General features: G+C 41.1%; 1 pseudogene; it reads left to right on the top strand.

Annotated features, from left to right (window-relative positions):
- The first annotated feature begins 48,057 nt into the window (after positions 1-48,057).
- Positions 48,058-48,176, top strand: LOC134896023 (5S ribosomal RNA; annotated as a pseudogene).
- Positions 48,177-72,089: the final 23,913 nt, after the last annotated feature.

Here is a 72,089-nt window from a genome sequence, read left to right as displayed (position 1 = left end):
AGGACATGACCCCTTATCAGGAGCATGCACGCCTTTGGCACGCACATAATTACTACCTTTACTTTTCCATGCCCCAACTTCATAATTTCCACTTGGGTGCTACTACTGTGGGCTACTACTATTGTGTGACCATGCCTCATTCTTTCTGAGACCACACCCTCTTTTTGCCACGCGCACCTATGGTGCACGTAATACCTTTATTACTTGGGCACCGTGGGGATGGGGTTAGTTCCACCACCTCTAAGCACTGCTTATAATGACTAACAAATGCACCTGTGTTGTAATAGAATGTATTGATTTAAATAAGTACTTAAATAAGTACTGCACATATCTAAAAGAATGGAGCCGAGTGGCCAATGTGGATAAGCATCATATACTACAAACTAAAACAAGGATTGGAGCGCAGGTGGTCTGCACATGCGTGCACTGGGAAAATTTTAAATAAAAAACATCGGGATGCTAAATACATATATCAACTGAGGAAGCCACCGAGAACTTTGGAGAGGCTTAGAAACGCATTTTGAGTGTCACCAGCGGATCCCCACACTAACCCTAATTTCAAATAATCTGATGTGAAACTGGACGCAGACCTCCGGATACGGCTCCATCGAAAGGAATTAGCTACAAGAGCCGGGAGACCATAGACCAGTAGCTCCTAATCAACAGATGACAAAAGGGGTAACCTGTTTTAAACATAATAGCATGGCCATATTTTAAATGTTGAAAAAGCAGTGAATATGCTACAGCACAATTGATTATTTCTGCTCCACAACTGAGGATTTCAACGTGTCGCTGACAAGTATGCTGATTAAAACCTCATTCTAATTGATGATTTCTGCTGCCAATTATGCTGGTTAAAGTCTTGTTCTAACTGAGGATTTCAGCGTGCTGCTACATGGGATCCGGTCTGAAGATCGACAGTGTCTAGGTCGACAATGTTTAGGTCGAACACTATAGGTCGACAGTCACTAGGTCGACATGGATGGAAGGTCGACAGGGTTTCTAGGTCGACATGTGCTAGGTCAACAGGTCTAAAGGTCGACATGAGTTTTTCACCTTTTTTTTTTTTCACACTTAACGATTGGAACGGTAAAGTGTGCCGAGCGAAGCGGTAGCGGAGCAAAGGCACCATGCCCAAAGCATGGCGAGCGAAGCGAGCCATGCGAGGGGACGCGGTGCACTAATTTGGGATCCCGGTCACTTTACGAAGAAAACGACAAAAAAAAATCCTCATGTCGACCTTTAGACCTGTCGACCTAGCACATGTCGACCTAGAAACCCTGTCGACCTTCCATCCATGTCAACCTAGTGACTGTCGACCTATAGTGGTCGACCTAAACATTGTCGACCTAGACACTGTCGATAAAACGAACCACACCCCTGCTACATATGTTACCTAAAGCCTTGTTTTAGTTAACAGAATAAGACTACTGAGGATTTCAGCTTGCTGCTGCTAAATATGCCTTGTTTTAGCTAATGGAATTAGACTGTCGACTTTTTAATTACAAGAATTGATAATATGATATACTATCAGAGAGCGCATATAAATGTGTAAATAACAAATTTATTAATATACAATAAAATAAACACATGCACAAAAAAAAAAATATATATATATATATATATATATATATATCAATTAATTAAATAATTAAAAAATCCCCCATGCTGCAGCGATTTGGTTTGGAAAAAACACTTGTATATCCAGATTAAAAGTTCAAGATGTGAAATATGGTCCTGAGAGAAAGTCCTGTGCAAAAGAACAAAGCTGATATCTATCGTTAGTGTCCAGCTGTGAGCATATGTGCGTGCTCAGAATAGACTCCAATGAGTCACCGGCTTTTGACTCCCGGTAATTGCTGCCAGCAGGCAGCCAAATTGTCTGAAGTGTTATAACTTTAAAGTCCGTAATTTGTGGATTTATAGGACCATACTCGCTGTGCTAATAGGGCCACTTTGCAATATTGTCCACTATACTCACGACCAAAAACGTGCCTGTTGATAGTCCGTGGACGGCCCCCGTTTTGCAGTGTCAGTCACAGCCGAGTAGTAAGGGGCCCTACTCACTGGCCGACCCGCCGCCGAGCTGCCCGACGGCGGATACGGCCGACGAGCGACCCGGCGGCGGGGGGGGGCAGTGACGGGGGGAGTGAAGTTTCTTCACTCCCCCCGTCACGCGGCTCCATAGAACTGCACGAGATCGTCCATATTGGCCTGCATGCACAGCCGACGGGGGACCAGCGATGAACGAGCGCGGGACCGCGCATCGTTCATCGCTGGAGCCTCCACACTGAAAGATATGAACGAGTTCTCGTTCATTTATGAACGAGATCGTTCATATCTTTCAAAAAATCGGCCAGTGTGTAGGGCCTATTACACTTCTCCTTATTACAGGATGCACCTGAGATTCTCTCAATGGTCTGTTTCCAAACCTAGGACTGGGGCTATATTCCTTTCTGATGTCCTCTTATCCTGCCAGCGATTTATACCTACCAATATCATCTTGGTTGTTTGGAAACAGACCATTGAGAGAATCTCAGGTGCATCCTGTAATAAGGAGAAGTGTTACTACTCGGCTGTGACTGACACTGCAAAACGGGGGCCGTCCACGGACTATCAACAGGCACGTTAGTGGACAATATTGCAAAGTGGCCCTATTAGCACAGCGAGTATGGTCCTATAAATCCACAAATTACGGACTTTAAAGTTATAACACTTCAGACAATTTGGCTGCCTGCTGGCAGCAATTACCGGGAGTCAAAAGCCGGTGACTCATTGGAGTCTATTCTGAGCACGCACATATGCTCACAGCTGGACACTAACGATAGATATCAGCTTTGTTCTTTTGCACAGGACTTTCTCTCAGGACCATATTTCACATCTTGAATTTTTAATCTGGATATACAAGTGTTTTTTCCAAACCAAATCGCTGCAGCATGGGGGATTTTTTAATTATTTAATTAATTGATATATATATATATATATATATATTTTTTTTTTTGTGTGCATGTGTTTATTTTATTGTATATTAATAAATTTGTTATTTACACATTTATATGCGCTCTCTGATAGTATATCATATTATCAATTCTTGTTGTTGCATTTGTGGACAGATCAGTACTGCCCAATTGAGAGCTGCTATTTTTTAACATATACGACCATCATTATATATATTTTTAGGAGTTCTAAGACGCGCTGGAATTATTTGTCTGACTTTTTAATTAACAGCTATATTACAATAATCTGGATAGAGCAAAGCTTTTTTAAACTGAACAAAAGAAATTGGTTTTGGACTGTAAATATAATAATTTACGTCCTACATAGACAAACCTGGATTGTTTTTACTATTATATGGGATTGTATTATGATAAATAACTTTGTTGCGGAGTGGAACTAATTGTTACTTTTTCTGACTCAGAGTTACTGAATAGATACATTATAGTTATATACAGGAAAAACTCCTTAATAAAACAGTCTCTGTGAATCAGAAAGAATATATATACACAGTAGATTTTTATTTATAGAAGTGTGCAAATATTTGTTTTAATATTATCCTCCTGATGTGGTGTTTTAAATTGGATCAGATAATAAAATAATAAACAAAAATAAAAATATTTATATCTATATACATACAGCTTGCCAGCACTTTTCAATATTTATTTATTTGTTTGATTTTAAAAGGGCTGAGTACTCCCTGGTGTTGTTAAAGCTGCAGCAAATCTGTCATTAATGCTGGGTATTTGATTGGCGACAGAAAAAATTGTTTTCTTTTGTTTTTCTCTAGATGATATATAGCAGTAGTGTACGGCAGCTGAGTGACGCACTAATAGAAATATAATTTTTGCTTTGGATTACACACAGAGGATATGTAGCAGTAGTGTATGGTAGTACTGTAGTATTCACTGAGTGATGCACCAATAGAAATATATTTTTTTGCTCTGGATCATACACAGAGGATATCTAGTAGTATTGTACAGCAGTAATGGTAGTTGTCACTGACTGACGCACCAATAGAAATATATTTTTTGTTCTGGATCACACACAGAGGATATATAGCAGTAGTGATCGGCATCTGCTTTACTAATAGTCAAAGTGACTCACCAATAGAAATATATGTTTTTCTTTGGATCACACACAGATATAAAGCAATACAGTATGGCAGTACTAGTAGTTGTCACTGAGTGACACACCAATAGAAATATATTTTTTGCTTTGTATCACACACCGATATATAGCAGTAGTGTAAGACAGTACTGGTAGTTATCAATGAGTGACACACATAGACAGTCCTAACCAATATGATGCCCTAGGCAAGATTTTGTGTGTGCCCCCCTAGCACCCCCACTATTTCCACCTATGACCCTGCACCATTTCCCAGCACCATCACCCCTCACCCACAGCAGTCCTCATTTTGGTGCTCCTACCCCCTATATTTTAGATAGAAACAGGGTGTACATTTGGCACACCCTAAAAGGTGCACATTTTTGCTGGACAGGGGCATGGCCTCACAATATTACCTCCAGTTCAAATTAACCCACACAGTAGTGCAACTTTATTCACATTATATCAAGTGACAGTGTCCCTTATTCACATTACATCACACAGTAGTATCACTTTACCTTATAAACATTACTCCTCATAGTAGTGCCCCTTTTTCACATTACATCACACTGAATTGCTCTTTATTCACATTAGACCACATAGTTGTGTCCTTTGTATACATTACGCCACACAGTAAAGCACCTCATACACATAATGCCACACATTATTAATGTCCTGATAAACATAATGCACCTTACACATTATGCCAACCTTTATTAATGCCCTTATACACATAATGAACCTTACACATATGCCACACCTTATTAATGCCCTTATACACACGACACATATAATACCCCTTACACATATGCCGAACACTATTGCACAACCAACCCATTCACAGACAGCACTCACATGGCCACTAACACTGTAACCCCTGCCTCTGCTTAGTTAAAGATGTGTCCTCATATATCTTGCCTCAATATGCCATACATCAGGAGATGCCTGGCTTGCGTCATATGGCGGCTCTAGGTCATCTCTGCTAACAACTATTTTGCAGAAAATGCATCTAATTTGTATTGCTATGAGACATGGATGCACATGCAGCTTCTGCTGATTAAAATGATATGCAGCATGCCTATATTCTGTGTACGACTGTGGCTGTATGTGCATATGAAATGCTACATTACAGTGATTTCCAGGAATACACTGTAACATAGCATTTCGTATGCAGATACATGCACAGTCACACACAGAATATAGGCATGACGCATATAATTTTAATCAGCAGAAGCTGCTTGTGCCCCTAGGTATTCCAAATGCCCTTGGCATTTGCCTAGTTTACCTATGTCTAGGGCTGGATCTGACTACTGCTATATAGCTGTGTGTGATCCAGAACAACAAATATATTTCTATTGGTACATCACTCAGTGAAGACTACCAGTACTATCATACACTACTGCTACATATCTGTGTGTGATCCAAAGCAAAAAATATATTTCTATTGGTGTGTCACTCAGTGACAACTACTAGCACTGCCTTACACTACTGCTAGAATTTATTTTTTCTTTGGATCACACACAGATATATAGCAGTAGTGTATGGCAGTTGCTTTACTAGTATAGTGAATCACCAATATAATTATTTTTGCTTTGGATCACACACAGATATATTTTGGTGAGCCACTCTGACTACTAGTAAAGCGGCTGCCATACACTACTGCTATATATCCTCTGTGTGTGATCAAGAGCAAAAAAATATATTTCTATTGGTGCATCAGTCAGTGACAACTACCAGTACTGCCATGCACTACTGCTATATATCATCTGTGTGTGATACAGAGCAAAAAAAAATTTCTATTGGTGTGTCACTCTGACTACTAGTACAGCGGCTGCTACACTATACTGCTATATTTCCTGTGTGTGTGATCCAGAGCAAAAAATATATTTCTTTTGGTGCATCACTCCGTGACTACTACCAGTACTGCCGTACACTACTGCTATGTATCCTCTATGTGTGATAAATAGCAAAAAATCTATTTCTATTGGTGCATCACTCTGACTACTTGTACAGCGGCTGCCGTACACTACTAATATATATCCTCTGTGTGTGATCCAGAGCAAATAATATATTTCTTTTGGATCATCACTCAGTGACAACTACCAGTACTGCCGTACAATACTGCTATATATCCTCTGTTTGTGATCCAAAGCACAAAATGTATTTCTATTGGTGTGTCACTGAGTAATTACTGCTAGTACTGCCATACACTACTGATATATATCTGTGTGTAATCCAAAGCCAAAAATATATTTCTATTAGTGTGTCACTGAGCAATGACTACTAGTACTGCAGTACACTATTGCTATATATCCTCTGTGTGTGATTCAGAGAAAAATATATATATTTCTATTGGTGCATCACTCAGTGACGACTATCTGTACTGTCATATACAACGGCTATATATATGTGTTTAATCCAAAGCCAAAAAATATATTTATATTAGGTATTTGAAAGGGGTGATCTGTCCGTCCATGCAGAAGCTCTGCCCCAATATAAAATTAAAATAATACAAGCAAAAAAAACAAAAGCCTAAATTATAATTCTAAAAAATATAACTATTTTTTTGTTTGTGCAGTACCCCAGTGTACTATCAATTTTTTTTTAAAAACTACTGTGACATTGCTGGTCAGACCGCAGTATGTTATTTCCTACTCATAAATGCATTATACAACACTGTCGGTGTTGTCAAATGCAGTGTGTAATTTTTATATATATTTATGTTTCATTTGTGCGACACTGTAAACACCGGTGTGTGATATAAAAAAAGTCTACATATTTCTTAATGGATGTGTGCAACACTGTAACCGCAGTGTGTGATATAAAAATATATACTGTATATTTTGATTTAAATTAATATTTTGTGCTGTGTCATCCCAGTATACATACAGGGACTGCAGCTGTTCCATCCATCTAGGGGTGTTCTGTCAGTCCACCAAAAATAAATTACATCTTTTTTTATATGTTGTGCAGTATCCTCCCAGAGTACATCCAGGCATGCTCCATCCATTTCAGGGTGTGGTGTCTGTAGCTCATACTCTTATTATAACTTATTACAGGTTGAGTATCCCTTATCCAAAATCACACATTTTTGGTTCCCCTACCGTGATAATAACACACACACACACACACACACACACACACACACACACACACATATATATATATATATATATACAGTGGGGATTGAAAGTTTGGGCACCCCAGGCAAAAAATCATTTTAATGTGCAAAAAGAAGCCAAGGAAAGATGGAAAAATCTCCACAAGGCATCAAATTACAGATTAGACATTCTTATAACATGTCAGAAAAAGTTTGATTTTATTTACATCATTTACACTTTCAAAAGAGCAGAAAACAAAAAATGGCATCTGCAAAAGTTTGGGCACCCTGCAGAGTTAATACCTTGTACTGCCCCCTTTGGACAGCTGAGACCTGGCAGTGTCATGGATTGTTCTCAATCATCGTCTGGAAAGACCAGGTGATGTCAATCTCAAAGGTTTTAAAACCCCAGACTCATCTGACCTTGCTCCAACAATCAGCACCATGGGTTCCTCTAAGCAGTTGTGTAGAACACTGAAACTGAGAATAGTTGATGCTCACAAAGCAGGAGAAGGCTATAAGAAGATAGCAAAGCGTTATCAGATGCCCATATCCTCTGTTCGGAATGTAATTAAGAAATGGCAGTCATCAGGAACAGTGGAAGTTAAAGCAAGATCTGGAAGACCAAGAAAAATATCAGACAGAACAGCTCGCAGGATTGTGAGAAAAGCAAGTCAAAATCCACGTTTGACTGCACGATCCCTCCAGGAAGATCTGGCAGACACTGGAGTTGTGGTACACTATTCCACTATAAAGAGATACTTGTACAAATATGGTCTTCATGGAAGAGTCATCAGAAGAAAACCTCTTCTACGTCCTCACCACAAAAATCAGCGTTTGAAGTTTGCAAATAAACATATAGACAAGCCTGATGCATTTTGGAATAAAGTTCTGTGGACCGGTGAGGTTAAAATAGAACTTTTTGGCCGGAATGAGCAAAGGAACGTTTGGAGAAGGAAGGGCACAGAATTTAATGAAGAGAACCTCTGTCCAACTGTTAAGCATGGGGGTGGATCAATCATGCTTTGGGGTTGTATTGCAGCCAGTGGCATAGGGAACATTTCACGAGTAGAAGGAAAAATGGATTCAATAAGATTCCAGCAAATTTTGGACGCTAACTTGATGCCATCTGTGAAAAAGCTGAAGTTAAAGAGAGGCTGGCTTCTACAAATGGATAATGATACTAAACACACCTCAAAATCCACGGTGGATTACATAAAGAGGCGTAAACTGAAGATTTTGCAATGGCCTTCACAATCTCCTGACCTCAACATAATTGAAAATCTATGGATAGACCTTAAAAGAGCAGTGTGTCACAGACAGCCCAGGAATATCAAAGAACTGGAAGACTTTTGTATGGAAGAATGGGCGAAGATACCTCAAACAAGAACTGAAAGACTCTTGGCTGGCTACAAAAAGTGTTCACAAGCTGTGATACTTGCCAAAGGGGGCAGTACAAGGTATTAACTCTGCAGGGTGCCCAAACTTTTGCAGACACCATCTTTTGTTTTCTGTACTTTTGAAAGTGTAAATGATGGAAATAAAATCAAACTTTTTTGACATGTTAAAGAATGTCTAATCTGTAATTTGATGCATTTTGGAGATTTTTCCATCTTTCCTTGGCTTCTTTTTGCACATTAAAATGATTTTTTGCCTGGGGTGCCCAAACTTTCAAACCCCACTGTGTATATATATATATATATATATATATATATATGCGTGTATATTATATATCTTTATAATATATTTATATGTACACGTAATAAATACGGAGGAGGAAATCGCTACTTGGAACTGTGAGATTGACCTTTACATTAAATTACCATTTCACTTGGCTGATTCAAACCTAGAGAGTGCTATTCTTTCCACACTAGTGGAAAATACTGTATTGTACTTTGGGTCACACCCCCTAGTGGGTTTGACTTTGATTGGCACCCTAGTAGTTGGCTGTGGTCTGTGGGAGTGCAGGGATCTCTGTTTGTATATATATATATATATATATGTCGTTATCTCAGTATGGGACCCAAAAATTTGGGATTTTTAATTTTGGATAAGGAGTAGTCAACCTGTATCCTTCTTTCATAACTCTTTCTATCACTACATTGTAATTAATTCAAATTATTATTATTAATATTTATAATTTAGATACATTTAGATTTAATGAAGAATTAATGAAAATAAATAAACTCTCCACAGTCATATTGTGAACTTTCTGCATATCAGAGATATCTTGGAGGAAATTAAGAATTTGATTCTAAATAAATTAAATTAATTCTAAAATAGTCTTTTTTATTCTTCTTTGCTTTAATCATATTTTTGTGAACTTATGTATATTTTTTAAATATTTTATTGTCTTATTATATACAGTGCTTCCAGAAAGTGTTCACAGCACTTCACTTTTTCCACATTTTGTTATGTTACAGCCTTATACCAAAATGGAATAAATTCATTCTTTACCTCAAAATTCTACACACAATACCTTATAATGACAATGTGAAAAAAGTTTGACATTTTGCAAATAAATGAAAAATAAAAAACGAAGTAATCACATGTACATAAGTATTCACAGCCTTTGCTCAATCCTTTTTTGATGCACCTTTGGCAGCAATTACAGCCTTTCACAATTACATTCTTTTTGAATATGATGGAACAAGCTTGGCACACCTATCTTTGGGCAGTTTTGCCCATTCCTCTTTGCAACACCTCTCAAGCTCCATTGGGTTGGATGGGAAGCGTCAGTGCACAGCCATTTTCAGATTTCTCCAGAGATGTTCATTTGGATTCAAGTCTGGGTTCTGGCTGGGCCACTCAAGGACATTCACAGAATTGTCCTGAAGCCACTCCATTGATATCTTGGCTGTGTGCTTAGGGGTGTTGTCGTGCTGAAAAGTGAACCGTCACTCCAGTCTGAGGTCAAGAGCTCTCTGGAGGAGGTTTTCATCCAGTATGTCTCTGTACACTGCTGTATTCATCTTTCCATCTATCCTGACTAGTCTCCCAGTTCCTACCACTGAAAATCATCCCCACAGCATGATTCTGCCACCACCATGCTTCACTGTAGGAATGGTATTTGCCTGGTGATAAGCAGTACCTGGTTTCCTTCAAAGATGACGCCTGGCATTCACGCAAAATAGTGCATTCTTTGTCTCATCAGACCAGAGAATTTTGTTTCTCACGGTCTGGGAGTCCTTCAGGTGCATTTTTGCAAACTCCAAGTGGGCTGCCATGTGCTTTTTCCTAAGGAGTGGCTTCTGTCTGGCCACTCTACCATACAGGCCTGATTGGTGGATTGCTGCAGAGATGGTTGTCCTTCTGGAAGGTTCTCCTCTCTCCACAGAGGAATGCTGTAGCTCTGAAAGAGTGACCATCAGGTTATTAGTTACCTCCCTGACTAGGGCCCTTCTCCCCAGATTGCTCAGTTTAAACGGTCGGCCAGCTCTAGGAAGAGTCCTGGTGGTTTCAAACTTCTTTCATTTAAGGATGATGGAGGCCACTGTGCTCATTGGGACCTTCAAAGCAGCAGATATTTTTCTGTACACTTCTCCAGATTTGTGCCTTGAGAAGAACCCGTCTCGGAGGTCTATAGACAATTCCTTTGACTTCATGCTTGGTTTGTGCTCAGACATGCACTGTCAAGTGTGGGACCTTATATAGACAGGTGTGTGCCTTTCCAAATCATGTCCAATCAACTGAATTTACCACAGGTGGACTCCAATTTAGCTGTAGGAACATCTCAAGGATGATCAGTGGAAACAGGATACACCTGAGATCAATTTTGAGCTTCATGGTAAAGGCTATGAATTCTTATGTATATGTGATTTCTTAGTTTGTTTTTTTTTTAATAAATTTGCAAAAATCTCAAAAAACTTTTTTCACGTTGTCATTATGAGGTATGGGCCCTCATTCCGAGTTGATCGCACCAAGCAACTTTTCGCTGCTGGTGCGATCAATTAATCTCCGCCTATGGGGGAGTGTATTTTAGCATAGCCTGGCTGCAAATGCTTGTGCAGCCCTGCTATGCTAAAAAAATGTCACACAAAACAAGACTAGCCCTGCAGCTACTTACCCAGTGCGACAGATCCAGCGATGAAGGTCCTGGTCCTGACGTCAGACATCCGCCCTCCGTTCTCCTAAACACACCTGCATTCTTCTTAACACTCCCCGAAAACGATGTAAATGGTGAGTATCCCCCCTATAACGTCTCCCGCCTGTCCATCTTCTTGCGATCGCCGCTGCAATCACATTTGTCACTGGCGGCTCCAGGCAATGACGTGCGTGTGCAATGCATCCGCCGCGCATGCACATTTCCAACCCCTTTGCACCGCAGTGCAGAACTTCTGCGTGTGAACGGGTCGGAATTACCCCCATTGTGTGTAGAATTTTAAGAGGAAAATTAATTTATTCCATTTTGGAATAAGGCTGTACCATAACAAAATGTGGAAAAAAAAGTGAAGTGCTGTGAATACTTTTCGGATGCACTGTACATCCAAGGGCTGCTGCTGTTCCATCCAACTATCTCGTTGCAACCTTTTAGCCTAAGGTGGATGCACACAATAATGTGAGCTGTGATGTGTCCAGAATAGTCTGGGAATGAGTGGAAATGAATGTTATTAAGGTTACTAATACTGTAGGAACAAAAACACCTCCAAATTCTGTTATTTTAGCTGTTTTGTTAATTTTTTTCTAAAAAATTCGGATCCAAAAGCAAAACCCGCAAGGGTGGTTTTTACAAAACCAATCCAGATCCAAAACACAAAGGAGATCCAGATCCAAAACCAAAACCCAAAAAGTGGCCCAGTGCACACCCCTATTTCTATTATGCCCATGGGCATCTTCAGATTCCTCATGTGACAATTTTTTAGAATGTCTACATTTATACTAGCTTTATGATACTACTGTACTTTGTGATTTTTCTTCTGTGTTGGTCTTTATGTTTTCTTCCTATTTGTATTTTCCTACCCGCCTGTTCATTTCCCTTTCCTAGGTCTCCACAAACTCTTATTTTGGAGATCACAGTGTCCCCGAATCGGTTAATTTGGGCGTTTAGTGATATAGGGAATGGCTTTCCCCTTTGAGTTGTCTGCTTATCTCCATCTGTTAATCTGAAAATGTCCTCTATTAATGTAAAAGGGCTTAACATCCCTAAAAAATGGAGCTCTGCACTCTGGGAGTTTCATGGTGAGAGGCTGGAAGTGGTTTTTGTGCAAGAGACACACTCTAAATGATTAGCCATTTGTTTTACACAGATGGACAGTAGTGGTAACCCAGCAAGTAAACGGGCAGAACTAGCAGGAAAACAGGCATGACCGACAGGCTGGTATAACCAGGCAGAGAATCCACAGGAACTAGCAGAGAATTCTTCGGATGGACAAAGAATCCACAGGAACCTGGGGTAGAAACCAGTGACTTACACACAGGGTATAAGCTATAACTGGCACAGTTCAGGAGGGCTGTCTGCCTTATAACAGGGAGAGCACCCAATTAGAGATGCAGGAAACAGACAGGCTACAATGATAAGAAACACTCTGCAGCTGCATCGCAGCACGTAGTCTTGAGTTCTGGATTCACTAGGCAACCTGAGATGCAGTAACTGTCCAGCGTCCCGATTGCCCAGCAACCAGCATGGATCGCCAGCCCTTGTGGCCAGAAGACGTGATGTCCCGGTTGCCTGGCAACAACCAGGACCCATCATGGATACAATCCGCATGAAGGCTTGTAACACTATGGCCTCTTATGCAGCTGCTTGCATGGACATGCCCAGGGACACTCCCTTAACATGATAACACACCCTCTGAAATTACTTTATGCGTGCACTACAAGTCACCTCCCAGTCAGGAAAGCCCATCACTTTCTGCCACATTTCTGATACCGTCTGACCTGATCACAGCCCCACCTTTGTGCGTACACTAGGGTAATGCATGCACCATAGAAGTTTTCATCATTTTTCACACACGCAGATAATTTGGTACTTGGAATGCACATTTGCAAGATCCTGCACTTGTTCCAGTGTTCTCAGAACTGTTGGTTCAGAAAATAAAATGGCAGCTTCCACTGTAAGCAATAGAGACTCCTTACGGAGGACTGTGATACACGAACAAAACATCTCTGGACACACTGCTACAGATTGTTTGATTTTATTTTTGTTTCACAATTAAATAATATTAGAGGAAATCTCTTTAATTACATGGCACGAGCTACACCGGGAACAACATAGTAGCGATAGAGACTGTGACCAGGGACATCTACTGATCTATTCATTATTGATGGAGTGTAAAAAATTGTAAAATGTTTTTGTTGTCAGACAAGAGATAATTTTTTTAAATCACAAAGCATCAGTTTTGTCTAATCATAAAAACGGGTTGTTAGTTGCAAAATATTTTTTTTCCCTTATGGTCAGACACATTAACATTCCCTATATCATATCCTTCCTATTGCATGAGCTTATGGAGAACAGATCAAACTTGAATGTTTCAATGATTAGAATGATCTCTTCAGCTATGTAATGTATTAGGCTGTATTCAGGTTTCTGTTGTGTTTCGTAGACTGTGATCAGGCTTCTTTCATTTGCTGGTGCCACCCGGGTTATTACTGTAGAAAGAATACAGAGAGTTACTATAACGCCATCACTGTCCTCCGCCTTTCATAAATGACCATGCAGGAGAGTTGTACAGTGTTGTCAGACCAAGACCTGTCACCAAACAATTTCATTTCAAGTCCATTAGGAAACAGTTGGAACAAGTAATGCGCACCTGAAAACCTTTCAAAGAGGGTCATTCCGAGTTGATTGCTAGATGCATTTAATTGCTGTGCAACGATGAGGCAAAAAAACGGCACTTCTGCACATGCATATGCGGCACAATGTGCACTCGCGACGTACTATTATAATGAACGTTGTAGTTTCACACAGGGTCTAGCTATACTTTTCAGTCGCACTGGCTGCCGCAGAGTGATTGACAAGAAGAGGGCGTTTCTGGGTGTCAACTGTCCGATTTCAGGGAGTGTTCGGAAAAACGCAGGCGTGCCAGAAAAACGCAGGTGTGGCTGGGCGAACGCAGGGCGTGTTTGTGACGTCAACACAGGAACTGAATGGTCTGAAGTGATCGCAAGCGCTGAGTAGGTTTTGAGCTACTGTGAAACTGCACAAAAAAACTTTATAGCCGCTCTGCGATCCTTTTGTTTGCACTTCTGCTAAGCTAAAATACACTCCCAGTGGGCGGCGGCATTGCGTTTGCACGGCTGCTTAAAACTGCTAGCGAGCGATCAACTCGGAATGACCACCAAAGTCAAACTCTGGACAATATAGTACTGCACCAAATCCACTCAACCCCATCGAGACCCACCCGGCCTTCTTTATATACCAACAAATCCACGCAAACTCCCATTTTGGAATCCACGTAGAAAACTTCCAAAGTCAGGACTATTGGAAGTCACTTTTTAATTTGTTTATGACACTAAATATTACATACCTCCCAACTGTCCCGAGTTTTGTGGGACAGTCCCATTTTTTGGGGATTGTCCCACTGTCCCACCCATGGGCCGCAGTGTCCCATGGTGGGGGCAGTTGGGAGGCTCCTGCACACAGTGTCTACTCAGTGCAGATAGAGGGAGAGAGGGCATGCCAGCAGTTCACAGAGCTCTGGGTATGCCCCCTCAGTGATGAAAATGGGGGGGTGTTTGACGACCATTGGCTCTCCCTTGAAGCCACGCCCCCTTGCTCGTAGGTCATGCCCCTTTTTAAGCCGACCGCATGCTACGTGTGCACGGGTGTCCCTCTTTACAGGTTACTGATGTTGGGAGGTATGATATTACATATATATAACTATATATATATAGACAGTGGTTGTGTCAGCACTCCGCAATATAGACGATTACTTGCCTGGTGCCCTCCTAGAAACCTCAATGGCTTAAGGTCCAAAAATAGCAAGCAGATGGGCGGCACTCAGAAATAATGACATACAAAAAGCAGGTATGGCGACGTTTTTAAGTATTTACTTCTTCATCAGGACAATACAAGCAGTAAAAAACATACCTTATATGTGCTCACCACAGCATGTCAAACAGCTCCGGCGCGGGACACGAGTGCAGACGCCCACAGATGATGTAATCACCGCTCGACGCGTAACTGGGACAACTGTAAACAGAACTTCACAGTTACAGACAGGATCAGTAGAGCACCAATCTGTGAACCACAAATAAACAAAGTGACAGTATAACATACAAAAATCAATAATATACAATCAATAGTGAGTTAAAAACATACTGCAGCAATTGGAAACAGGACAACTGGCACCAAGCATTGATATTAAATAGCACAAAGATGTGGAACAGAGACAGATTGGTATCAAAATACAGAGAGTACCAAGGGCATTAACGGCACACTAATGATACAGCAATTGGTAAATTAGAAGAATTATATTAAAGAAAACAATGCAGACCCAAGGTTTCATTGAGTCCACGGGGAGCAAGTGTTTGTAGCTCATGAATCCACCTTGATTCTTTCTGTAATAGTCTAAGAGATCTATTACCGCCACGCTGCCTTAGTGGTTCATGATCAATGATCATATATTTAAAGCAGGCAACGCTATGTTTTGCCTGTAAAAAGTGGTGAGCAACTGGTTGGTCACTACGACCAGTTGCTAAGGCATACCTAATGGCCAGTCTATGGTTGGCAATCCTCTTGCGTAACGTGCGGTCAGATTTGCCAACATAGTTATACTGACATGAGCATGTAATCATATAGATTATAAATTTGGTTGTACATGTAACCCGACGTTGAATTAAATATTTTCTTCCACAATAAGGATTACAGAAATATTTACCTGTGGTAAGAGCTCTATAGGTAGTGCAATTAAGGCACCTGAATCACCCCTTTTGAAGCGTCAAAAAGGTACTCTGTTCCCTTTGGGTACTATCAAGGCCCGTAATATCAGACTTTACAACCCAGTCCTTGATGTTCCTACCTCTAGTGTATTAAGGAATGATAGATGTCTCCTGTAGTTTTAAACTGGTGTCCGTGCCCACAATGGGCCATCATTTATTTGCTGTATGTGAGATGTTGTCGCTCTGTGTGTTAAAATGGTTGATCCATGATAGTCTCTTGTTTTTAGGCAAAGAGACCTTAGGGGACAAGAGTGTATCCCAATCACAACTCAAAGCTTTCAGTTTTGCCTGTTGTAAAGACTTAAACTCATAGCCCCTCTGAACAAATCTATTGATCATACGGTCAATCTGTGCGCTAGCAGTGCTAACATTGCTACAGATCCGAACTGCCCTTAGAAATTGTGAGTAAGGCAGACTAAATTTTAATGTTTTAGGATGACAGCTGTCTGAATGAAGGATAGTGTTCCTATCCGTCGGTTTTTGGTATAGTTCAATAACTAAATGTCCATCAACCGAGCGGACCAAAACATCTAAGAACATAATCAGGACTGATATTATATGTAAATTGAATGGGGTGTCCAGAAGAATCGTGTGCCTCAATACTCTCAATGAGTGACTCTTGGGTGTTAGTCCAAATACTAAATAGGTTGTCTATGTACCTAACGAAAAATAGAATAGACTCAGAAAAAAGTGGATTGTCAAAGAAAATTTCTTCTTCAGCTAAGAACATGTAAGTATTAGCGTAAGATGGGGCCACAGGGGACCCCATCGCACAACCGGAGGTCTGCAAATAAAATTTGCCATCAAACATAAAATAATTAAATGTAAGCACCATCTGCAATAAATCCAGAAAAAAGTCTACATCTGGACCCAGGTATAAGGGGTTGTCAGTGATCAATTTTCTGACTGCATTGAGGCCTTCATTGTTGGGAATCACCATGTATAGACTTGAAATGTCAATGCTGCAAAGCATACAACCTGAAGGTATTTCACCCAAAGATTTCAACTTATTGAGAAATGTAGTAGTGTCTAAGAAATACCTATCATTAACTACAATGCAAGGTTGAAACATAGTGTCAAGAAAGGTGGAAACTCTCTGAAACAACCCATCATGGGCCGAAAATATAGGGCGCCCAGGCTGCCCTTAGAAATTGTGAGTAAGGCAGACCAAATTTTAATGTTTTAGGATGACAGCTGTCTGAATGAAGGATAGTGTTCCTATCCGTCGGTTTTTGGTATAGTTCAGTAACTATAACTCAGGGGACAATATACAGATCTTGTGCAGGACCTGTTTTTGGTTAGATCAACACAGAGAACTCGTGGACACTCGCTCAGGTTAGAGGAGAGGAGATTCCGCACAATACGGCGTAAAGGCTTTTGTTATGGTAAGGACGATACGTGTTTGGAATTCCCTGCCTGAGGGAGTTGTAATGGCCGACTCAGTCAACACCTTTAAGAATGGGTTAGATAAATTCCTAATGGTTAAGGATTTCCAGGGTTACAGGGCATAGTCACGCACTATGGTTATTATAAAAAAGAGGGGCAAAACGTAACGGCAGTCATCAACTTCAGTCAAAATTTTATACAAAATAATCGTGCATAGGAGACCACAAATAGGTTGAACTCGATGGACAACTGTCTTTTTTCAACCTTAGATACTATGTTACTATGTTACTATAACTAGACAAATCCCTCAACGCTTGAAATTCATCTCTACTTAGATTATTCCTGACCCCAGCAGCTGAGTCAGACCCCACCTGTTTGGTGACCGACTCACTCAACATTCTACCAAAGGTCTTAATAGATGGATTATATGAAATAGGGTCAAAATGGCTATGTTTCTGTTGGCCAGGTTACAGAAACGTAGCCATTTTGACCCTATTTCATATAATTTTCTTTGACAATCCACTTTTTTCTGAGTCTATTCTATTTTTCGTTAGGTACATAGACGACCAATTTATTATTTGGACTAATACCCAAGAGTCACTCATTGAGAGTATTGAGGCACACAATTCTTCTGGACACCCCATTCAATTTATATATAATATGAGTCCTGATTATGATTTTAGATGTTTTGGTCTGCTTGGTTGATGGACATTTAGTTACTGAACTATACCAAAACCGACGGATAGGAACACTATACTTCATTCAGACAGCTGTCATCCTAGAACATTAAAATTTGGTCGGCATTACTCACAATTTCTAAGGGCAGTTCGGATCTGTAGCAATGTTAGCACTGCTAGCGCACAGATTGACTGTATGATCAATAGATTTGTTCAGAGGGGCTATGAGCTTAAGTCTTTACAGCAGGCAAAATTGAAAGCTTTGAGTTGCGATAGGGATACACTCTTGTCCCCTAAGGTCTCTTTGCTTAAAACCAAGAGACTACCATGGATCAACCATTTTAACACACTGAGCGGCAACATCTCACAGCAAAGAAATGATGACCCATTGTGGGCACGGACACCAGTTTAAAACTACAGGAGACATCGATCATGCCTTCATACACTAGAGGTAGGAACATCAAGGACTGGGTTGTAAAGTCTGATATTACGGGCCTTGATAGTACCCAAAGTGAAAAGAGTACTTTTTTGACACTTCAAAAAGGGTGTTTCAGGTGCCTTAATTGCACTACCTATAGAGCTCTTACCACGGGTACATTTTTCTGTAATCCCTATTGTGGCAGAAAATATTTCATTCAACATCGGGTTACATGTACCACCAAATTTATAATCTATATGATTACATGCCCATGTCACTATAACTATGTTGGCAAATCTGACCGCACGTTATGCAAGAGGATTGCCAACCATAGACTGGCCATTAGGAATGCCTTAGCAACTGGTCATAGTGACCAACCAGTTGCTCGCCACTTTTTACAGGCAAAACATAGCGTTGTCTTCTTAAAATATATGATCATTTATCATGAACCACTAAGGCAGCGTGGCGGTGATAGATCTCTTAGACTATTACAGAAAGAATCAAGGTGGATTCATGAGCTACAAACACTTGCTCCCTGTGGACTCAATGAATCCTTGGGTCTGCATTGTTTTCTTTAATCTTATTCTTCTAAATTACCAATTGCTGTATCATTAGTGTGCCGTTAATGCCCTTGGTACTCTCTGTATTTTAATACCAATCTGTCTCTGTTCCACATCTTTGTGCTATTTAATATCAATGCTTGGTGCCAGTTGTCCTGTTTCCAAATTGCTTCAGTATGTTTTTAACTCACTATTGATTGTATATTATTGAGTTTTGTATGTTATACTGTCACTTTGTTTATTTGTGGTTCACGGATCGGTGCTCTACTGATCCTGTCTGTAACTGTGAAGTTCTGTTTACAATTGTCCCGTTTACGCGTCGAGCGGTGATAACTATATGTATATATATATATATATATATATATATACATATATGAAATTAAAAGTGAAGAACAAAAGAGCGCCTATGGGCCCTCATTCCGAGTTGTTCGCTCGCTAGCTACTTTTAGCAGCATTGCACATGCTAGGCCGCCGCCCTCTGGGAGTGTATCTTAGCTTAGCAGAATAGCGAACGAAAGAGTAGCAGAATTGCAATTAAATAATTCTTAGCAGTTTCTGAGTAGCTCGAGACTTACTCCTACACTGCGATCAGCTCAGCCCGATTCGTTCCTGGTTTGATGTCACAAACACGCCCTGCGTTCGGCCAGCCACTGCCCCGTTTCTCCAGACACTCCCGCGTTTTATCCTGGCACACCTGCACTTTTCCGCACACTCCCAGAAAACTGTCAGTTTCCGCCCAGAAACACCCACTTCCTGTCAATCACACTCCGTTCACTTCAACGATGAAAATTCTTCATTCTGACGTGAGTAAATCTACTAAGTTTTGTGCTAAAATGCTTAGCGCATGCACACTGCGTAGCATTACTACCCCCTTGGTGTAGTAATTCTCAAGTGGTTCTGTCACACGCAAGGAATAATATTGCGTACCAGATTATGGCTTGATATAAGGCTTATCAGTCTCCTATACTTTAGTCCGGTTATAAACCAGGATCTATGTATAATAGGGAGATACAAACATTCACTATATAGCGTAGTAATTTTAACCACCCTACTAATGAGAATGCTCTCAATAAGATAATTAAAAATTCACAAGGATATTTCTTGGCAAACCTACATCCTGCAATCTTCTGAGGAAGAAAAGCTGCAGTGCCTTCCCCACCACAGAAGAGTGTCATAAGCATGATAAATCTGCACAGATGCTAACACCCACTAACAATCTCCTGGTGGATGGAGTGGCCGCGCCTCTTCCCTGTATAGCTACACCCCTATCTTTTTTTATCGCATCTGCCCTATTTTAAATGTGGAGGGAGGAGGGGGCACCAATATTCTTTTTGGCACAGGGCCCCCAAACGGTGAGGGCTTTAGTGCATTGCCGGTTATAGCTTCTGTACTGCCAGACGTCACCTGCCCTGATGCAGCTTTCTAGGAGTTATTCTGTTAGTTCCTGCCTGCCATTCTTGCCTTGAAACTTGTCCCTGGTTTTTGGAAACCCTGCCTGCACCCTACCTTTGCAGTCCTGCATCAGTCTGAATTCTACCTTTTGTTTCTGGACCTAGTATTCTCAGCCTGCCTTACTCCACTCCCATCTTTCAGTCTTTACCTGTTTCTGTCTATTTGCCTACAGCCATCAAACTACAGTATTATTTCTGTTCTCACCTCAGACCATTCCTTTGGCACACCTAGTTTCCACATTGACTCTTTTTTATCTGTCATAAGTCTTGGTGGCATCTAAGTACCAGGAGAACTTACTTCTCCTTGGAATGGTAACTGTTATAGTTGAAGCCCATAATAGTTCAGTAGTCATGTGCAGGGCCAGATTAAGGGCCACATGGGCTTGGAGCTGAAAATATTCTGCAGCCTATTTTGAGAAACAGGGGAGGTGTTATCAGTGATGTGTGGGTGTGGCAAATGCCATGTGGGAATGTACATCCCCTACCTTATCAGCTCCAAAATCTCGCTAAATATGTAACAATATTTAAAAATTGCATAATTTTGAGACAAAAATAAAAATGAAATCTTAATAGCTAGTATAGCGTGGTGACAAGACTCCTAGGTGCTTCACGGGGTGTAAGCAAAACACTTGTGGTGCCTTAAATAAATTGAAAAAATAATAATAATAATAATAATAATCTGGCTTGATGTACCATTTGGGTTTTCCCAAAGAACCTGTGTGAACTAAGAACAACAAATAGGAGAGCGGTACATGGATGGTGCCACCCTGTAGCTCTGAAAATTAGTAACAAATTTATATTTATACTGAATAGAATACAACTTGAATTTATTTGGTACTTTAAATCTGACAACAATATAAAAAAAGTTCAAAATATTCTATTGGGATTCTCACAGCATTAGATACAGTACATGAATCTGGTGTTGCAGAGTCAGAATTAGGAGGATAAAAGCAAGTAACAAATAATAAATAATAATGAAAACACAAGGAGCAATGTATGTAGAGACGGACTGTAAGTGAGCTTCTGACATTTATTTCCACAGCAAGTACTGTAGAGACAAAATGCACACAGATAAAAATATGTTGTTTAAAACCTGAATAATTACTTGCTGTGTTTAATCAAAGAGTCCTACCGGAGATGAGGAATAGGAGCCACAGATCTAAAAGAGTGCAGAGTAGTCTGGACATACCTTGCACTGGCTCCCAGATCTTACAGTATGTCCTCCCCCGCTATGGAGTTCCTCCTTCAGTATCTTGTAGGTGGCAAAGGGTGCTGGCACCGATGCATTTCAGTACCTCTATGTTCCCTTTTTCAAGGCATATGGCTAGCTGGTGGCTACTGATCATGCTGCCATAATGATTGGTCTATTTCTATGTTGAGGCCTGGATATGTAGTTTCATCCGCCCTATTGTTAATATGGCCCCAGTCACATGGTTAACTAGGTGTGCCTTAACATGTATAACCAGTCATATATTTGGCTGACTGCAGGTATTTTCCTTATGGATTCTACTCAGACAAATCTGGCCCAGGTTTTGACAAATCAATTATAGACATTGTCTTAGGTAGTTGTAGTTCAAGACCTGTCATATTGTGTAGTTGCTCAAGAGGAGGCTTTGAGATCCTCTCCTGTATCCAATGGTTACATAACTGAAGCTAAGATTAAACTTTCAGATCACTGGAGACTGGAGATTTTTCCAGAATTTTAAAGATAGGTGTAAATTAGATTTCAGATTGAGGCTCCATTGCTCTGGGTCAGAGCAACAGAGGATTGGAATTATTATTGCTATACTCCAGGGGGACCCTTAAACTTGGGCTTTCAGCTTAAGTACCAATCACTCTTCTTTCCAGCCTGTAGAGGAATTTATTTCAAGCCGTATGCTTACTATATGAAGATCCTGTCCAGGTTGTGACTGCTGAGTTTCACTTACATTCCCTCAAACAGGGCCATAGTAATGGAGGGGATTATTGTTCTGAATTTAGACACTGGTCCACTGATTGTGAGTGGAACAATCCAGCACAAAGAAGTCAGCTTCTTATTGGCTTATCAGTGATGGGGAGGTGGTTGAGTGTCAGAAGATCAACAGTCAATAGGTCAACACCATATGGTCGATAGTTAATAGGTCGAAAAGTTCAAAAGGTCGACAGTACAAAAGGTTGACAGGTAAATTATATCGACAGGTTCAAAAGGGAAACATGAAAATGGTTGACACTTTTTTTTCCATGTTTGTACAACTTTTGCTGAATTTACTATCCATATAGGAATGCTACTGTCACGATCCAGGTAATTCCTTATCAGTATTTACCTTCGAAATGCTTTCTGAGACTGTCCCAGCTTTCCAAGTCTGGATTCCATCTGCACTGTCTGCGTGCAGCATGCTGCATCTCATTGTCTCAAGTCTCTTCACTGTGATTCTGGCAGCTTCATGGTAAAACTCACATGCAAGTTACAAACAGTCTTTCCCTCCAAATTCAAACATGGGCACAGCCATGTTTGTTTTCATCACATGTTACTTTTCAGCCTATCAGCTGCACTCTGGTCTCAGCCTAATTATCCAGCAGCTGCACTCTGAACTCTGCTTAAATCAGCCAGCCAATCCCTGCTTCCCAGCAGGTATAAATATTCTGTTCCTAGGCTGCTTAAGTGTCAGTGCTTCAATTGTCTTCAGTGATTCCAGTGTGCAGTTCTCCTGTGGACTTTCTCTGCAGTACAGCCTGACTCCCTGGTGATTACACTCTGCAGTGTAACCCGACTCTCCAGTGATTAACCCTCTACAGTCTACCCTGATTCACCTGTGTCTGAACTCTGGCTTTCCAGCAGCCACTCTCCAGCTTCACCTACATTTCTATCTGCGAACCTCAGCTTCACTCAAAGCTTACCAACGATCCCCAGCATCACTTTATGCTTCACCTGTGCTTCTAAGTACAATAGTGCATACCACTTATACTTCAGATTACTGGTCAAACCAGTAATATTTCAGGCACTCACTTGTTACTGTTTTATTTGGTTGCACATTATCTGACTTTTCATTAAACAAAATCACTTAATGATATTCCTGATGTCATAGTCACGTCTTCGGGCATTTGGTATACAGCTTCTATGTATGTCCAGAAGTCCTCTCGCACCACCTACAATCCGGTACCCGTCAGCCCCTGTAACTGAGGCTTCAGTCACAGTCACCAGCCCTCAGTTGTGACAGCTACCCAAAGTAGGAATGCAGCAAAGAAGGCAAACAAGGTATTAGCATGCATAAGGCAGGCTATTGATGCAAGGGATGAGAGTGTTATACTCCCATTATATAGGTCATTACTGAGGCCACATCTCGAATACTGTGCACAATTATGGCCACCATACTATAAGAATGATATCCTGGAACTAGAAAATGTTCAAAGACAGGCAACAAAATTGATTAGGGGGGTGGAGATGCTAGAATATGAAGAAAGGCTTGCTAAGCTTGGCATGTTTACACTGGCAAAAAAGGAGATTAAAAGGGGACATGATTAACATTTACAAATATATACGGGGAAAACCCACAGAGCTAGCGGGGGATTTGTTTATGGTAAGAGCAACACAAAGGACAAGCGAACACCTGCTTAGGTTGGAGGAGAGGAGATTTCGCACCCAGAGACAGAAAGGTTTCTTTACAGTAAGGACAATACTTATTTGGAATTTGCTGCCTGAGAGAGAAGTAATGGTGGTCTTGGTAATTACTTTTAAGAATGGGCTAGATGAATTCATAACAGATAAGGATATACAGGGTTATGGTGGGTGAATCATGCACTATAGAAAAAAGTAGAGGAAGAGACATATTTGGCTAAACATTCACTACAATTAAAATTAGTTTTAAAAATATTACAGTGTAGGAGATCACTAACAGGTTGAACTCCATGGACAAAATGTCTTTTTTTCAACCTCAGAAACTATGTACCTATGTCAGAAACTTTTACCTTTTAGTAAAGGTGCTTACACACTGGGCGTTTCTGACTGTGTAACAGTATCACTATGCTTCTGATGAAAGTTATATTATCCAAAACGCATTAAGCAAGTGACGTTTTCTATTCTGGGGAAATCCATTGCTGTGAATACCGTGTGCCAGGGATTGGAAGTGTCCGGGACTTCTGGAACCTTGACCCAACAAAATCCGGGAGGGTAACTGGTGATTCCTGAAGCAAGAGTGATACCCCGTATCCACTGATGTGGCTATATGACTTTTCACCTTGTTTTTATGCGAGTGTCAATGTGTAAATAAACCCCCTGTTTATGTTTAATAGGATAATACTATGATCTCCTTTTTTCTTGCTTGAGATAGGAAATAACTGGAAAAGGTCTTGAAGCACAAAACCATAAAGTGTGGAAATACCCAGATAAGGATGGGAGACTTACTGATGTTTTAATGTAAGGACATTTCTGAGACAGTGAAAACTTGATTGCTGTTATGAGTGTGCACCATCGTGGAACAATTCCTTTTTTACCTATGCTATTTGGGGATGATTGGTGAAAGAAATCACTATTTGTACCTCTAGGCTACACTGTTCATAGGTTGCGCATCCTTTGCATTATCGATTATTATTGTACCTTTAGTAACCTTGTGGTGAGTGAAGCAATCCACCGTATCAGGAGAGCGGCAAGATAAGCAAGCCTGCAATGGGTGCGTTTCTACTATTTTGGGTGATATATGATTAAATATTTAAAATAATACCCCAAAAAAAACTGTCTACCTTTTTTGTGTCTGTCATTTTCATGTCGGTCTGTTGCAGATGTTGACCTTCTGTACTGTCAAGCTTTTACATGTTGACCTTTTGACCTTGTTGACCTATTGACTGTCGACCACATGATTCGACCTCTACTGACTGTCTATTAAACCACACACTCAGATCAGAGTAAGGAATCCTTACTGCAATACCCGCATCTGGATTCCCTGGAGGGATCTATGCAAAAAGCAATTTAAACATATAAAAGGAGAAAAAAAAGGAGAAAAAAAGTATTAAAATTCACTTTGTTTGGTAATTCTACTCCAGATTTGGTAGACTCTTCTGAGCCATTGCTTCTCGCCATATGTAGATTGTTAGTGGGAGAGAAGTCTAGGAGACACTCTCTTGGCCTATGTCTATACTGCAGAGGTGAGAGTCATGGCTCATTCCTGCCCTAACATGCCAGGAAAAGACCAATCCTGATGGATAAGGAAAGGCTCCATTTAGGCTTAAATTTCATCTCTTCCAAAAACTCCCTTCTTGTACCAGCTCAAACCACCAATATTTCATCCTTTATTGACTGTGGTGCTTCTGGTAATTTCTTCTAAATCAAGTTCGCTGAGACCTTAATTAATACCTCAATCTAGCTAATTCCAGCTATTACTGCTTGAGGCTTGGATGGTTGTCCTTTGGTTGCTGGCAAGATCACACATCAAACTCCAACCATCCGCTTATCTATAGGATCACTATATTCTGGGGATATTAATTGATCAACAGTTCACCTTGTCTTTGGTCATCCTTAGCTTACTCAGCATAACCCTACCATAGATCAGAAATAGGGACAAATTACTCGCTGGGGTACAGTTTGTGCTTATTCTTGTTTGTCCCTACCATTTATGGTTATTCAGCATGTGCCAAAAGGTCTTCCTTCATATTAACGTGACTTTTCTGACATCTGTTCCAAAAGTAAATTGGATTGACTAGATAGACTAGTTGGGCCGAGTGGTTGTAATCTGCCATCAAATTCTATGTTGCTATGTTTCTGATGCTTGCCTCCACACCGGAATTAAGACTGTGCTAGTAATCTGGTTCCAGGCACTGAATTATTAAAAGAAAGACTCTATGCTCTGTTAGCTCCAGTGACCAAGACCATGGATAAATATATAAAAGGGGCTTCATCAGGTCCTCCAAGTTCCCTTCTGGTGCATGGTTCTTTTTTGTCTCTATGAAAAGTGGCAGTTTGCGACCCTGCATTGATTACAGGGGGCTGAATAAGATATCTATTAAAACACCTACCCTGTACCACTGATATCAGTTTTCTTTGTCTACTCCAGGACACCAGCACATTATCCAAGACTGATCACCACAGAGCCTACAATTATATATGCGTCAAGAAGGGAGATGAGTTGAAGACAGCATTTGATACCCACTCAGGCCATTATGTATATTTGGTCATACCTTTTGGCATTTGCAATGTGGACAAAAAAGAGTATTCGCCGCACAGGTTCCAATAATCCAACCCCCAATTACAGAAATTAACTGCAATAGTATGCACCGAGGGGGTGTGCTACCAACTACCAAAGGGGTAACTACGTCGCAAAGAGAAGAAGGATATCTATGTGGTGCACTATCTGACGATTTGTAAATAATACACACATACAATATAATTTTTAATAGAGTTAGTAAAAACCAATTTCTCCCCCACCAAGATGGTTAAGAAAGTGAAATATTAAAAAGATAGAAAATAGGTAGAATAATTAAAGTGTTAAACACTGTACCACGGGTACCGCTAGTCCATTTACCAGTATTCTTTGAGTTAATCTTAATCTCAATGGATATCACATTGATTAAATGCTGCCTGACTCAAAGTATATTCCTTGCAGATGTAATTGTTAAGTCAATAAACTGAATTGTCTAATTCATATGTGTGTTGTTACTTGGCTTATATCAATAAAAAGATTCCCTTATATTAGTCATGTGTTGTCGTCTTTATAGGTAGATACCAAACCTCTCCTCGTAAGAGGTAGAATAGGGAAGTTATAAATCTACATAAAATAAAGATTGATGTCAAATATTATTCCGAAAAAGGATTGTGTATCCATATTGTTCGCGAAAGCTTGGAGGTATTAAAACTGGAAATATCTATATTGGCCCTCAAGAATATCCAATCCCAGGGTTTGATTATAATATATTGATAAAAGTATAAATCTATTGGTTGAATCTACCAGCTTTATTCCCAATACTGTCACATACAAATCCAGGGTTAATACATCTACTAAGTATCCTACTGTAATTAGCGATGCTTGGAGCACCCTTTCACAGGTATATTCCTCTGTAATGATTTAATAGCCCTCCCTGCTTATTGATTCTTGCAGTGTTGTTTATATATTGACAGTCGGGTAATGTTATCTGTATAATACTGATCAAATAATATTGTTTATATCCTCACAAGCTCAATATTATCGTCTCTCTATCCAAAGAATACAAGAAAGGGTTACAGATGTAGTTCAAGTTACAAATTATTTTTGTCTCAGGTAATTGTATGTGTCTTCTTTCTTACACTAGTGTGACATATACATATGTGTCCAAAATGTGGTACCTATCTAGTAACAGATGCAAGTTGCAGAGTATTCATAGGATACAGAGTATTAGTTGGATTCAAAGTCACAAACGTGGCTGCTGCTGGCATAGTATGCTTATAAGTTGTAACACATGAGGTAGTGATAGTTTCTCAGGTAATTTCCATCTATTTAGCCACAGAAATTGAGTCTATGGGTCGGATTCAAATAAGCAACCCTCCATCCTGCCCCTATCGTGCCCGCCAGCAGAAATGCAAAAGCATCGCACAGTGGCGATGCTTTTGCATTTGAGGAGTAACTCCAAGCCAGCGCAGCTCCTGTGGCTTGCCGGGAGAACCTCTTCGCTGCCCGAGTCACAGTGGCTGCGTGTGACATCACACAGCCGCTGCAGCCCGCCCCCCCAATGGTCCGGTCACGCCTGCGTTGGTTGGACCGTGCTCCCTAAACGGCAGCTTAACACTGCCGTCCAGCCCCCTCCCGCCCAGTGACCACCTCTGCATTGTCAATTAGGCAGAGGCAATCGCTAGGCAATGATGGCCTTCGGCCATCTGGCATGCGCCGCCGCACTGCGGTGCCAGTGCATGCGCAGTTCTGACCTAATCAGTGCGCTGCGATAAACTGCAGCGAGTGATCAGGTAAGAATGACCCCATTAATGAAAAGAATAATTGCTCAGCTTTTCTCTGAATGAATAATTTAGACTAAACAGTATATTACAGTCTATTAAATGGTGGTCATGACACAATATTGGGGTAATTGAATTACTTGTGAATATAACTTGAATATAGAGACCAATGCCGCTGACTATTGGGAAATAATAATATTCAACATCAATCTTTATTTTATGCAGATTTATCAATTCTCTATTCTGCCTTTATGAGGACAGGTTTAGTATCTACCCATAAAGATGACAACACATGACTGCTATAAGGGAATCTTCTTATTGATATAAGCCAATTAACAACAAACATATATAAATAAGACAATTTGGTTTATTGAATTAACAATTATACATCTGCAGGGAATATACTTTGAGCTGAGACTTAGTATTACAACAAAGAAACAAGAGAGCAGATGCACCATACAACCATAATAATAATAATAATAATAATAATAATAATAATAATAATATTAATTATACAACATATAATAGGATTTTGCCATAAAATTGTTCAATATTATGAGCCTACCCAGCAAATGTCAAGGCAACCTTTATCGGGTAGGTTCAGTGGCAAACACAGGATTTCTAAAGGGGGGTTTTCATATGTAGTTCACAGGCTACCACTCTGCAGAACATGGAATACAGTATTAATATGTAACACTATAGATGGTCTATAGTATAGACTGTATCAAACATTGAAATAATATAAATAAGATAAGTGGTCATGAAAGGTTAAACATACTATAATAAATTAATAAATATGCAAACACAATGGTACCAGTACTGCACTTTCTAAGCACACATTCTCCCACCTCATGATAAGGCTCCTGTCTCTTCTTCCTGGTAGTTACTCTGTGGTCCAGTGCACTGATTGAGTGCTCAGATCCACACACAGTAAGCTTGATAGAAGCAGCTGCTACCACTGGGAATGTATAGCAACTCTGCTCTGTCTTTTATCTTGCATAATGTGGCAGCAGCTCTAGTAATCGTATTATATACCGTTGCTATTGTAAAAATTTGAGCCAATTGCCAAGATAAGGGGGGTTTCCGGGCAACCATAACCCCCCTGCGTTTTCCTATAAGGTCCCCCCAAAAGCCCCCAGTCCCCATCACGTTTTCATTTCTTTGAATGCTATGGCAGGTACGTTCAACACCCATTCACCTCTCCTCTGTTAATGCAGAGCATCAATGAATGGAATCTATATAACCTCTACAAGTGCTGTGACTGTCCCACTGAAATCAGGACCATTGAGGGGTTTTCTACAGACTTTATCACAACCTCATTATGTTACATTTATGTAGGTCAACAGCTGCTGGCACTTAGTGTTGTAACATCTAGCAGATACCTTGTTGCCAGTCATATGCCAGCTCTGACTACCGTGCCAGAAAACGAGTCACAGCAGCCGCACTCAGGCACAGATTACTTCACAAGGAAGTCAATGCGGAAGGAACAAGTGACAATTAAGAGTGGGTATATCACATACTGTATAATTACTACAGTATTATACATTCTTATAAATTAAACATCCTTTAATGTGACCTTTAAAAGTATCTTCTGGCTTCCAAACAGCCAACATTTTCCAAGAAATTTCACTCCAAGCAATTCCAGTTCCTCCTGCTACAGAACATTATCACGGACCTTCTGTCAATGTACTTCATGCATTAGGAACATTGGGGGCTATTCAAAGATGGACACATTGTCCCAAAAATCACAAATGGACTGGGTGCTAAATATATCCATGACACATGCACCCCACCTCTGTCCGCATGTCTCACACATGAACAGATATTGGTCCACACTCCTATGACACGTATCTGTTCTGGGCGGTAACCGCAAAGTTTCTGCCCATTTCACAGAAGAACAAGTCCGCTCGAGATATGACCCGCATGGAGCTACTTGTCACTGCGATTCATGCGCACAAGACTTTGCTGTTTTTGACGCATTTGCAGTCTGCTAAAAATCACGAGCCACATTTACTTCTGACTCAGCATCAGGCCCATTAGCCTCATTAATTATTGCAGACATCCAGGGGCATATTGTACCACATTACAGTGCTTTAGTTCCTAATATGTAACAGTATAATGCCCTCCAGTTAATTTTATACAACATTACAATGAGCAGGACCAGGGGGCCAATATAACTAGATATATTGTAGCCCCCAAGGTAAAAGTTTGTAAGTGCCTTTATGTATCTACCAATGGTGAAAAATGTATACTGTACAACACATGTAATTTTGACAGGGAAGGTGGGCCCCTCTAAGGTTTGGGCCCCACAGCATCTTCACTACCTGCACCTATGGTAGCTACGCCCTTGCTAGTAAGTGAGTAGATAGAGAACAATTTTGAATCAAATTTAATTGATTTTGACAGGTCGACACACCCTCCTTTGATAACACTTTGATGGGGTCAGGGGTTCAGTTTCCTGGGTTAGGACCTGAGTTTACCTGAGCATTTTAAAATAGACGGACACCTAATTAGCGAAAGAATCTATCTGTCTTTGTGAGTGTAGCAGTCAATATATGAATTTGATGTCATAAAGCTCTCATTGTGTGAAACCATATGTCGATTTTTTTTAGAAGTATGTAGAATATTGCCAGCTTTTGATAAAACATGTAGTTTGATTTAAAAATGGTTCCTTTCTTTTTTTTTCTAGTTCATACAAATACATCCGCTGCAAAACAAAACTATGTGTTTTTACATTTTCATGTCTAGTATGTGTTTGTTTGTTTGTTTTTTGCTATTATTGTGTGTGTGTACAATGAAAAATATAATGTATATATTATGAGACATTTTTAGAAGTATGTAATATATTGCCAGTTTTTTATAAAATGTGTAATTTGATTAAGACATGGTTCCATAGTTTTTCTAGTTCATACAAATACATGCGGTGCAAAATAAAACTGTGTTTTTACATTTTCATGTCTAATATGTGTTTTTGTTTTTGCTAATATTGTGTGTGTACAATGAAAAATATAATGTATACATTATGAAAATAACAAAATTATTGTTTGACTAGTCTACTAAAGTTTATCAAACAGATAAAAATGATGGCTTCAAGAGCCATGAGGCAATACATGCCTCTGTGGCATTCAGAGCCGGCCCTAACCGGTACTGCAGCTTTAGTCATATTTTATCATGCGATAGTGTGACTTATTCACGTTACATCACACAGTAGTTCCACTTTACCTTATAAACGTTACTCGTCAAAGTAGTGCCCCTTATTCACATTACATCACACCATATTGCTCTTTATTCCCATTAGACTACACAGAAGTGCCCTTTCTATACGTTATGCCACACAGTAGAGCTCCATTTACATATAATGCCACACACTAGAAATGCATTCATAAACATAATACCACACAGTAATGACCCTTACACATATGACACATTATTAATGTCCTTATAAACATAATGCACCTTACACATTATGCCAACCTTTATTAATGTCCTTATACACATAATGACCCTTACACATATGCCGCACATTACTAGTGCTCTTATACACATAATGACACACATTAGTAATGCATTTATAAACATAATACCACCAAGTAATGCCCCTTACACACATGACACACTTTATTAATGTCCTTATAAACATAATCTTACACATTATGCCAAACCTTTATTAATGTCTTATACACAAAATGACCCTTACATATATGCTGCACATTATTAATGCCCTTATACACATAATGACACACATAATAACCCTTACACATATGCCGCACATTAGTGCAATTATACACATAATTACACACATTAGTAATGCATTTATAAACATAATACCACACAGTAATGCCCCTTACACATATGACACACATTATTAATGTCCTTATAAACATAATGCGCCTTACACGTTATGCCAACCTTTATTAATATCCTTATACACATAATGACCTCTACACATATGCCGCACATTACTAATGCCCTTATGCACATAATGACACACATAATGTCCCTTACACATATGCCGCACATTATTAGTGCACTTATACACATAATGACACACATTTTTAATGCATTTCTAAACATAATACCATATAGGATACATTATTAATGTCCTTATAAACATAATGCGCCTTACACGTTATGCCAGCCTTTATTAATTTCCTTATACACATAATGACCTTTACACATATGCCGCACATTATTAATGCCCTTATTAACATAATGCACCTTACACGTTATGCAAACATTTATTAATGTCCTTATATACATAATGACCCTTACATATATGCCGCACATTATTAATGCCTTTATGCACATAATGACACACATAATGTCCCTTACACATATGCCGCACATTATTAGTGCACTTATACGCATAATGACACACATTAGTGATGCATTTCTAAACATAATACCACATAGGATACATTATTAATGTCCTTATAAACATAATGCGCCTTACACATTATGTCAGCCTTTATTAATATCCTTATACACATAATGACCTTTACACATATGCCACACATTATTAGTTCACTTATACAAATAATGACACACAAAATGTCACTTACACATATGACGCTCATTATTAGTTTACTTATGCACATAATGACACACATAATGTCCCTTACACATATGCCGCACATTATTAGTGCACTTATACGCATAATGACACACATTAGTGATGCATTTCTAAACATAATACCACATAGGATACATTATTAATGTCCTTATAAACATAATGTGCCTTACACAGTATGCCAATCTTTATTAATGCCCTTATACACATAATGCCCCACATAATGCCCCTTACACATATGCTGAACACTATTGCACAACCAACCCACTCACACACTGAACTCACACAGCCGCTAACACTGTGACCTCTGTCTCTGATTGGATACAGATGTGTCCTTATACATCTTGCTTCAATGCGCCATGCAGCAAGAGATGCCTGTCCAGAGGCAGCTGGCAACTCTGCTAACATTGGGAGCCTTTTTTTATGAAAATACATTGCAATGTGGCTAGGATGCCCAAGCAGCTTCTACTGATTAAAATGATACAGTATGCGGCATGCCTATATTCTGTGTGCAACTGTGGCTGTATCTGCATACGAAATGCTACACACAGAATATAGGCATTCCACATATCATTTTAATTAGAAGAAGCTGCTTGTGTCCCTAGGCATAACAAATGCCTTAGGCATTTGCCTAGTTTGCTTATGCCTAGGGCCTGCTCTGTGGCATAACTAGTTAACAAGTTGATGGGGTGAATATTAGTTACTGTTTATTATGATTAAAATATATTATTTAGAAGGTTTCTCTGCTGTAACCTTTTTGGTAATTTGGTTTGAACTGGGTTATCCTGGCACAGGGTTACCCCGGTTTAGTGAATATACATCAAAATGCTTACAGCACCGTGCAACACCTCAAAGGATTTCAGTAATTGTAAAAAAAAACTTAAAAATATGCCACTTTTAGAATAAAGCATTGTTTAACACATTGATTGTTTCAATTAAATGTTATTTATTTTTTTATTTTAAATTTTTTCCCTCTAAATAGAAACATTGGCTTTTAGCTCCACTCTCAACGCATGTGGCTAGAGTCGTTGCGCTGCTTTGGCAAAAATGTTTTGGATAAATTGCATCTTCCACCCATGATTGGGGCCAATTTTTAATTAGTTTTAAAGACAGCAGTTCAGAGTCTTGTCAAGATATTTTCTTGCAAACTTGGTGGGTTTTTTTTAAAGTTTATTACATTTTCTTCATTATTAAATTGTAACTTTTGGCTGTCCACTGTATCGGCCATTATCTCTTCATTGCCAACATATTAGGGTATACAGAAATATGACTCTTACACATTCCCAGTTGTTAAAGTATATAGTAGGCTATTAGAATGAATGGATGTATTCACATGTAAGGCAACACAAATAATGCAATAATGAAAATTTCACAAAAGCCACATGTTATTTGTCTAAAACCAGATGTTAACTATTATCTTGCAAACATTCATATGTTTTTCAAGCCCATGCGGAATATTTAACAGTAATACTATATAGCCCTTTTTTTTATTACGAATTAAACAGAATTTAGAAAATTCTAGTTTATATTATACAACAGTGCATAGTGAATATTTTTTAGAAATGATCCTGTATTTTATATTTTCTTGGCATTGGCTTAATTTAAGCGTTGTCATTGTAAAAGTCAAAACAAATTACATGTTTAAAATAAGGACATGTTTTTGCTTTGTCGCTGTAAAAACAAATTGGGACATGTTCAGACATGATTCATATATGCACACATATATATGTGCAAAACAAGCTGTACTTTTACATTCTTGCACAATATTTTTTAAAAACATATGTAGAAACAGCGTATTTGGATTCAAATTGAAGTAAAAAATTCTGTTGCTGATGGTAATAAAAATAATAATAAAAGAACATGCATCAGAAAATGATTCATAGTTTCAGAAATAAAGCAAAATTCTGCACAGAGAAAAAAAAGAAAAACATTTATCCACAGTTGTTAAAACACATGGCAGGGCAACACAAAAAAAATTGCACTTTTTCTTGCAAACTTGGTATTTTTTAACACTCACTGCAGCAGCTCTGCTCTGCCAATATTGATAAAAATTCAGCCTTTTTATTATTTAGGAACTAATAACCTCAATGAGCCATGAGGCACTACATGCATCTGTGGTATAACTAGTTAACAAATTGATCAAAAAATTAAGATGTACAAACACAGCAGAAAGCTTGTAATTATGGCCACATATATTCATAATAAATGCAAGCTGGGGAATAATGGAATTGGATATTAACATATCATATTGGTATAATGTAAACCTCAGACATACTTAAGATAGATGTATAACACGTGAAATACTGCACATGCACATAAATCTTTAGCTATTAATCCTTTAAAAATCCGGGGATCAATCAGCTTCACAAAACAATACAACCATTAATATTACACTGTCAGGTTCTCCATCACTCCCACCTCCTACTTTTACACGACACTGAATGTATGGCTAAGCCAAAGTCTAAATATTCACATGTTATTTAATTACCATAATTTGGTCCTTCTGTTCCTTTTTTTAAGAACTAATAACATGACCCTTTAGGTGTCTCCCAAAAATACAAGACAAACATTATGTACACTTGTCACTTGCACCGTGGTAGTACAGTAGCTAACTGTTTGTTGAACTAATGTTCGGCCTACCAATTTGTTAACTAGTTATACCACAGATGCATGTAGTGCCTCATGGCTCATTGAGGCCATTAGTTCCTAAATAATGGAAAGGCTGAATTCTTATCAATATTGGCAGAGCAGAGAAAATCTCTGCTGCAGTGAGCATTAAAAAACACCAAGTTTGCAAGAAAGTGCAATTTTTATTTTTTGGGTTTTTTTTGTGTTGCACTGCCATGTGTTTTTACAACTGTGGATAAATGTTTTTCTTTTTTTTCTCTGTGCAGAATTTTGCTTTATTTCTGAAACTATGAATAATTTTCTGATGCATGTTCTTTTATTATTATTTTTATTGCCATCAGCAACAGAATTTTTTTTACATCAATTTAAAACCAAATACGCTATGTTTCTACATGTGTTTGCAAAAAATAATGTGCAAGAATGTAAAAGTACAGCTTGTTTTGCACACACACATATATATATATATATATATATATATATATACACACACATATATGAATCATGTCTGAGCATGTCCCAATTTGTTTTTACAGCATCAAATCAAAAACATGCCCTTATTTTAAACATGTAATTTGTTTTGACTTTTACAGTGACAAAGCTTAAATTAAGCCAATGCAATGACAATATAAAATACAGGATCATTTCTAAAAATATTCATTATGCACTGTTGTGTAATATAAATTAGAATTTTCTAAATTCTGCTTAATTCATAATAAAAAAGGGTATGTAGTATTACTGTTAAATATTCCACAGGGGCTTGAAAAATGTATGAATGTTTGCAAGATAATAGTTAACATCTGGTTTTAGACAAATAACATGTGGCTATTGTGAAATTTTCACAATTGCATTATTTGTGTTGCCTCACATGTGAATACATCCATTCATTCTAATAGCCTGCTATATACACTGCTCAAAAAATAAAGGGAACACTTAAACAACACAATGTAACTCCAAGTCAATCGCATTTCTGTGAAATCAAACTGTCCTCTTAGGAAGCAACACTGATTGGCAATCAATTTCACATGCTGTTGTTCAAATGGAATAGAAAACAGGTGGAAATTATAGGCAATTAGCAAGACACCCCCAATAAAGGAGTTGTTCTGCAGGTGGTGACCACAGACCACTTCTCAGCTCCTATGCTTTCTGGCTGATGTTTTGGTCACTTTTGAAAGCTGGCGGTGCTATCACTCTAGTGGTAGCATGAGACGGAGTCTACAACCCACACAAGTGGCACAGGTAGTGCAGCTCATCCAGGATGGCACATCAATGCGAGCTGTGGCAAGAAGGTTTGCTGTGTCTGTCAGCGTAGTGTCCAGAGCATGGAGGCGCTACCAGGAGACAGGCCAGTACATCAGGAGATGTGGAGAAGGCCGTAGGAGGGCAACAACCCAGCAGCAGGACCGCTACCTCCGCCTTTGTGCAAGGAGGAACAGGAGGAGCACTGCCAGAGCCCAGCAAAATGACCTCCAGCAAGCCACAAATGTGCATGTGTCTACTCAAACAATCAGAAACAGACTCCATAAGGGTGGTATGAGGGCCTGACGTCCACAGGTGGGGGTTGTGCTTACAGCTCAACACCGTGCAGGATGTTTAGCATTTGCCAGAAAACACCAAGATTGGCAAATTCGCCACTGGTGCCCTGTGCTCTTCACAGATGAAAGCAGGTTCTCACTGAGCACATGTGACAGACGTGACAGAGTCTGGAGATGCCAAGGAGAACGTTCTGCTGCCTGCAACATCCTCCAGCATGACCGGTTTGGCAGTGGGTGGATCAGTAATGGTGTGGGGTGGCATTTCTTTGGGGGGCCGCACAGCCCTCCATGTGCTCGCCAGAGGTAGCCCGACTGCCATTAGGTACCGAGATGAGATCCTCAGACCCCTTGAGAGACCATATGCTGGTGCGGTTGACCCTGGGTTCCTCCTAATGCAAGACAATGCTAGACCTCATGTGGCTGAAGTGTGTCAGCAGTTCCTGCAAGATGAAGGCATTGATGCTATGGACTGGCCCGCCCGTTCCCCAGAGCTGAATCCAATTGAGCACATCAGGGACATCATGTTTCACTCCATCCACCAATGCCACGTTGCACCCCAGACTGTCCAGGAGTTGGCGGATGCTTTAGTCCAGGTCTGGTAGGAGATCCCTCAGGAGACCATCTGCCACCTCATCAGGAGCATGCCCAGGCATTTTAGGGAGGTCATACAGGCACATGGAGACCACAAACTACTGAGCCTCATTTTGACTTGTTTTAAGGACATTACATCAAAGTTGGATCAGCCTGTAGTGTGTTTTTCCACTTTAATTTTGAGTGTGACTCCAAATCCAGACCTCCATGGGACAATAAATTTGATTTCCATTGATCATTTTTGTGTGATTTTGTTGTCAGTACATTCAACTATGTAAAGAACAAAGTATTTAATAAGAGTATTTCATTCATTCAGATCTAGGATGTGTTATTTTAGTGTTCCCTTTATTTTTTTGAGCAGTGTACTTTAACAACTGGGAATGTATAAGAGTCATATTTCTGTGTACCCTACTATGTTGGCAATGAAGAGATAATGGGGGTCATTCTGAGTTGTTCGCTCGCAAGCTGCTAAAAGCAGCTTTGCACACGCTAAGCCGCCGCCTACTGGTAGTGAATCTTATCTTATCAAAATTGCGAACAAAAGATTAGCAAAATTGCGAAAAGACACTTCTTAGCAGTTTCTGAGTAGCTTCAAACTTACTCGGCATCTGCGATCAGTTCAGTGCTTGTCGTTCCTGGTTTGACGTCACAAACACACCCAGCGTTCGCCCAGACACTCCTCCGTTTCTCCAGCCACTCCCGCGTTTTTCCCAGAAACGGTAGCGTTTTTTCGCACACACCCATAAAACGGCCAGTTTCCGCCCAGAACCACCCACTTCCTGTCAATCACACTCCGATCACCAGAACGAAGAAAAAACGTCGTAATGCCGTGAGTAAAAAACCTAACTGCATAGCAAATTTACTTGGCGCAGTCGCAGTGCGAACATTGCGCATGCGCAGTTAGCGGAAAATCGCTGCGATGCGAAGAAAAATACAGAGCGAACAACTCGGAATGACCCCCAATGACCGATATAGCGAACAGCAAAAAGGTTTAATTTAATAATAAAGAAAGTGTCATAAGCTTTTTAAAAAACACCAAGATTGCAAGAAAATAACTTGTCAAGACTCTGAACTGCTGTCTTTAAAACTATTTAAAAAATGGCCCCAATCATGGGTGGAAGATGCAATTTAATCAAAACAGTTTGCCAAAGCAGCGCAGCGACTCTAGCCACATGCGTTGAGAGTGGAGCTAAAAGCCAAAGTTTCTGTTTAGTGGGAAAAAATTTAAAATAAAAAAATTATTAACATTTAATTGAAACAATCAATGTGTTAAACAATGCTTTATTCTAAAATGTGGCATGTTTTTAAGGTTTTTCTACAATTACTGAAATCCTTTGAGGTGTTGCACGGTGCTGTAAGCATTTTGATGTATATTCACTAAGCGGGGATAACCCTGTGTCAGGATAACCCAGTTCAAACCAATTTACCAAAAGGCTTACAGTAGAGAAACCTTCTAAATTATATATTTTAATCGTAATAAACAGTAACTAATAATGACCCCATCAATTTGTTATAAACAGTAACTAATATTCACCCCATCAATTTGTTAACTGGTTATGCCACCAGAGCAGTTCCTGGGCACAGACAAACTAGGCAAATGCCTAGGGGCACAAGCAACTTCTTCTGATTAAAATTATATGTGGAATGCCTGTATTCTGTGTGTAGCATTTCGTATGCAGATACAGCCACAGTCACACACAGAATACAGGTGTGCCATATACTGTATCATTTTAATCAGTAGAAGCTGCTTGGGCATCCTAGCCACATTGCAATTCATTTTCATCAAAAAAAAAGGCTCCCAATGTTAGCAGAGTTGCCAGCTGCCTCTGGACAGGCATCTCTTGCTGCATGGTGCATTGAGGCAAGATGTATGAGGACAAATCTGTATCCAGGCAGAGACAGAGGTCACAGTGTTAGCGGCCGTGTGAGTTCAGTGTGTGAGTGGGTTGGTTGTGCAATATTGTTCAGCATATGTGTAAGGGGCATTATGTGGCGCATTATGTGTTTAAGGGCATTAATAATATTGGCATACTGTGTAAGGTGCATTATGTTTATAAGGACATTAATAATGTGTGTCATAAGGGGCATTACTGTGTAAGGGGCATTACTGGCATTACTGTATGGTATTATGTTTATAAATGCATTACTAATATGTGTAATTATGTGTATAAGTGCACTAATAATGTGCGTCATATGTGTAAGGGACATTATGTGTGTAATTATGTGTATAAGGGCATTAATAATGTGTGGCATATATGTAATAGTCATTATGTGTATAGGCATATTAATAAAGGTTGGCAAAATGTGTAAGGCGCATTATGTTTATAAACACATTAATAATGTGTGTCATATGTGTAAGGGGCATTACTGTGTGTCATTATGTTTATAAATGCTTTACTAATGTGTGTAATTATGTGTATATGGGCATTAATAATGTGTGGCATATATGTAAGGGTCATTATGTGTATAAGGACATTAATAAAGTATGGCATAATGTGTAAGGCGCATTATGTTTATAAGGACATTAATAATGTGTGTCATATGTGTAAGGGGCATTACTGTGTGTCATTATGTTTATAAATGCTTTACTAATGTGTGTAATTATGTGTATATGGGCATTAATAATGTGTGGCATATATGTAAGGGTCATTATGTGTATAAGGACATTAATAAAGTATGGCATAATGTGTAAGGCGCATTATGTTTATAAGGACATTAATAATGTGTGTCATATGTGTAAGGGCCATTACTGGGCGGTAGTATGTTTATAAATGCATTACTAATGTGTGTCTTTATGTGTATAAGTGCACTAATAATGTGTGGCATATGTGTAAGGGACATTTTGTGTGTCAGTATGAGTATAAGGGCATTAATAATGTGCGCCGTAAATGTAAGGGTCATTATTTATATAAGAACATTAATAAAGGTTGGCATAACGTGTAAGGTGCATTATGTTTATAAGGACATTAATAATGTGTGTCATATGTGTAAGGGGCATTACTGCGTGGTATTATGTTTATAAATGCTTTACTAATGTTTGTCATTATGTGTATAAGTGCACTAATAATGTGCAGCACATGTGTAAGGGACATCATTTGTGTAATTTTGTGTATAAGGGCATTAATAATGTGCAGCATATATGTAAGGGTCATTATGTATATAAGGACATTAATAAAGGTTGGCATAACGAGTAAGGCACATTATGTTCATAAGGACATTAATAATGTGTGTCATTATGTGTAAGGGGCATTACTGTGTGGTATTATGTTTATAAATGCTTTACTAATGTGTGTCATTATGTGTATTTGGACATTAATAAAGGATGGCATAATGTGTAAGGTGCATTATGTTAATAAAAACATTAATAATGTGTGTCATATGTGTAAGGGGCATTACTGTGTGGTATTATGTTTATACAGTAAATGCATTACTAATGTGTGTCATTATGTGTATAAGTGCACTAATAATTATATGTGTCATTATGTGTATAAGGGTATTAATAATGTGCAGCATATATTTAAGGGTCATTATGTGTATCAGGGCATTAATAACGGTTGGCTTAATGTGAAAGGCGCATTATCTGTATAAGGACATTAATAATGTGTTTCATATGTGTAAGGAGCATTACTGTGTGGTATTATGTTTATAAATGCATTACTAATGTGTGTCATTATGTATATAAATGCACTAATAATGTGCGTCATACTGTATGTTTAAGGGACATTATGTGTGGTATTATGTTTATAAATGTATTACTAATGTGTGTCATTATGTGTATAAGGGCATTAATAATGTGTGGCATATATGTAAGGGTCATTATGTGTATAAGGACATTAATAAAGTATGGCATAATGTGTAAGGCGCATTATGTTTATAAGGACATTAATAATGTGTGTCATATGTGTAAGGGCCATTACTGGGTGGTATTATGTTTATAAATGCATTACTAATGTGTGTCTTTATGTGTATAAGTGCACTAATAATGTGTGGCATATGTGTAAGGGACATTTTGTGTGTCAGTATGAGTATAAGGGCATTAATAATGTGCGCCATAAATGTAAGGGTCATTATTTATATAAGAACATTAATAAAGGTTGGCATAACGTGTAAGGTGCATTATGTTTATAAGGACATTAATAATGTGTGTCATATGTGTAAGGGGCATTACTGCGTGGTATTATGTTTATAAATGCTTTACTAATGTGTGTCATTATGTGTATAAGTGCACTAATAATGTGCAGCACATGTGTAAGGGACATCATTTGTGTAATTTTGTGTATAAGGGCATTAATAATGTGCAGCATATATGTAAGGGTCATTATGTATATAAGGACATTAATAAAGGTTGGCATAACGAGTAAGGCACATTATGTTCATAAGGACATTAATAATGTGTGTCATTATGTGTAAGGGGCATTACTGTGTGGTATTATGTTTATAAATGCTTTACTAATGTGTGTCATTATGTGTATTTGGACATTAATAAAGGATGGCATAATGTGTAAGGTGCATTATGTTAATAAAAACATTAATAATGTGTGTCATATGTGTAAGGGGCATTACTGTGTGGTATTATGTTTATACAGTAAATGCATTACTAATGTGTGTCATTATGTGTATAAGTGCACTAATAATTATATGTGTCATTATGTGTATAAGGGTATTAATAATGTGCAGCATATATTTAAGGGTCATTATGTGTATCAGGGCATTAATAACGGTTGGCTTAATGTGAAAGGCGCATTATCTGTATAAGGACATTAATAATGTGTTTCATATGTGTAAGGAGCATTACTGTGTGGTATTATGTTTATAAATGCATTACTAATGTGTGTCATTATGTGTATAAATGCACTAATAATGTGCGTCATACTGTATGTTTAAGGGACATTATGTGTGGTATTATGTTTATAAATGTATTACTAATGTGTGTCATTATGTGTATAAGTGCACTAATGTGCGGCATATGGGTAAGGGACATTATGTGTGTCACTATGTGTATAAGGGCATTATTAATGTGCAGCATATATTTAAGGGTTATTATGTGAATAAGGACATTAATAAAGGTTGGCATAATGTTTAAGGTACATTATGTTTATAAGGACGTTAATAATGTGTGTCATATGTGTAAGGGGCATTTCTGTGTGGTATTGTTTATAAATGCATTACTAATGTGTATCATTATGTGTATAAGTGCACTAGTAATGTGCAGCATATGTTTAAGGGTCATTATGTGTATAAGGATATTAATAACGGTTGGCATAATGTGACAGGTGCATTATGTTTATAAGGACATTAATAATGTATCCTATATGTAAGGGGCATTACTGTGTGGTATTATGTTTATGAATGCATTTCTAATATGTGGCATTATGTGTATATGGCACTCTACTGTGTGGCATAACGTATAGAAAGGGCACTTATGTGTAGTCTAATGGGAATAAAGAGCAATATGGTGTGATGTAATGTGAATAATGGGCACTACTTTGAGGAGAAACATTTATAAGGTAAAGTGTTAGTACTGTGTGATGTAATGTGAATATGTGACACTATCACATGATAAAATGTGAATAAAGTTGCAGTACTGGTTAGTGCCGGCTCTGTATGCCACAGAGGCATGTATTGCCTCATGGCTCTTGAAGTCATCATTTTTATCTGTTTGATAAACTTCAGTAGACCTAGTCAAACAATAATTTTGTTATTTTTATAAAATATACATTATATTTTTAATTGTACACATACCATAATAGCAAAAACAAAAACACATATTAGACATGAAAATGTAAAAACACAATTTTATTTTGCACCGCTTGTATTTGTATGAACTAGAAAAAATATAGGAAACATTTTTTAATCAAATTACATGTTTTATAAAAAACTGCCAATATACTACATACTTCTAAAAATGTCTCACAATATATACATTATATTTTTCATTGTACACACACAATAATAGCAAAAAACAAATACATACTAGACATGAAAATGTAGAAACACATAGTTTTGCTTTGCAGCACATGTATTTGTATGAACTAGAAAAAAAAAATATATAGGAACCATGTTTTAATCAAATTACACGTTTACCATAAACTGGCAATATTCTACATTGTTAAAAAAAACATCTACATGTGGTTTCACACAATGAGAGCTTTATGGGATCAATTTCATATATTGATCTCTACACTCAGAAAGACAGATAGATTACTTTGCTAATTAGGTTTCCGGCTATTTTAAAATGCTCAGATAGCCTCAGGTCCTAACCCAGGAAACTGACCCCCTGATCCCATCAAAGTGTTATCAAAGGGGGGCATGTCGACCTGTCAAAATCAATTAAATTTCATAAAAAAAGTTGTTCTCTATCTACTTAAGTGTACTAGCGGTACCCCTGGCACAGTTTTTAATATTTTTATTCTTCTACATATTTTCTATTCTTTTAATATTTTACTTTCTTAACCATCTTGGTGGGGGAGAAATTTGTTTTAACTAACTCTATTAAAAGTTATATTGTATGTGTGTATTTACATATTATCAGATTGCACTACATAGCTACCCTTCTTCTCTTTGCAACATGGCCTATGCAATGCCCCAACAATTTTTCAGGACCTAATCAATGATTTCCTTCGAGATTATATTGGGATATTTGTTGACATTTATCTTGATGACATCTTGATATATTCACACACCACAGATCTCCATCACTTCCATGTCAGACAAGTTCTTCAGGAATGCAATGCTGGAGAAATGTGAATGTAAATTTTTACTAGGTAGCCATTGTATCACTCCTGAAGGTTTCACCATGGATTCAAGTAAATTCCAAGTCACTCATGACTGGGCCCTTTCCATTAATCTAAAAGCTATTCAGAGATTATTGCAGTTCACTAATTGTTACAGGCAGTTTGTCTCTCTCTCTCTCTCTTCGAGTAGCTCCCATAACTACTTTAATAAGGGAGCAGATGTTGCCAATTGATCTTCTCGAGCTTTGGAAGCCTTTGAAATAAGCCTTTATCTCAGCCCTGGTACTTCGTCATCTGAACCGTGACTTGCCTTTCATTGTGAAAGTGGATGCTTTAGAAGTTGGGGTGGGAGACATCCTACATCAGAGTGATCATTGTGATGACAAATTGCACCCTTGTGCTTTCCTTTCCCAGAAGTTCTGTTCTGCTGAATCCAATTATGATGTTGGTAAATGTGAGTTTTTAGCCATCAAGTGAGCGTCTAAAGACTCAATTTATTGGCTAGAGGAAGCTAGGCATACCAATACAGATCATAAGACTCTCCAGTATATCGAGTCAGCCAAGAGACTCAACCCAGACAGCTATGGTTGCGCACTATTCTATACGTGTTTCAATTTCATTATCACCTACAGATCCGGCTCTAAAGGTACACACTTAGCGATAAAGTAAACAATAACTAATTTTGACTCTTTCTGAGCAACGCTGTTTACTATATTGCCCAGTGTGTATGCCGCCACCGAGCGATGCGCGGCTTGGTGGATCTTTAGCAACGCTGGTGTTGGCTGTGCATATAGCTCAATTTGGACTCATCATCCAAAACTGCATGCTTCAGCTGGCTGTGGCATGAAGCCACTGTGCTATATCATTTGTAATATTGGGGGTCATTCTGAGTTGATCGCTCTTGCCGATTTTCGCAGTGCAGCGATCAGGTGAAAAAACAGCATTTATGTGCATGCGTATGGGCCGCAAAGCGCACGCTCAACGTACGGGTACAAAGCTCTTTGTGGTTGTGCTCAGGTTCTAGCGAAGCTTTCCTTCACACTGACGGCCGCAAGAAGATTGACATGAAGGGGGCATTTCTGGGTGTCAACTGACAATTTTCAGGGAGTGTTTGCAAAAACGAGGCATGTCTGAAAAAATGCAGGCATTGCTGGGTGTTCTCAAGGTGGGTGTATGACGTCAAATCCGGACACGAATAGGCTGAAGTGATCGCAAGCGCTGAGTAGGTTAAGAGCTACACAGAAACTGCACAAACTGTTTTTGCAGAGCTCGGCTGCACATGCATTCGCACTTCTGCAAAGCTAACATACACTCCCCAGTGGGCGGCGGAATAGCGTTTGCACGGCTACTAAAAATTGCTAGAGAGCGATCAACGCAGAATGACCCCCATTGCACAGTGTGTATGCCCGCCATTGAGCAGCCTGGCCCAGGAGGGGAAACACTAGGCGATCTCACTCACTGAGCACATCGCCTAGTGTGTACCCATCTTAAGACTCTTAAAGCAATATGAGGTTAGCATACTGCTCATCGGGATCCCGGCTGTCACAATACTGACACCGGGATCCTGACAGGGGCACCATGCCGCTGACAGTATACAACATCCATAGAGGGACGCTCGCCACTGATCCCTGCCATTTCTCACTTGGCTGGCACCATTTATGAAAGCCCTCTCCTCTCCCGCAGCACCCTCTGACATGTGTCTTTCACTCACCAGATATTCATTGAAAGTGCTCACTCAGCCAGCCAAAAATGCCTGAAAGGAGTGGCACACAGGCAGGTCACGATCATCCAGTGTCACTGATGGATGTTCACTACATTGTGTTGCAAATGTTACCTAGAACTTGAGTCTTACTTACTGAGCTGATACACTGATATTTGCTTCTTTCTCCAAATTAGATCAGGTGCTTGGAAAACGGACTGCTGGGTTGTATTTTGGTAGAACTGAAATAAAAGGATAAGTTCTGTTAAAATGTAACTGATAAAGATAAAGAGAGTTTAGCAATTTACAGAAGTAACATTGATGGGTTTTAATAAAGTACAAGAGAAGAGGGCTTCCAATTCCGGCTGCTTCATGTGTAGCAGCAACGCCTAAGAGCTCCGCTGCTCACAGCGCTGATCACAGTGATTTCTAGGCTTCTTAGCCTCTCTAACTGACCCCTCCTGGGAGTGTACCCCTGCAGAGTCCGGTACCCTTCATGGAGAAGTACTTTTCTGCCATGCCGAGCAGAAAAAACAAAGCTCAGAAGGATAAGGAGAGATGCCGCATGGAGCTCAAAATGGCGCTGCCACCAGCCCCACATGTAGATATTATATTGGGGGGGGATTTTTGGGATCTGCACTGGTCCTGATTGTACAATAATTGTCATTCAATTTGTATATATCATATGTAACAGAAATATAAACCAACATAAAGCTACCGACTTCGCCTATTAAGGCTTTTAAAGTAGAACAGGGTTGGTGGTGCTCCCAGACATTAGTTCAGAAAAACTATTAAAGGGTTGTTTTGCAGAGAGGCAAAAAAAGGGGACTATTAATTGTGTCTCTCAGGGACACACTTTTTTTTATATAAACTGATAGAAAAATGGATAGGGCTATTTCAATTTATGTGAAAGATAGGATACAACTTAACTTTTAATGTTGTACACAGACGAAAAGGATGATAAAAATATTGCTGTATGTCAGCAGTATAAGTTAAAACAAGTATTAAACAACAAAAATTCAATGACGATGAAGTGATATGTAACTCACTTAGTATATAGAGGGTGACAGAGCCATTGTGCTGTATCAGCCATTGTGCTGTATTCTATGTGAAGTTATAGGTTGCTGTAATGAATCAGCATTTTTGCATTATATTCATTAACTCATTTTGGTGATCATTACTGTACTTTTCAGCAACAGATAAATAACCGTCCAGGCAGTTTGTGTGCTGGAATCTTCTAGTCCAGGGCTGGCCAAACCGGTCCTCGAGATCTACCAACAGTTCATGTTTTCCAGGCCTCCTGGAGACCTGTAGAATTGTCAGTTAGGAAATGAATGCAGCACATCTTAATTAGTAATGCCTACACCTGTGCACCAGCTAGGAGGTCTGGAAAACGTGACCTGTTGGTAGATCTCGAGGACTGGTTTGGCCAGCCCTGTTCTAGTCTATATGCTTTGTATGATTCAGCACAGGGGCATTACTGTCACTATTTCCCACTGTAATCTCCACATCACCAATTCAGGTTACATGTTTGTGGAGTAATTGTGATATATCTGTGCATGTGCTCTCACTATAGTCTTTATTTCACTGTACGTATAAAGGTTCTACTATGGACTATTTGTGATATATTTTACATGTGCTCTCACTATAATCCCAGTGTGGGAAACTTTCCATGGGAGAGAAATTAACCTCTTCATTCCTCTTAGACCCCCTTATCCATTCACAATTATTTTTGGGGGCGACTTATTGGCCTTTGACTAAATGTCAGTCTTCGGACCATTTTTTCCTAATTTGATCCAGTAGTGGCCATCTTCCATGCTGATAGGTATTTTCTTGACTCTCTACAGTCATACCATGCTGGACATGCCAGATCTCGTCTGATCTTGGAAGCCAAGCAGCTTTGGGCCTGGTCAGTACCAGAAAGGGTGACCCTCTGGGAATACCGGGTACTGTAGCAATAAGGAACATACCTCCCGCTGATCAGCAAATTTCACCATAGTCAATCTTGCAATTTATTCACCCCAGCTGACCTGTCCTACAGGAGTCCGGATTCACAAAAGCCGGTTTTCTATTATCTCTCTTATGAATATACAAGTGTATATCCCTTGCTAAACAATCATACTTCAAAATCCTCATTTCTACCCAGTCTTCCAACCCCCGGCGCCTCTTTGCCACTGTTAACTCCTTCCTCTGCCCACCACCACCTCCTCTCCCTTCCTCATTGTCTGCTCTTGACTTTGCCACTTATTTCACATCAAGATTGACTCCATGCGTCAGGATATCACATCCCACCAGACCAGCAACCAGCCACCACCCATCCCTTGCCACCCCTCCCCTTCCCTATTACCAACTCTGACATCTTTCTCCCATGTATCTGGCGAGGAAGTCATGGCCCTCATCCGTCCCCCCCCACAACCTCCCCGCTCGACCCTATCCGCTGCCACCTCCTCCGCTACCTCTCTCCTTCTGCCTGTTCCCATCTTGCCCACCTTCTCAATCTCTCCCTTTCATCAGGCACTGTCCCCTCTGCCTTCAAGCATGCTCTTGTCTCCCCTATTCTTAAAAAACCTACCCTTGATCCTAACACTCTCTCCAACTATCGACCCATCTATCTCCTCCCCTTTGCCTCCAAACTTCTTGAGCGTTTTGTCTATCACCACCTCACTGCCTTTCTTTCCTCTCACTCACTGCTTGACCCATTCCAGTCTGGTTTCCGTTCTCTCCACTCCACTGAAACTGCCCTCACAAAAGTCTGCAATGACCTCCATGCAGCCAAATCTAAGGGCCACTACTCTCTGCTTATTCTTCTTGACCTCTCTGCTGCTTTTGACACTGTGGACCACCCTCTCCTTCTGCAAATCCTTCACTCTCTTGGTATGCGTGATACTGCCCTCTCCTGGCTGTCCTCCTACCTCTCTGATCGTTCCTTCTCTGTCTCCTCTCATGATGCTACCTCCTCCCCACTTCCACTAACTGTTGGTGTCCCCCAAGGCTCTGTTCTTGGTCCTCTCCTTTTCTCTCTCTATACGTCCTCTTTAGGTGAACTCATTAGTTCTTTTAACTTCCAATACCACCTCTATGCTGATGACACTCAAATCTACCTCTCCTCCCCTGATCTCTCCACGGCTCTCCTCACTCGTACTTCAAACTGTCTTTCTGCTATCTCTTCCTGGATGTCTCAGCGCTTTCTTAAACTCAACATGTCTAAGACTGAGCTGATCATCTTCCCACCCTCCCGCACAGCCTCACCTCCCACAATCCAATTATCCATTGATGGCATGACTACCTCCCCTAGCCCCCAAGTACGCTGTATTGGCGTAATCCTTGATTCCTCCCTCTCCTTCAAACCACACATTCAGCACCTCTCACAAACCTGTCATTTTCATCTCAAAAACATTTCTAGAATCAGACCTTTTCTCACCCAGGATGCCACTAAGATCATTATTCACTCACTGATTATTTCCAGACTGGACTACTGTAATCTCCTCCTAACTGGCCTCCCTGACAATTACCTCTCTCCACTCCAATCTATCCTCAATGCTGCTGCCGGCTCATCTTCCTCACCAAACGCACTACGTCTACCTCCCCTCTCCTACAGGCCCTCCACTGGCTTCCCGTCCCTTTCAGAAAACAATTCAAGCTTCTCACACTCACTTACAAAGCTCTCACCCACTCCTCCCCATCTACATCTCTGACCTTATCTCCCTTTACTCTCCCACCCGTCCTCTTCGCTCTGCTAATGCACGCCGACTCTCCTGTCTTCTGATTACTTCCTCCCACTCCTATCTCCAAGATTTTTCACGTGCTGCTCCCTTTCTCTGGAATTCTTTACCTCTCCCCCTCAGACTCTCTACAAAACTTCAAACGGGCTCTTAAGACCCATTTCTTTACCAAACCTAGCCAAATCTCAACCTAACCCTCTGTTCCATGCTCTCTATGTACCCCATCTGTGTCACCCCTGTCTGTCTACCCCTCCCCTTAGAATGTAAGCTCTCATGAGTAGGGCCCTCTTCCCTCATGTGCTTATACTTTTCTTACTTTAATAATCCTCAACTGCCCAGATCCCGCAGTTTTTTGGCCACCTGGAACTTATCTTTATGTTTACTGGTGTAGTTATGCTTAGTTGCCCTGTACTTGTCCTATATTGTCTTCAACTGTAAGTCACTGTTTTCCTGTTTTGATTATGTGCATATGTACTCTGTAATTGGGCGCTGCGGAACCCTTGTGGTGCCATATAAATAAAGGATAATAATAATAATAATAATAATAATATCAAATCATAATTTCATAGAGATAACAGGAATATCTCATATTTTCGCTTCTGACAAACGTCAAACATTAATACTCGCTTACAAACCAGTGGGTGTACAGATAAACTCTCTGTCACCCTCTATATATATATATATATATATATATATATAAGTGAGTTACATATCACATCATCGTCATTGAATTTTTGTTGTTTAATACTTGTTTTAACTTATACTGCTGACATACAGCAATATTTTTATCATCCTTTCGTCTGTGTACAACATTAAAAGTTAAGTTTTATCCAATCTTTCACATAAATTGAAATAGCCCTATCCATTTTTCTACCAGTTTATATAAAAAAAGTGTGCCCCTGAGAGACATAATTAATAGTCCCCTTTTTTTGCCTCTCTGCAAAACAACCCTTTAATAACCACATGTAGATACGCCTCTACTCTCCCTGCTGCCTCAGAGGGACTGCTTCCAGCATGCTGAACTGCCAGGTGTCTGAGGGCGACTCCCTACCTGATTCTCCTGAATCTCAAGATAAGGTAATGCCGCCTATGGACTCACCTGTTACCTTTCGGGAAATGGTCAACACCATCACACAAGCTATTGGCCCCCTTTTAAAAGCCCAAATTTAAGCTATCACTCAGAAATTCTCACAGCTAACACAGAGTGCTAGCAATAGAACACAGACCGCGTGAGACGTTTGCAAAGGTGGTGGAGCAGACAAAACAGATTAGCAGACATCAGCAAGAATTACATCATTTGTACAACAAAGTCCAAGACTTGAAAAACAGTTCACTTAGACAAAATTTGAGAGTTATAGGGCACCCGGATTCCTGAAAGGGCCAAGAATTATTTGATTTCTTACGTCTTTCTTTGCCAGAATTGTTGCAGGTCCAAGATAGGTGCCAGGACCTTATCAATGAAAGAGCACATAGAATTGGCCCAATGAGTACACAAGAGGGAGCCAGGCCCAGAGCTGTGATTTTTAAGTCTCTCAATTATTTGCACAAGTAATTGCTGTTGTCTGTTCCCGCAAACAAAGAAATATTATCTGGAAAGGTAATAAAATATTAATATTTCAAGACTATTCTGCTGAGCTAACCAAAGCAAGAAAAGAGTTTGCTCCACTGTGTTCACATTTAATCTAAGATGAGCAAAAATTCGCACTTCTTTACCAGGCGTGGCTGCACATTTATGAAGGTTCAGGCTTCAAGAATTTTCTATCAACCTCAGATGCAGTAGCATACTTGAAGGAAAAGGGTGGCACTGTGGCTTCTAACACGCCAATGTCTGACTGTGATTGATTCCCATGTTTGGACGACACTAGTTCTAACCTTCAGTCTAACTCAGTAAGGATAACAAATTATGATAATTAGCAGAATTTGATATACTTTAGATCACATACTGGTGGCCGCCCATCGCTGGGCAAGGCCACCCAGCATGCTGACCGGAGCCTCCTCCACTTCAACAAGCAGAATATTGTAAATGCTTTGCAATTTCTGCTTGTTAGCAGAAATTGTGGGAGCCTCCTGCCAGTGCAGCTTAGCCGCAGGAGACGCGCCGCCATTTTCCTGATCGCGGCGGCTGCGTGTGAGGTCACAAAATAAATGCAGTTAAAATGCTCTATGGCAACGGGCGAATTATGGTGACATCATCAGTGGGTGTCGGCATAACAGACCCGCGCCTTTTGGCGTCCTCACTTGTGCTGCACATCTTCTTTATAAGGTATGTTTTTATTCTTGTCTGTGTCCTGATGACGAGATGTATTAAATCTCGAAACGTTGATTGAATAACCTGCTCTATCTGTGTTTTATCCGAGTGCCGCCCACATTGTCTGCTATATTGAGTCACCAGCCTTGGTAACCAGGTTGGGCTCCGGGACTGTCATCGCTGTTATTGGTGTGCTACCAGAAATTGAGCTGTTTGTATCGGATGTTCCTTCTGGCAAGGACGGTACTTCCATGGTTTAAGCACCCTATTGTTTATATACTTTGCTCATCACTTAAGGATTGTTTGTTGTTAGCCTGAGATGGCTGAATCTTCCACTGAGGTGACGGGGGACATGCTGGCAGCTGTTAACCTAGCCATACTTACACAGAGATCTGTTTTAACTTTTTCTGAATCCGAAGCTGACAACATATTATTTGAACAGCAGCTTAAGGATGATGCTGAAGTGCAACCTATAGCGCATTTGTACAAGGACTGGCTTAAGTTAAAACAGAGAGAAGTTGATTACCTGTATCACAGGATCATCTTGAGTGATTATTATAAGGAAAAACGTATACCGCGTTGATTTAGAGTGCTTATTGCACCTACCATTGCCCGATTTAATGTTGCGTTCTACAAGCGGTGGATCGCCGTGCTGAACAAATGTAGTTTTGATCTACTATTACTTGTTATTGAAGAGTCAGCCAGGGAGCTGAATGTGGCACGGGAGAGACTTTCTTTGAGGCTGCACATAAACAGACCTTTGAAAAAGATACGACTACAAACTGGGTTTTAAAACTCAATGGACAGATATTGACATACAGACGTGAGCTCATTTAGTTTAAGGAACAGAAACTGGTGAATGTGAACACTGATTATGAGATAAATAGGGTGCATCAGTGGGCATCTGCGGGACAAAGGGAACATGGCCATTTCAGGAAACAATGCAATTACAAGCAAATGTGGCAGTCTGACTCGTCACAAGATCAGGCAACTAACAGTATCTCTGATACCCAGATGATGACTGTACATACCAATACATCTTCCCCTTTAGGGGTGTGCACCCACAGAGGGTACGAAGGAGGAGGCGGTTCACATGCCAAGGGGGCCAGAGTAAGACCCCCGCTCCCACGGAGGAAATAATATTCAATTTGCCATCACATCCACTTACAGCTGTAGAGACACGAGTGCTCAGCAACGGACTTACTTTTGTTCACACAGTGCGTTTTGATGGGATTCAGTGGGAAGTGGAAAAATACAAGCTTAACTGTAAACTGAAATTACATAAATTTTTCAATGGTGCAAAAGCACAATCTGTTGCTGAGGTTGAGCAATTGATTCCTGCACAGGTGCTTAGTTTGCAAAAGAGGTCTCATTTTGATCCTTTAATAGGATGGTGGCTAATGATGTATCTTGTGATATCTTACCTGATTTGATGTGTCAGAAGTCTATTAATAATCTCAGCAGGGAGGAATTCGATGCACTAACGTACGTGATCTTTCCAAATGTACCAACATCGTGATACGTCCCGCTGACAAAGGCGGGTGTTATGATTCCAGCACTCCTGACGAGAGGAGATCTTATGACAATGACCAGAGCGCTGGAATGGAATGCTGGTAACAGGAGCAGGAAAGACTAGTTGCCCCTGGCGCCCTAACTCTATTGTCTCACCCGAGCTATCGGAAATCCCTTGCGAGACTATGGTTTCTTGAGCCCTTGGCAGCCACGTTTGAAGGGCGGATTATGTCTGCCCAACTCCAGTGCCCCCCGGTCTTAATGAGAGACAAAGGGAAATCCGAGGCAGGATGATAACAAGAGGACCTCTGACTGACAACAGGCCAGGGGCAACAAGCTAACTAGCAAAGACCTAAAGTATGTGCGGAAAAACCGCCAGGGAAAAGGACAACCAAAAATCCACTTGTCCAATACTCCTACCCAGCACCGCCGGATACCAGAGTGGACCTGTGGAAGCGGAACCCTCCGCAAAATGCTCAAAAACACAAATAATAAATGGTAAAGCGGCCAAGCGGCAACACACGGCAAAGCCGCTACTCACGAACACCACTGGATGTTAAACGGTGATCAGTCAGGACTCCAGGAACAAGATGACAACTTCCGAGTACAGAACTACTGGGGACTGGAACGACCGGATACAGCAAGACTGGAAACAGACTCTCAGCAAACAAGGACAGCATGCAGGAAGCTATTACCGGCGTCTGTGAGAAGCCCTGAGAGTGCATATAACAGGAGTCCTCCAATCAGCTGCTGACAGGGCTGATTACACAAATGTCGTGCAGCTTCCTTGCTGCACGGCCAGGAAACAGGTGCACAATCATTTTAACTGGACCCAGCAACGGGGAACGCGGTCCGCCAGTGGCGTCCCCGTTGCTAGGGTCCGTGCGGCTCAGCGCGCCCGGCGTCTAGCGTTGCCAGGGAGCCGGCGGCTGTACGCGTACGGCGTCCCTGGTTGCTAGGCGCCGGGCTGCACCGACGAGCGGACCCCGGCACCTAACAGTACCCCCCCTTGAGGAGGGGTCAAGGAACCCCTAAAGCCAGGCTTCCGAGGAAATTCCCGAAAAAATGCCCTCTTGAGCCTCGGGGCATGAAGATCCTTATCCAGGACCCAAGACCTTTCCTCTGGACCATAGCCTCTCCAGTGAACCAGAAAATAAAGCCTGCCCCGGGACAATTTGGAATCGAGAACCTTCTCCACCAGGAACTCCTGTTGTCCCTGTACATCCACTGGAGATCTTCCCTGAGAGATCTTCCGAGGAAATCTACTGGAAGAAACGTATGGTTTCAACAGGGAGCAATGAAACGTATTTCCAATCCGGAGAGATCTTGGTAAACGTAACCGGAAAGCAACTGGGTTGACTTTTTTAATAATATGAAATGGTCCAATAAATTTGGGTCCCAATCTAGCCGAGGATTGTCGAAGTCTAATGTTACGAGTCGACAACCATACCCTATCTCCCACCTTAAAAGTGCAAGGACATCGGAGCCTGCCAGAAAATTTTTTCTCTTGAAAGGCCGCTTTTCTGAGAGCAAGGTGCACTTTTTTCCAAATGGCTCTGAGATGGGAGGTTAAGGTTAGCGAGGAAACTGAGGAATGTTGAAAAAAAAAGAATTAGCTCTGGGGTGAAAACCAAAAACTTAAAAGAATGGAGACACATTAGTGGAGGAATGACAAGAATTATTGTAAGCAAACTCCGCCAATGGAAGAAACTCGGACCAATCATTCTGGAGTTTGGCTGAGTACAAACGCAAATACTGTTTTAATGATTGGTTAACTCGCTCGGTTTGCCCGTTGGATTGGGGGTGGTAACCGGATGTTAATGACAATTTCATCTTTAATGAAGCACAAAAACACTTCCAGAATTGTGCAATGAATTGTGGACCCCGATCAGAAACAATATCAGTGGGCAACCCATGAAGTCTCAAAACATGGCGGAGAAACAAAACTGCCAATCCTTGGGCAGATGGCAGTCGGGGAAGAGCAATGAAATGAGCCATCTTGCTAAAACGGTCCACTACCACCCATATGACTCGGAATCCGGCTGAAAGGGGAAGGTCTACCACAAAATCCATGGAAATATGAGACCATGGCCTGAGGGGGAAATTTAAAGGCATAAGTTGCCCGATAGGCAAGGAACGGGGAACCTTATGCTGTGCACAAACCTGACATGAAAAAACAAACTCCTTAACGTCTTTAGAAAGACCAGGCCACCATACTGAGCGGGAGACTAACTCCAAAGTCTTAGAGATCCCCGGATGCCCAGAAACTTTGTTATCATGGAACTCAGTCAAAACAGTAGCTCTCAAAAACTCAGGGACGTAAAGATGACCAGCAGGAGTATTTCCAGGAGCTTGGTGTTGAAGCTGTTTTAACTGGGTAAATAAATCTGGTGTGAGGCCTGCCCAAATGACTGAAGATGGAAGTATGGGAGTAACAGGACTGTTATTGTGAACCGGAAGAAAACTGCGTGACAGGGCATCCGCCTTGGTATTCTTGGAACCTGGACTGAAAGTGATAATAAATTTGAAACGAGTAAAGAATAAAGCCCAACGAGCCTGCCGGGCATTCAGCCGCTTAGCTGATTCGATGTATTGCAGGTTTTTATGGTCAGTCAATACTGAAATAGTATGTGTTGCTCCCTCCAGCCAATGCCTCCACTCCTCGAAAGCCCATTTTATTGCCAGTAACTCCCGGTTACCAACGTCATAGTTGGATTCAGCGGAGGAGAATTTCCTGGACATAATGGCACAAGGATGTAGTTCCAGAGACTCCGGATCCTTTTGAGATAGGATAGCCCCCACTCCAACCTCCGAGGCATCAACCTCCACAACGAAGGGCAATTCTGGATTGGGATGTCTGAGGACTGGAGCCGAGACAAAAGCTTGTTTCAGGGCCCGAAAGGACAACTCAGCTTCACGCGACCAGTTGGTAGGATCCGCTCCTTTCTTCGTCAGAGCCACAATGGGAGCAACCAGGTTGGAAAAAGAATGAATGAACCTCCTATAATAATTTGCAAACCCTAAAAAGCGCTGAATTGCTTTTAAATTGGTGGGTTGCGCCCAACTAAGGATGGCCTGGAGCTTCTTAGGTTCCATGAAAAATCCCCGAGGGGAAATAATGTACCCTAAAAAAGATACCTCCGTGACATGAAACTCACATTTCACCAGCTTGGCATATAGATGATTCTCACGTAACTTTTGAAGAACCTGACGCACCTGGGTAACATGTTGTTCAATTGAGTCAGAATAAATCAGGATGTCGTCTAAGTAAACGACCACGAATTTCCCTAGGAAGTCACGGAGCACATCGTTAATGAGGTCCTGGAAAACTGCTGGAGCGTTAGACAAGCCGAACGGCATCACCAGGTACTCGTAGTGACCCGACTGAGTACTGAAAGCCGTCTTCCACTCATCTCCAGACTTGATTCGGATGAGGTTATACGCTCCTCTTAGGTCAATTTTAGAAAAAATCACAGCCGAACGCAGCTGATCAAAGAGGACAGAAATCAGCGGCAGAGGATAAGTATTTTTTACTGAGATTTTATTCAGGGCTCTAAAGTCAATGCAAGGTCTAAGCGAGCCATCCTTTTTCTCCACAAAGAAGAAGCCTGCACTTAAAGGAGATTTTGATGGCCTAATAAATCCTTTCCCTAGGCTCTCCTTAACATAATCATTCATGGCCGCAGTTTCTGGCCCGGATAAAGCATATAACCTTCCCTTTGGCAATGCGGCACTAGGAATTAGCTCAATAGCACAATCATAAGGCCGATGTGGAGGCAGAATGTCTGCATTGCCCTTGGAGAACACATCAGCAAACTCTTGGTATTCCACGGGAATGAGTTCAGGAATGGCAGCTGCTATTCTGACTCGAAACGTAATACATTCCTTATCACAGAAGGTACCCCATTGTGAAATCTCCCCCGACCGCCAATCAATGGTGGGATTATGAAAGGCCAGCCAAGGGTGACCCAGAACCACTGGAACTGCTGGGCAATGGGTAAGGAAGAACTCGATTTTTTCAGAATGAAGAGCTCCTACCGTAAGTAGTACAGGGGGTGTACAGAGGGAAATAACCCCATTGGACAGTGGACTCCCATCTAAGCCATGCATGGTGACACACCTACCCAAAGATAACTGAGGAATGCCTAAGGCCTTAGCCCAAGTTAAATCCATAAAGTTTCCTGCAGCTCCACTGTCAACAAAAGCTGACACCGAAGAACTGAGGCTGCCAAAGGAAACTTTAGCTGGGACTAAAAGGGAGTTATTCGAGGAGATAAGCTGCAGACCTAGGTGAACCCCCTCACAATTCACCTGGTCGAGGCGTTTCCCGACTTGTTCGGACAATTACGAGCAAAATGTCCCTTACCCCCACAGTACAAACAAAGACCAGAGTTTTGCCTTCTGGCTCTTTCTTCAGGAGACAGTCGGGAGAGACCCATCTGCATGGGCTCCTCTACGTCCTCAGGAATGGAATATACACATGGAGTTGACCTGACAGGTGCTCCTTTTTCAGCCCTCCGCTCTCTGAGACGACGATCAATCTTAATAGAAAGCTCCATGAGTTTATCGAGAGTCTCAGGAGCGGGATACTGAAGGAGACTGTCTTTTATAGACTCTGATAAGCCGAGGCGAAACTGACTGCGCAGGGCTGGGTCATTCCAGCCACAGTCCTTCTACCAACGGCGAAACTCCGTACAATAAACCTCTGCAGGATTCCTACCCTGTCTGAGAGCGCGCAACTGACCTTCAGCGGATGCCTCTCTATCAGGGTCATCATACAATAGCCCTAAAGACCCAAAAAAGGCGTCTACTGACAACAAGGCCGGATCCTCTGCTTTTAAACCAAATGCCCAGGTCTGAGGATCCCCCTGGAGCAAAGAAATAATAATCCCAACCCGCTGAGATTCAGTACCCGAGGAGATCGGTCTTAAACGAAAATAAAGTTTACAGGATTCTTTAAAATTAAAAAACTCTTTCCTATCACCAGAAAAACGGTCAGGCAAATGCATCTTTGGTTCAGGGACTACCTTCGGGGAAGTTCGCAAAAGATCTTCCTGCGACTTCACCCGAAGGGAAAGATCCTGAACCATCTGAGTAAGTTCTTGAATCTGGCTGACTAAGAGCTGACCAGGATTTGGCCCTAAACCTGTTGGATTCATGAGGCCCATAAACTCTTACAAAACTGAATGAGAAAAAAATTAAACCCCGTTTAATTTTAAGTTTTGGTGTGGCCGGTAATAATGTTATGATTCCAGCACTCCTGACCAGAGGAGATCTTATGACAATGACCAGAGCGCTGGAATGGAATGCTGGTAACGGGAGCAGGAAAGACTAGTTGCCCCTGGCGCCCTAACTCTATTGTCTCACCCGTGCTATCGGAAATCCCTTGCGAGACTATGGTTTCTTGAGCCCTTGGCAGCCACGTTTGAAGGGCGGATTATGTCTGCCCAACTCCGGTGCCCCCCGGTCTTAATGAGAGACAAAGGGAAATCCGAGGCAGGATGATAACAAGAGGACCTCTGACTGACAACAGGCCAGGGGCAACAAGCTAACTAGCAAAGACCTGAAGTATGTGCGGAAAAACCACCAGGGAAAAGGACAACCAAAAATCCACTTGTCCAATACTCCTACCCAGCACCGCCGGATACCAGAGTGGACCTGTGGAAGCGGAACCCTCCGCAAAATGCTCCAAAACACAAATAAATGGTAAAGCGGCCAAGCGGCAACACACGGCAAAGCCGCGACTCACGAACACCACTGGATGTTAAACGGTGATCAGTCAGGACTCCAGGAACAAGATGACAACTTCCGAGTACAGGACTACTGGAGACTGTAACGACCGGATACAGCAAGACTGGAAACAGACTCTCAGCAAACAAGGACAGCATGCAGGAAGCTATTACCGGCGTCTGTGAGAAGCCCTGAGAGTGCATATAAACAGGAGTCCTCCAATCAGCTGCTGACAGGGCTGATTACACAAATGCCGTGCAGCTGCCTTGCTGCACGGCCAGGAAACAGGTGCACAATCATTTTAACTGGACCCAGCAACGGGGAACGCGGTCCGCCAGTGGCGTCCCCGTTGCTAGGGTCCGTGCGGCTCAGCGCGCCCGGCGTCTAGCGTTGCCAGGGAGCCGGCGGCTGTACGCGTACGGCGTCCCTGGTTGCTAGGCGCCGGCCGCACCGACGAGCGGACCCCGGCGCCTAACAGCGGGGCGATAGTGGTGCAGAATGTCGATGTATATAGATCTGAATTAGAGCGACAACTTAGTGACACGTCTGTGTATCGACTTATTGAGAGTGATCCTACAGCTGTGTTTACTAGAAAAGTTTCTGATAGACTGAGAAGGGCATGTGATGATCTGTGAGACACTAATAAAGGCATTAATGGTTGAACATCCAGTGGTACCTATTTTATATTCTGTACCTAAAATTCACAAATCTTTAGAGTGTCAACCAGGTCATCCCATTATCGCTGCCAGAAACAGGCTTTTTCGTCATATTGCCACATATCTTGATGCTATGTTGCAGCCTTGTATACTCAGTACTTACTTGACATAACTTCTTTTCTTAACAAATTGCGTGATTTGGGTCCTATACTGCATCACAGCTTAATATGCAATATTGATATTTCCAGTCTCAATACTGTGATTCCCAATACACAGGGCTTGGAAGCTGTGCGGCAACTTATTGTTGGCAATCCTCTATATTTGGGCCCAGACGTTGAGTTATTTATAGAGTTGTTGAATATGGTGCTTACTAACAATTATTTTTTGTTTTTGACGGTAGATATTACCTGCAGGTGTCTGGCTGTGCGATGGGGTCCAATGTGGCCCCATCGTACGCTAATGCCTACATGTATATGGTGGAACAAACTTTGTATTTTGATGATACCAGCTTTGCCGATAACATGTTAATGTATGTGCGCTATATTGATTACCTCTTTGTCATTTGTTCCAATACTCAGGAGAGCTTTTAGAAATGTATACAACTACATATTGCCTCCACACACCCAGTGAAGTTCACTTTTAACATCAGTAATATGTCTGTTAACTACTTGGATGTGCGCATTAATCTAAGTGAAGAGGTGATTACTACTGAACTGTACAATAAGCTCACCGATAGGAATACCTTACTTCATGCTACCAATGCTACCAGTTTCCACCCTCGGAGCATGAAGTATGGGCTACCCTATTCCCAGTTCTTGCGTACTAGGTACATTTGTAGTGATACAGCGGTTGCTGGCACATATATTGATGGTATGATACTTAAATTTGCCTCCAGGGGTTATGATAGAGCATTGCTAAATGAGGCTAAGATCAAGGCTATGGATATTCCTAGAGAGATCTTATTAGCTAAGAAACACCGTACCGATAATATTAAACGCATGCCTTGGTTAAATCACTACAATGTTGCCAGTAGTGAAATTGCTAGGGTCCTGAAAATGTATTGGACTTTTGTATCATCTGATGTTGATTTAAACTTGGGTAACACCAGGATCATGCCCCGCTACACACGTGGCAGGAGTATTAGAGATTAGGTGATGAAGACAGACATCACTGGTTTTAAAGAGCAGCAGAGTGAACAGGGATGATTTCTTACTCGACAAAATGGGTGCTATAGATGTCTTAATTGTGTTACTTGCAGGTCTTTAACCACAGGACACTTTTTCTATCATCCACATAGTGGTAGGAAATATACGATATGGCACAGGGTTACCTGTACCACTAAGTTCATAATTTATCTCCTGTCATGTCCCTGTGGTTTATGTTATGTCGGGAAGACCGAACGTACATTACGGGAGCACATTGCCAATCACAAATCCGCCATGCGGGCTGCTCTTATTAATGGTAGGATTGACCTGCCGGTGGCTAGACATTTTTTAACAGCCAGACATAGTCTGGCAGTCATGCGCTATATCAATATTGACCATGTTCCATTAATGTTAAGAGGTGGCAACAGAGCTCTACGGTTATTACAAAAGGAGTCCCGATGGATACATGAATTAAAGAGGCCATGGGGCTTCATTGTTTTTTGTGATCGGTATTGTTAGAGCCGTTTGTCCCTGTATTTGCATAAACCGCTCTTTCATGCATGAGTGGTCGTGACCTGCATGTAACGTCAATTAACAGAATTTGGGACAGATTTTTTCATTGTAATATGCTAGATAGTTCTTCCTTAATTATCACGTGATTGGTAATATATTTATGATGCAGATTATTGTATTTTATTGTCTATTTGTTGATCATTTTAGCTGCATTTATTTTGTGTTAAGTAGGAGTTCGGGTACAGCTGTAACATGTATCAGACTGTGTTTTGTGTTCACTAAGGTAACTATGGCAATGGGTGAACTATGGTGACGTCATCAGTGGGCATCAGCATAACGGACCCGCGCCTTTCGGTGTCCTCACGTGTGCTGCACATCTTTTTTAGAAGGTAAGTTTTTATTCTTGTCTGTGTCCTGATGACAAGATGTATTAAATTTCAAAACGTTGATTGCAAAGCCTGCTCTACATGTGCTTTATCTGAGTGCCACCCACAGTGTCTGATATATACACACACACACACACACACACACACACACACACACACACACACACACACACACACACACACACAATGTATGTGTATACACAGTGTGCCTGACTATATACATTGAAATAACTTTAAAACATGGGTTGGGGAACCTTCTGACCTCTGACTGTTGTTGAACTACACTTACCAGTATGCTCTGCAACAGTTTTGCCTTATTGTGTAAGCATTTTGGTATGTGTTCACTAAGCAGGGATAACCCTGTTCAACTCAATTTTTCGAATGGTTACAGCAGAGAAACCCTCTAAATTATGTTTTAATTGTAATAAACAGTAACTAATATTCGGCCCAGCAATTTGTTAATTAGTTATGCCACAGAGGCATGTAGTGCCTCCTGGCTCATCGAGGTCATTAGTTCTTAGATAATCTTTAAAACAAAATGTAAATTTTAATAATAAAGAAAATGTAATTATATATGTTTACATATAGGAAACATGTCTGAACATTACCTTATTTTAAACATGTCATTTGTGATTTTACAGCAACAAAGCTTAAGGTAAGTCAATTCAAGGACAATTAAAAATCTTGGGGTTCTGATACAGTGTATACTAAAATATTTGCTACCCGCTGGTGTATAATATTAATTAGAATTTTCTAAATGCTGTTTAATTCATATTAAAATCAATATGTGTTTATAGTTTTGCTATTAATTTCCCGATTTTCAGGGGTAAGTAAATAAATATATATATATATATATATATATATATATATATATATAATGGAGAGGGACGGCGGCACTCAGAGTCTTTCACTCCCAAGTAAATCAAAGCAAGAAGTGCATTTATTGGTCAACGTTTCGGGGGACGGACCCCCTTCCTCAGGACACTGCAAACTAGTGACAATACAAAGAAAAACAACTTAAATACCTTACCTATACCGGGTACCTGCGTCTGCATCCACGTCCCCGCCGTAGGTACCCGGTATAGGTAAGGTATTTAAGTTGTTTTTCTTTGTATTGTCACTAGTTTGCAGTGTCCTGAGGAAGGGGGTCCGTCCCCCGAAACGTTGACCAATAAATGCACTTCTTGCTTTGATTTACTTGGGAGTGAAAGACTCTGAGTGCCGCCGTCCCTCTCCATTCTGCATATTGGGGTCGCCATACCCCTAGGAGGGCACCGGAGCGATACCCCTACGGGGACAACGGAGTGCCGGGCTGCCACCATGGACTATATATATATATATATATATATATATATATATAAATATATATATATATATATATATATATTTTATGCTCTGCAACAGTTTTGCCTCATTGTTTGTGTAAGCATTTTGGTATGTATTTACTAAGCAGGAATAAGCCCGTTCAACCCAATTTACTAAAAGGTAAGAAACCCTCCAAATTATGTTTTAATTGTTATAAACAGAAACTAATATTTGGCCCATCAATTTGTTAACTAGTTATGCCACAGAGGCATATAGTGCCTAATGGCTCATTTGTAGTGCCTCATGGCTCATTGAGGTCATTAGTTCCTAGATAATGGAAAGTGAGAATTCTTATCAATATTGGCAAAGCAGTTAACGGCTGCTGCAGTGAGCATTAAAAAACACCAATTTGCAAGACAAAGTGCAATTTTTAGTGTTGCACTGCCATGTGTTTTAACAATTGAATAATTTTCTGATGCATGTTCTTTTATTATTATTTTTATTGCCATCAGCAACAGCAAACTTTTTACTTCAATTTAAAACCAAATACGCTATGTTTCTACATATGTTTGCAAAAACTAACATGCGAGAATATCAAAGTACCACTTGTTTTGCACATATATATGTATGCATATATGAATCATGGGGGTCATTCCGAGTTGTTCGCTCGCAAGCTGCTTCTAGCAGCTTTGCACACGCTAAGCCGCCGCCTACTGGGAGTGAATCTTAGCATTTTAAAATTGCGAACGAAAGATTAGCAGAATTGCGAATAGACACTTCTTAGCAGTTTCTGAGTAGCTCCAGACTTACTCGGCATCTGCGATCAGTTCAGTGCTTGTCTTTCCTGGTTTGACGTCACAAACACACCCAGCGTTCGCCCAGACACTCCTCCGTTTATCCAGCCACTCCCGCGTTTTTCCCAGAAACGGTAGCGTTTTTTCGCACACACCCATAAAACGGCCAGTTTCCGCCCAGAAACACCCACTTCCTGTCAATCACACTCCGATCACCAGAACGAAGAAAAAACCTTGTAATGCCGTGAGTAAAATACCTAACTGCATAGCAAATTTACTTGGTGCAGTCGCACTGCGGACATTGCGCATGCGCATTAGCGACTAATCGCTCCGTTGCAAGTAAAAAATAACGAGCGAACAACTCGGAATGACCCCCCATGTCTGAACATGTCGCAGCACTGTTGTATAATATAAATTAGAATTTTCTTAAGTATGTATTAACTAAGCAGGGATAACCTTGTTCAACCCAATTTACCAAAAAGGTAAGAAACCCTCTAAATGATATGTTTTAATTGTTAGAAACAGAAACCAATATTCGGCCCATCAATTTGTTAACTAGTTACTCCACAGAGGCATGTAGTGCCTCATGGCTAATTGAGGTCATTAGTTCCTAGATAACGGAAAGGCAGAATTATTATTAATATTGGCAAAGCAGAGTTAATAGCTGCTGCAGTGAGCATTAAAAAAACACCAAGTTTGCAAGAAAAAGTGCAATTTTTTGTGTTGCACTGCATTGTGTTTTAACAACTGAATCATTTTCTGATGCATGTTCTTTTATTATTATTTTTATTGCCATCAGCAACAGCAATTGTTTTACTTCAATTTAAAAGCAAATACGCTATGTTTCTACATATGTTTGCATTAAATATTGTGCAAGAATGTCAAAGTACAGCTTGTTTTACACATATATATGCATGCATATATGAATCATGTCTGAATATATCCCAGCACTGCTGTATAATATAAATTAGAATTTTCTAAATGCTGTTTAAATAGTAATAAAAAAATAAAAAGGCTATGTAGTATTGATGTTAAATATTCCGCATAGGCTTGAAAAACTTTTGAAACAGTGTTTGTTGTTTTGCATGTCATTAACAGGCATGGTGCCATCTAAGCTGTAGTTAATACCCACCCCACCGGACCTCTGTCAGACATAGGTCATGCTATCATTGTGCCAGGCTGTGTACTGCCAACATTAATTATGCAGGAGTCTGTTTGACAGCCACTACTATGAACATCTAAGCCTTTTTTAATTTGCTCTGTCATCATTAATCACGCATAGACCTGGTAATTTAAATCAGCATTCTTTTTGCAGGATATCATATATCCTTAAATTGTTCCATATGTATGCTGGTCTGAAATAATAGCCATTGGAATGTCAGACTAGCAACATTTGTGTTACTTTAAATCTTGTAATTGTGTCATAATGTGTAACAGCGCTGATGTTAAAATGAACAGTGATGTATTTAACATAATAACTCGCTGATTATCTGTCAGAATTTCTATGACAGGTGTTGCGTGACATTCTTTTCAAAGCAATTATCTTTTGATACAGCTTGATATCAAGCTGTATCAACTTTATATCAAGCTGTATCAAAATGTTATCAAAGGGGGCGTGTCGACCTGTCAAAAGCAATTAAGTTTGATAAAAAGGTGCTCTCTATACTACTCAACAGCAATACAATAGCATAATTTCCAACTGCCAGATATCTTTGACACAACATTAAAGAGATAACCTGCTGTGTCCCAACACCTTCATGGGCTTTTTCCTGGTCCAGTCCAAAACCCAGGTCGCCTTAGCCCGGGGAACCCAAACTGTTGTGCCCTTTCCTGCAAACACCCGGGGTGGCATCTGGACTGGACTGCCACATATCCTTCCCCTAAGCTTCGAGACTATTGGTGAAGCGGAGTCTTTCTTTGGTGCACATACCTGCTCACCGATCTCAACAGGCATACCCCTTTTCGGGTTGGTCTCTCTCCGAGTCCCCCTCTCCCCTCTAGCTTCACCCAACAGAACTCTGCATATTTTGAAGAGAGGAACTTCCTTGAATGGTCATCCGCATTGCCCTGTAATCCTCCTGCTCTGTGTTGGACTTTGAAGTACGGCTGGAGGGCAATGAACCACCGTGTTACCTGGGCATTGGTCTCCATATTCAGGCACATCTATTGGAGCGGAGCGTGATTGGTGATTAAGGTGAACTCCCAGGAGATAGTACCTCAGAGTCTCTACTGCCCACTTGATAGCCAGGCATTCCTGCTCTGCCATGGCATATTGCTGTTCCCTAGGCAGTAGTTTCTTACTGAGGTAGAGGACTGGTTTTTCTTCACCACCTACCTCCTGAGACAATACTGCACCGATGCCTGTTCCTGAAGCTTCCATCTGCTGGATGAACCTTTTACTAAAGTCTGGGGCTATCCACACTGGTGCTTTACACAGGGCACTTTTTAAATCCTTCCAGGCCTCATGTGCCTGGAATGTCCACACAAGCTTGTCTGGACTTTGCTTTTTCAAGCAATCAGTGAGCGGGGCTGCTCTTGTGGCAAAGTTCGGGATAAACTTGTGGTAATATCCCACTAGGCCTAAGAAGGCCCTGAGTTGGGTTCTCCTCTCAGGCCTTGGCCAGGCAGCAACCGCATCCGCTTTAATGACCTGAGGTTTGATTTAGCCCCGGCCCACCACGTACCCCAATTACTTAGCATCCGACATACCTATCGTACACTTCTCTGGGTTGGCTGTGAGGCCGTGGAAGCGTAGAGACTTTAATACAGCTTCCACTTTGGCCAGATGAGACTCCCAGTCGTCTCTGAAGATAATGTCATCTAGGTACGTGGCTGCGTACTTTCAGTGGGGCTAAAGGAGCTTGTTCATAGCCCGCTGGAACATGGCCGGGGCCCCGTGAATACCAAATGGCAAGACTCGATACTGAAACAGGCCATCTGGGGTGGAAAAGCCATTTTCTCCTTGGCAGCCTCAGTGAAGGGAATCTGCCAACAGCTTTTAGTAAGGTCAAGAGTGGTCAGGTATTGGCTTTGGGCCAGTTGCTCGATCATATTTTCAATGCGTGGCATGGGATAGGCATCAAATTTAGATACTTGGTTCAACCTTCGGAAGTCGTCGCAGAACTGCAGTGACCAGGCGGCTTGGGAATCAGCACTATGGGGTTATTCCACCCACTGGTGAACTCTTCAATAACCTCCAGGTGTAACATTTCCTCCACTTCCTTGCGTACTGCGTCCCTCTTTGCCTCGGGTATTCGATATGGCCACAGATTGACCACTAACACCGGAGGAGTAACGATATCAAGCTAGATGATCTTTGTCCTCCCTGGAATTGCCAAAAAGACATCTGAATTTCTCCTGACCATGTCTTGAGCTTGACGGGTCTTGACCTCATCGAGCGATCTGTCAATTGGAATTGCACAAGCTGAGATCTTGGCCACTCTTGCAGTTGCTGTCTCTGCGCTTTCCTTCCAAGGCTTCAGCAAATTTATATGATAGATAAGTCACTGGTCCCACAGCCTCAAGCACTGTATATGTCCCTTGCCAACGGGTATAATGCTTGCCCTCCACTTTCGGTACCAGGACCAAGACCCTGTCTCCAGGGTTAAAACTCAGTTTCTCAGCTGGGACATCATAATGACGTTTCTGCCTAGACTGGGCCTGAGTCATATGGTCCCTGACCAACGGAGCTCTTTGCTGCAACCGTACATAGAGCCATAGAGCTGGTGAATGAACTGTACTACATTTGGCTCCAGGGATGTCTGTTGTTCCCATTTCTCCTTCATCAGATCTAGAATTCCCCAGGGCTGTCTGCTGTACAACAGCACAAAGGGGCTGAAGCTCATAGAGGACTGGGGAACCTCTCGGATGGTGAACATCGGAAAAGGTAGGAGCTGGTCCCAATCCCTTTTGTCCTGGGTGACTGACCTTCTGAGCATCTGCTTGAGTGTGCGGTTAAAACGTTCCACGAAGCCATCAGTCTGCGGAAGATACACTGAGATGCGAATCTTCTTAACCCCCAGCAGCCGATATAGGTCGTTCATCAGCCGGGACATAAAGGGGGTCCCCAAGTCAGTAAGTACCTCCTTAGGTATGCCCAGGTGGGAGAAGATCAAAAATAGTTATTTGGTAATGGTTGCTGTCTTCTTTCTACTGGCCCCACAATATTCATCCCAATCCTTTCAAAGGGAACAGAAATTACAGGAAGAGTGATGAGGGGAGCTTTGTACAGGGGCTTTCATGCGGTACGCTGGCAGTAGGGACACTTCTGACAGTACTTTGATACCGACGCTCAGATTCCTGGCCAGAAAAACCACTGCTGTATCCTCTGCAGAGTTTTGATGGACCCGTGGTACTATAAGCTGCTCAACTTTCTTTCCCCATTCCTCAAAAACCCTATATAGTAAATCCTTCTTTACTATGAAATAAGGTCTGCCCCCCTGGGTAAGGGCGAATACATTTTCCCATTATAAGTCAAATGTTCTGGAAAGCATTCACAAGGTTTGGGTCTTCCGGCTGGTCTTGTCCGAAATCCTGAAGCAACATGACAGTTCTTAATGTCCTTTTGTCACTCGCCTCCTCCGGATTGGTCGGCTCTTTGGCGTAGATGTACCAACTCTACACACACACTCAGTTCCCGAGGACTTACTCGACCTTTCTTGCCATGAAGCTAGGAGAGGAAAGCAGCTCCTCGAGTTGAAACTAGAGATGAGCGGGTTCGGTTTCTCTGAATCCGAACCCGCCCGAACTTCATGTTTTTTTACACGGGTCCGAGCGACTCGGATCTTCCCGCCTTGCTCGGTTAACCCGAGCGCGCCCGAACGTCATCATCACGCTGTCGGATTCTCGCGAGGCTCGGATTCTATCGCGAGACTTGGATTCTATATAAGGAGCCGCGCGTCGCGGCCATTTTCACACGTGCATTGAGATTGATAGGGAGAGGACGTGGCTGGCGTCCTCTCCGTTTAGAAATTAAAATAGATAGGAGAGTGAGAGTGAGACACTTCATTTACTTACTGGAGCTTAGGAGGAGTTATACTAGTGACTGATGACCAGTGACCTGACCACCAGTGCAGTTTTATAATTTATTATTATTTAATAATCCGTTCTGTTCTTGTTCTCTGCCTGAAAAAAACGATACACAGTGACTCAGTCACACTCACATACCATATCTGTGCTCAGCCCAGTGTGCTGCATCATCTATGTATAATATCTGACTGTGCTCACACAGCTTAATTGTGGGGGAGACTGGGGAGCAGTTATAGGTTATAGCAGGAGCCAGGAGTACATATTAAACAGTGCACACTTTTGCTGCCAGAGTGCCACTGCCAGTGTGACTGACCACTGACCACTGTGACTAGTGACCTAACCACACTGACCACCAGTATAGTATATTGTGATTGTCTGCCTGAAAAAGTACACTCGTCGTCGTCGTGTGACTTGTGTGGTGTTTTTTTATTCTATAAAAATTAAAAAACTCATTCTGCTGACAGACAGTGTCCAGCAGGTCCGTCATTATATAATATATACCTGTCCGGCTGCAGTAGTGATATATATATATTTTTTATATCATTATTTATCATCCAGTCTATACTAGCAGCAGACACAGTACGGTAGTTCACGGCTGTAGCTACCTCTGTGTCGGCACTCGGCAGTCCATCCATAATTGTATACCACCTACCCGTGGTTTTTTTTTTCTTTCTTCTTTATACATACTACATCTCATTATCATCCAGTCTATATTAGCAGCAGACACAGTACAGTACGGTAGTCCACGGCTGTAGCTACCTCTGTGTCGGCACTCGGCAGTCCATCCATAATTGTATACCACCTACCCGTGGTTTTTTTTTTCTTTCTTCTTTATACATACTACATCTCATTATCATCCAGTCTATATTAGCAGCAGACACAGTACAGTACGGTAGTCCACGGCTGTAGCTATCTCTGTGTCGGCACTCGGCAGTCCATCCATAATTGTATACCACCTACCCGTGGTTTTTTTTTTTCTTTCTTCTTTATACATACTACATCTCATTATCAACCAGTCTATATTAGCAGCAGACACAGTACGGTAGTTCACGGCTGTAGCTACCTCTGTGTCGGCACTCGGCAGTCCATCCATAATTGTATACCACCTACCCGTGGTTTTTTTTTCTTTCTTCTTTATACATAGTACATCTCATTATCATCCAGTCTATATTAGCAGCAGACACAGTACAGTACGGTAGTCCACGGCTGTAGCTACCTCTGTGTCGGCACTCGGCAGTCCATCCATAATTGTATACCACCTACCCGTGTTTTTTTTTTCTTTCTTCTTTATACATACTACATCTCATTATCATCCAGTCTATATTAGCAGCAGACACAGTACAGTACGGTAGTTCACGGCTGTAGCTACCTCTGTGTCGGCACTCGGCAGTCCATCCATAATTGTATACCACCTACCCGTGGTTTTTTTTTTCTTTCTTCTTTATACATACTACATCTCATTATCATCCAGTCTATATTAGCAGCAGACACAGTACGGTAGTTCACGGCTGTAGCTACCTCTGTGTCGGCACTCGGCAGTCCATCCATAATTGTATACTAGTATCCATCCATCTCCATTGTTTACCTGAGGTGCCTTTTAGTTGTGCCTATTAAAATATGGAGAACAAAAATGTTGAGGTTCCAAAATTAGGGAAAGATCAAGATCCACTTCCACCTCGTGCTGAAGCTGCTGCCATTAGTCATGGCCGAGACGATGAAATGCCAGCAACGTCGTCTGCCAAGGCCGATGCCCAATGTCATAGTACAGAGCATGTCAAATCCAAAACACCAAATATCAGTAAAAAAAGGACTCCAAAACCTAAAATAAAATTGTCGGAGGAGAAGCGTAAACTTGCCAATATGCCATTTACCACACGGAGTGGCAAGGAACGGCTGAGGCCCTGGCCTATGTTCATGGCTAGTGGTTCAGCTTCACATGAGGATGGAAGCACTCAGCCTCTCGCTAGAAAACTGAAAAGACTCAAGCTGGCAAAAGCACCGCAAAGAACTGTGCGTTCTTCGAAATCCCAAATCCACAAGGAGAGTCCAATTGTGTCGGTTGCGATGCCTGACCTTCCCAACACTGGACGTGAAGAGCATGCGCCTTCCACCATTTGCACGCCCCCTGCAAGTGCTGGAAGGAGCACCCGCAGTCCAGTTCCTGATAGTCAGATTGAAGATGTCAGTGTTGAAGTACACCAGGATGAGGAGGATATGGGTGTTGCTGGCGCTGGGGAGGAAATTGACCAGGAGGATTCTGATGGTGAGGTGGTTTGTTTAAGTCAAGCACCCGGGGAGACACCTGTTGTCCGTGGGAGGAATATGGCCACTGACATGCCTGGTGAAAATACCAAAAAAATCAGCTCTTCGGTGTGGAAGTATTTCAACAGAAATGCGGACAACAGGTGTCAAGCCGTGTGTTGCCTTTGTCAAGCTGTAATAAGTAGGGGTAAGGACGTTAACCACCTCGGAACATCCTCCCTTATACATCACCTGCAGCGCATTCATCATAAGTCAGTGACAAGTTCAAAAACTTTGGGCGACAGCGGAAGCAGTCCACTGACCAGTAAATCCCTTCCTCTTGTAACCAAGCTCACGCAAACCACCCCACCAACTCCCTCAGTGTCAATTTCCTCCTTCCCCAGGAATGTTAATAGTCCTGCAGGCCATGTCACTGGCAATTCTGACGAGTCCTCTCCTGCCTGGGATTCCTCCGATGCATCCTTGCGTGTAACGCCTACTGCTGCTGGCGCTGCTGTTGTTGCTGCTGGGAGTCGATGGTCATCCCAGAGGGGAAGTCGTAAGCCCACTTGTACTACTTCCAGTAAGCAA

This window comes from Pseudophryne corroboree, chromosome 3 (assembly GCF_028390025.1).
Source record: "Pseudophryne corroboree isolate aPseCor3 chromosome 3, aPseCor3.hap2, whole genome shotgun sequence".
NCBI lineage: Eukaryota > Metazoa > Chordata > Amphibia > Anura > Myobatrachidae > Pseudophryne > Pseudophryne corroboree.
This window is presented reverse-complemented; position numbering and strand designations above follow the sequence as displayed.